Source organism: Oncorhynchus mykiss, chromosome 8 (assembly GCF_013265735.2).
Source record: "Oncorhynchus mykiss isolate Arlee chromosome 8, USDA_OmykA_1.1, whole genome shotgun sequence".
NCBI classification, from domain to species: Eukaryota; Metazoa; Chordata; class Actinopteri; order Salmoniformes; family Salmonidae; genus Oncorhynchus; species Oncorhynchus mykiss.
Window position 1 is genome coordinate 35,284,844 of NC_048572.1, and position 72,089 is coordinate 35,356,932.

The 72,089-nt window shown below is 42.5% G+C and overlaps 4 protein-coding genes across 6 annotated transcripts; 2 read left to right on the top strand and 2 right to left on the bottom strand.

The window, feature by feature from the left end:
* Nucleotides 1–10,183: 10,183 nt before the first annotated feature.
* On the top strand, nucleotides 10,184–33,617 carry LOC100653435 (FK506 binding protein 3; the record flags this gene model as incomplete). The annotated part of the gene is given in 6 exon segments (NM_001246329.2): nucleotides 10,184–10,303; nucleotides 13,982–14,083; nucleotides 14,190–14,288; nucleotides 14,483–14,618; nucleotides 14,764–14,819; nucleotides 33,605–33,617. Coding segments are annotated over 5 exon segments (498 nt in total), but the record flags the coding sequence as incomplete, so codon positions are not given.
* LOC110529850 (ubiquitin-like protein FUBI) lies at nucleotides 17,711–19,887 on the bottom strand. The gene is made up of 5 exons (XM_021612451.2): nucleotides 19,749–19,887; nucleotides 19,013–19,094; nucleotides 18,700–18,844; nucleotides 18,143–18,198; nucleotides 17,711–17,943 (listed from the first exon to the last, which is right to left on the bottom strand). Exons 2-5 carry the CDS (start codon nucleotides 19,085–19,087, stop codon nucleotides 17,818–17,820), a joined length of 402 nt encoding a protein of 133 aa, XP_021468126.1. The 5' UTR covers nucleotides 19,088–19,094; nucleotides 19,749–19,887; the 3' UTR covers nucleotides 17,711–17,817.
* LOC110529851 (pre-mRNA-processing factor 39) lies at nucleotides 22,085–36,962 on the bottom strand. The gene is made up of 15 exons (XM_021612453.2): nucleotides 36,789–36,962; nucleotides 30,955–31,103; nucleotides 30,145–30,699; nucleotides 29,871–29,996; nucleotides 29,542–29,660; nucleotides 28,305–28,472; nucleotides 27,920–28,103; nucleotides 27,307–27,414; nucleotides 26,794–26,958; nucleotides 26,186–26,312; nucleotides 23,733–24,001; nucleotides 23,399–23,583; nucleotides 23,178–23,252; nucleotides 22,916–23,018; nucleotides 22,085–22,689 (listed from the first exon to the last, which is right to left on the bottom strand). Exons 1-15 carry the CDS (start codon nucleotides 36,799–36,801, stop codon nucleotides 22,597–22,599), a joined length of 2,439 nt encoding a protein of 812 aa, XP_021468128.1. The 5' UTR covers nucleotides 36,802–36,962; the 3' UTR covers nucleotides 22,085–22,596.
* A 15,173-nt stretch (nucleotides 36,963–52,135) lies between these two features.
* On the top strand, nucleotides 52,136–55,280 carry LOC110529852 (ADP-ribosylation factor 6). 3 transcript variants are annotated; one of them, XM_021612455.2, is made up of 3 exons: nucleotides 52,158–52,393; nucleotides 52,567–53,243; nucleotides 53,330–55,280. In XM_021612455.2, exon 3 carries the CDS (start codon nucleotides 53,374–53,376, stop codon nucleotides 53,899–53,901), a length of 528 nt encoding a protein of 175 aa, XP_021468130.1. In that variant the 5' UTR covers nucleotides 52,158–52,393; nucleotides 52,567–53,243; nucleotides 53,330–53,373; the 3' UTR covers nucleotides 53,902–55,280. The 3 variants fall into 3 exon arrangements, with proteins under 3 accessions (XP_021468131.1, XP_021468129.1, XP_021468130.1); XM_021612456.2 differs by having other exon boundaries at nucleotides 52,136–52,389; nucleotides 52,567–55,280; XM_021612454.2 differs by having other exon boundaries at nucleotides 52,157–52,393; nucleotides 52,567–55,280.
* Nucleotides 55,281–72,089: the final 16,809 nt, after the last annotated feature.

Below are 72,089 nucleotides of genomic sequence, written 5' to 3' on the forward strand. Positions count from 1 at the left end.
TTCTTAAAATCGAGCATTTGAACAAAAATCACACAAGATTTTAGTTCTGGGTTAACCGAGAAGCCCTGATACAGCTGGTGGTGTGGCAGCATTGTTGATCTAACACTTTGCACAGGATCAGGGAAAGCCTCTGCTCCATTAACACTCAGTGTTTGTGTGTGTGGGGGGGGGGGGGGCTTCCAGACAGGATCAAGGAGTGTATGTTCACAAGGTAGCTTTAGCTTAGCAAAGAAAATGGAGGGACATACCGCAAAACAATTAAATCAAACAAAAACAGGTTTCAGTGCAGGGAGAGTATTTCAACATTATCATTAACTTAAAGCATCATTTCATACAAAATAAACAAGGCTTCCTAAGCAGCTCTGCCACAGCTCCACCACAACTGCTTCCCTCTCACCTGCACCTTTCCCTGGGCACCCGCACCACAACTGCTTCCCTCTCACCTGCACCTTTCCCTGGGCAGCCGCACCACAACCAAAAGAAAGGTTATAAATGGGTGGGGAAGCACAGTGAGCCAATCACATCACTCAAAGAATCAAACAATAAACTAGCTCTCACTTAAACGCACATGGGCAGAATCAGGCACAGTAATTAAGAGCATTCGTCACACCTGCGACATTTATAAGACTTGTATGCCCTATAAACAATAATGAGCCGGTAGGACGCCATGAAATGGTAGGCTAAAGTCATCCGGACGTTGTGTCATGGTCACCTGGAGGTTTTGTCTAGTTCCCGGTTGGTCACAGGGATGTCCCAGAGGACATTTTTAGAACTTTCTTTGGCTATTGTGTCATGGTCCCCTAAAGGTCTCCAAAACATTTGTGGGACGTTGTGTCATGGTCCCCTGGAGGTTTTTGCCTAGTTCTCGGTTTGTCCCAGGGATGTCACCTGATGGTCACAAAGAAACTTTCTCCCCCAAAAATCGAACATTTTATCCAGGTCACGTGCACCCTAGTTTCATTACACATCACCTCTTGTTACTGTTGCCAAGCCCATCAAGGCCCTGATTAGTGAATGACTAATCCAGTCACAGTTCAATTTATTTTGGCAATGCTAGGGACATCAACACACACACAAACAGTGTTTTTAATGTACATATTGGACCCATATTGGACGCACACATATCCGCCACGCTGGCCCTCGACACCGGGGCCCCTCAGGGGTGCATGCTTAGTCTCCTCCTGGAGTCCCTGTTCACCCACGACTGAGTGGCCAAACAGTGGCCTGATCACCAACGACAAACGAGACAGCCCTATACGGAGGAGGTCAGTGACCTGGCAGTGTGGTGCCAAGACAATAACCTCTCCCTCACCGTCAGCAAGACAAAGGAGCTAATCGTGGACTACAGGAAACGGAGGGCTGAGCACGCCCTCATCCACATCGACGTGGCTGTGGTGTAGCACGTCGAGAGCTTCAAGCTCCTCGGTGTCCACATCACTGAGGGATTATCATGGTCTGCACACACCAACACAGTCGTGAAGAAGGCACGACAACGCCTCTTCCGCTTCAGGATTTGGAATGAGCTCCTTAGATCCTCAAAAGGTTCTACAGCTGCACCGTCGGGAGCATCTTGATTGGCTGCATAACCGCTTGGTATGGCAACTGCTTGGCATCCAACTGCAAGGCGCTACAAAGGGTAGTGCGTACGGTCCGGTACATCACTGGGGCCAAGCTTCCTGACATCCAGGACCTATATACTAGGCGGTGTCAAAGGAAGGCCCCAAAAATGGTCAAGACTCCAGTCGCCCAAGTCATAGACTGTTCTCTATGCTACCGCATGGCAAGCGGTACAAGAGCGCCAAGTAAAATTTATGTCTGTGCCCAGCAGGATATAGTTGGTGCTTCACTCTGATGAAGGTAATAAAGACTTAACTCCAGTGTTATAAATCTTAGCTATAATAGTCCCTGATATCTCCAGCGTGCCGAAATGTCAGTTCACTCGGTTTAGTCATTCAATGAATACCTGGAAGAGCTATTGAGTGTTACTTTTCATTATCTTCTCAACACTATCTGATCATAACAAATACAGCCACCTGCACTCATATTGATCATATTAATAAGGTAAGTGGTCCCTCTCCGTTGTAGCATGTTGAGCTAGCAGGCGCCACCACTAAGCTAGGGTGGCTTTACTGAGCTCTGGCCGAAAGATCAAAGTTCAAAGTTGATCAAAGGTCAAAGTTGATATGACACAACCAGCGAGACGGGTAAGTCATACCAATTACAATTACCATTTTTTTATTTAACGAGGCAAGTCAATTAAGAACAAATTCTTATGTACAATGATAGCCTACCGGGGAACAGTGTGTTAACTGCCTGATTTTTACTATACTCTGTACTAAATGTTTTGTTCCATATTTTTTGGATGATATTCGCTGATTATGCATATGTCTGATATCTGCATGGATACAGAAATAATTTAGTTAGAAATTTATTTTAATCTCCCAGATTTACAATCTTCAACTATATTTAGATATTTGTCTTTAAATGCACTTTAAATAAAGATTGCTCGCCTGACAAAAGTGCTCAAACTTCCTAATCCATTTGGTCTATCCTTGAGGTTTATAAAAATAGAACGGCTCGGGAGGCTGTATGCTAAATGTAGCACTTTGGCCTGTATGCGCAAGGATCTGTGTCCCTCCCGCCACAATGACATGTCTTGGACTGTCACCAGCAACACAAGATAAACATAATTTCTCATCAAGCCTACTCATTTGTACGGGGGGCACATGTTATGTGGCATGATGGAGACATTTGAATGAACAAGACCATCAATATGGCATGAGTGAGGCAGCATAACAAGCAAAGGGACCTGGAAGTGTGAACTGGAAGTGTGAACTTTGTTCACAACACTAGGGGATAGAAACAACTTACACTTTCAGAATGAATCAGCTTTCAAAGAACAAAAGGGACCACAGCAGTTAGCTGTGTGAGCTGCGTTCAGTACGAGAAAAAACAAACATGCTGCAACGTTCAATTCAATGGAAAAGGTGCTGTTCTGAATGACTAGTTAAAAACAGGAGTGGTTCATGATTGGGGGAACACTGACAGTATGGCCGCTGCACTTTAAATGCGTCAGTCATTGCTTCAAGCCACACCCGCCACACCCACGTACCTCAAAGTCTGTTCAAGAACGTTTAGGGAAAGCATGTCATTCAACACAAACCGTTCCGCAACATGTCAAACGTACACCACTGTTGTAAAATGGAGGAGAATATAACACCTACACCTTGATAAGGCAATAGGCTAACGCCATGTTAGTTGGTGAAATAGGGGTACGTCTAACAGGCTAGGCAGTTCAGATAGGCTTACATATCTGCCCTTTTCTAGTCTCAAAATAGAGGGTTATAATCAGATTTGTGAGTGGTTTTCATTTGTAACCAGAGCTCAGAGCTAAGCAGCTAAATAGATTGTTTTGGTTTTAGTGCAAATGTGTACAAAATAAGTCTCTTAGCCTAGCTGTTTTCCTCATATACAAAAAGTAGGTCATAGGCCACACGGCTTAACAAAGGCTTGAAGTCAGAGAGAATAGTGGTTGCGAAAGATGACTTCAGTTATTTTGTATGTCATATTTGAGCATAGATCAGTGTTCAAGTGTACGGAGACTCCAGAGTAAATGTGAGTCCTATTGAGTGTGCTGTGGATCCTGCAGATGTCACCCAAGCTGCTAGCAAACCTGTCTCTGTCACATCCTCTTTAGCTAAATGTTCCTATGATGTGCTTCCTTAGGGCTCTCATTGCTTCCTAAACGTCAGCTCACTCATCTTTGATCACTCACTGAGAACATGCTTTGCCAGGAATGTAGGCTAACACTCAATACACTGATTTGAGCCCAGGCAAAATCTTCTATTTTGAGATTGTCTAAGTCTACTCGTTTTTCTAAACAATTTCCATTGTAATCAAATTATTCCCATCAAACACTGTTTTTCTTTTACACAGACCCCAGTGCACTACAGCACTACAGTAGGTATTTATCCCTGTGTTTCAGAAACCCAGCCTAAAACCCAGCCTAAAACACCAAACAGCAAACAATGCAGGTGTAGAAGCACGGTGGCTAGGAAAAACTCCCTAGAAAGGCCAAAACCTAGGAAGAAACCTAGAGAGGAACCAGGCTATGAGGGGTGGGCAGTCCTCTTCTGGCTGTGCCAGGTGGAGATTATAACAGAAGACGGCCAAGATATTCTAATGTTTATAAATGACCAGCATGATCAAATAATAATAATCACAGTAGTTGTCGAGGGTGCAGCAAGTCAGCACCTCAGGAGTAAATGTCAGTTGGCTTTTCATAGCCGATCATTAAGAGTATCTCTACCACTCCTGCTGTCTCTAGAGAGTTGAAAACAGCAAGTCTGGGACAGGTAGCACGTCCGGTGAACAGGTCAGGGTTCCATAGCCGCAGGCAGAACAGTTGAAACTGGAGCAGCAGCAAGGCCAGGTGGACTGGGGACAGCAAGGAGTCATCATGCCAGGTAGTCCTGAGGCATGGTCCTAGGGCTCAGGTCCTCCGAGAGAGAGAAAGAAATAGAGAAAGAGATAATTAGAGAGAGCATACTTAAATTCACACAGGACACCGGATAAGACAGGAGATGTACTCCAGATATAACAAACTGACTCTAGCCCCCCGACACATAAACTACTGCAGCATAAATACTGGAGGCTGAGACAGGAGGGGTCAACAGACACTGTGGCCCCATCCGATGATACCCCCGGACAGGGCCAAACAGGAAGGATATAACTCCACCCATTTTGCCAAAGCACAGCCCCCACACCACTAGATGGATATCTTCAACCACCAACTTACCATCCTGAGACAAGGCCGAGTATAGCCCACAAAGATCTCCGCCACGGCACAACCCGGGGGGGGGGGGGGGGCCAACCCAGACAGGAAGATCACGTCAGTGACTCAACCCACTTAAGTGACGCACCCCTCCTAGGGACGGCATGAAAGAGCACCAGTAAGCCAGTGACTCAGCCCCTGTAATAGGGTTAGAGGCAGAGAATCCCAGTGGAGAGAGGGGAACAGGCCAGGCAGAGACAGCAAGGGCAGATCGTTGCTCCAGAGCCTTTCTGTTCACCTTCACACTCCTGGGCCAGACTACACTCAATCATATGACCCACTGAAGAGATGAGTCTTCAGTAAAGACTTAAAGGTTGAGACTGAGTCTGCGTCTCTCACATGGGTAGGCAGACCATTCCATTCCACAAAAGCATGGATTTATTTCTCTGCATCATTTTTGGACAGAAAGTTTCTGATTTTTGCAATATTACGTAGATGGAAAAGCTGTCCTTGAAACAGTCTTGATATGTTCGGCAAAAGAGAGATCAGGGTCCAGAGTAACGCTGAGGTCCTTCACAGTTTTATTTGAGACGACTGTACAACCATCAAGATTAATTGTCAGATTAAATTAAGATCTCTTTGTTTCTTGGGACCTAGAACAAGCATCTCTGTTTTGTCCGAGTTTAAAAGTAGAATGTTTGCAGCCATCCACTTCCTTATATCTGAAACACTGGCTTCTAGCGAGGGCAATTTTGGGGCGTCACCATGTTTAATTGAAATGTACAGCTGTGTGTCATCCGCATGGCAGGGAAAGTTAACATTATGTTTTCGAATGACATCCCCAAGAGGTAAAATATATATTGAAAACAATAGTGGTCCTAAAATGGAACCTTGAGGAACACCGAAATGTACAGTTGATTTGTCAGAGGACAAACCATTCACAGAGACAAACTAATATCTTTCCGACAGATAAGATCTAAACCATGCCAGAACTTGTCCGTGTAGAACAATTTGGGTTTCCAATCTCTCCAAAAGAATGTGGTGATTGATGGTATCAAAAGCAGCACTAAGGTCTAGGAGCACGAGGACAGATGTAGAGCCTCGGTCTGATGCCATTAAAAGGTTATTTACCACCTTCACAAGTGCAGTCTCAGTGCTATGATGGGGTCTAAAACCAGACTGAAGCATTTCGTATACATTGTTTGTCTTCAGGAAGGCAGTGAGTTGCTGCGCAACAACTTTTTCTAACATTTTTGAGCGGAATGGAAGATTCGATATAGGCCGATAGTTTTTTATATTTTCTGGGTCAAGTTTTGGCTTTTTCAAGAGAGGCTTTATTACTGCCAATTTGAATTAGAATTTGTCCCAATTCTTTTGGTGCCCTAAAATGGGGGGACTATGTACAAAACGTTCAGTAATTTCTAACCGGTTCACCCGATATGGATGATATTCTCCAAACTTTTGGAGAATAGAGCCAAAAGAAGAAAAAATGCTTCACTGTTCCAATAATTATGGAGGTTACTGTATATCTCGTCTGTCATTTCTCTCTCTTCCGCGCTCTCTCCATTTGTCTCACTTTTTCCTTCCCCCTGTCCCTCACCCCATCTCTCTGTTCCACCCTCATTGTCCCTCTCTATGCCCCTCTGAGTCCATTTATCCACCAATCTGCCTTATGCAGTGTGAGAATGTACTGTATGAGAAGCGAATCTACGAGAATACAATTGAGGCATGTGGATTGTGTATGTGTGCCATTCAGATGGTGAATGGGCAAGACACATTTTTAAGTGCCTTTGAATGGGGTATGGTAGTAGGTGCCCGGGCTCACCTGTTTGTGTCAAGAACTGCAATGCTGCTAGGTTTTTAACGAATGGTCCATCACCTAAAGGACATCCAGCCAACTTGCCCGGCGAATTGAGGCTGTTCTGAGGGCAAAAGGGGGGGGGGGGGGGGGGGGGGGTGCGACCAATGTTCACTCTAATTCTAATTAGCAGTGAACACTGAGGCTGTACCCTTACAGTTTTAGACAGTAGTCAATAGGCTATTGTGACTATTTGAGCATAATATAGGCCTACCAACAAAAACAATGGAGCAAATCCCAGAACATTTTCACATGGAAATAGCTTCTGATTTCTATGATATAGCCTACAATAGCTACAATAATGACGTGTTCAATGCAGGTCTACATTGCATGAGACTTAATTAAAAAAAGTTTTTACATTATGTAGGGCCAGACATGAATTAATTATTGTTTACTTGGTCTGTAACACCATTGGCCAAATAGGTGACTGTAAATTGCATTTCATTGTGTTGTAAGAAACCACAAAAAATAGTGTATTATTATTACCACACAGAGAATTCGACAATGTAAGCTACCCCTCTGCCTATTGACTTATTTGCATATTCATGCTTTTCTCAAAATACAACCCTGCCCCTTTAATTAAGACAAGCTTTTTACCTGACTGACTTTTGAAAGACAGCTTGAAATGTAGCCTAGACGTTGTGTGCTCTTGTAAGAAGCAGTAACTCCCCATTGCTGACCAATACTTATCTATCATCCAGCTAATAACTGGCTAACTAGCAAAGAGATGTGCACACCCGTGGCTCTGCGCTGATCTGAAAAGCGTATTCACTCGTGGGTGATTGAAAGACCACTCGTGGGATACACCCGGCAATATAATTCTACTCTGTTGCGCTCTAGCTCTGCCTACAACAAAATCACAGGCTCAATCTTGCAAAGTTCGATTTGTTTTGGTTCGTTGCATAACACGTGATGCTATGACCTTGCAACCCTTCACTCATATCCAGCACCACCCGCATCCCCTGATTCTTATCAGGCACTCCGCCGGGTGGCTTCCCAGTGTAAACTTGCATATTCCATGCATAGCTTGACTTGGCATCACATGCTGCCCATATTTTGATGTCATATTTTTCAGGCTTGTTTGGCATATACTGTCGGGAGGGACAGCATCCTCTGAATGGAACAAGGCGTCCATCCACTGTAACACGAGGACCAGGATTGTACAGTAACTGTAGAATTTCCATCCGTTTGTCCCATACATATCTGATTTCAGCTAGTTTGTCTCTTTCACATTGCCTGGGTCTGGTATCACGGTTATACGGAAGGGTGGAAATTCTGTACAATCCTGGTCCTCATGTTACAGTGGATGAACGCCTTGTTCCATTCAGAGGATGCTGTCCCTTCCGACAGTATATGCCAAACAAGCCTGAAAAATATGGTTGAGCAGCCGCTCACAAACATAAGATCATCATGTGCAATGCCAAGCTTTGGCTGGAGTGGTGAAAAGCTCGCCACCATTGGTCTCTGGAGCAGTGGAAACGCGTTCTCTGGAGTGATGAATCATGCTTCATCATCTGGCAGTCCGACGGACGAATCTGGGTTTGGCAGATGCCAGGAGAACGCTACCTGCCCCAATGCATAGTGCCAACTGTAAAGTTTGGTGGACGAACAATAATGGTCTAGGGCTGCTTTTCATGGTTCGGGCTAGGCCCCTTAGTTCCAGTGAAGGGAAACCTTAACGCTACAGCATACAATTACATTTTAGACGATGCTGTGCTTCAAACTTTGTGGCAACAGTTTTGGGAACGCCCTTTCCTGTTTCAGCATGACAATGCCCCCATGCACAAAGTGATGTCCATACAGAAATGGTTGGTCGAGATCGGTGTGGAAGAACTTGACTGGTCTGCACAGAGACCTGACCTCAACCCCATCGAACATCTTTGGGCTTAATTGGAGCGGCGACTGCGAGCCAGGCCTAATCGTCCAACATCAGTGCCCCACCTCACTAAAGCTCTTATGGCTGAATGGAAGCAAGTCCCCGTAGCAATGTTCCAACATCTACTGGAAAGCCTTCCCAGAAGAGTGGAGGCTGTTATAGCAGGACCAACTCCATATCAATGCCCATGATTTTGGAATGAGATGCTCGACAAGCAGATGTTCACATACTTTTGGTTATGTAGTGTGTATATATATGCTATAATAAACAAGATATATTGGTAGCCAGGCTAACAAAGTATATTGTTGTTGACCGTATATTTTATTGACGCTTTAAAGCTGTGTTTACATTTCATTGCATTCATTAAATCCCTGGTTGTTGTTATTGTTTTTTTGCCAGTCGATGTATACTGAACAAAAATATAAACGCATCATGCAATTATTTCAAAGACTTTACTGAGATACAGTTCATATAAGGAAATCAGTCAATTTAAATAAATAAATGAATCCCTAATCTATGGATTTCACATTACTGGGCAGGGGAGTGCATAGGCCTAGCAGGACATAGGCCCACCCACTTGGAAGCCCAGCCAATCAGAATGAGTTTTTCCACTCAAAGGGCTTTATTACAGACATAAATACTCCTCACCACCCAGCTGTGTAATGATCATGCTGTTTAATCAGTTTGTTGATAGTTCTCACTCCTATGTTCATATAATTTTATACTTTCATCAGTAGACAGACACACGTGTTATATCAGTCAGGCCTAAACCAGGTATTTATAAACCTCAGGTAATGTGTTCATGGTTTCTTGACTATTATTTCAGCTACAAACTGTAGTAGGAAGGAGTCAATGCAAAAGTAGTCACTAACGTTTGTCTATTTTTGTTTTTTTACAAAAGATGAATAAAAAAAACTGTTGTCTGTCTATAGCTTTGCCTCTTGACGGAATACAACTTATTAACTGCTATACAAAGATTTACCACCAAAATGTTGTAAATATTTTTGTAAGGGATTCACTGATTACACAGACTAAGGTGGGACTCTTTATTACACTTCAGTTGTGGAAGAATGAGTTCAGAACACAGGCAAAGCCGGGAAAAGGACTGATATGGTTTCTCTCACACATCTCTACCACAAGGTGGCATCGGAAGGAATTTGATTTACAATAAATTGCAACCCCATGCACGGTCTTGAAGAACATGTCCATATATATAATTGACCACATTATCACTTGCAATTTTCTTACAGGTCGTTTCATTAAATGCACATTATTAAGTTGCAATATTCAACATGAATATGCACTTTGTATTTTCATTTTTTTTAAATGAAAAAATACAAAGAACTGCATCTAATGTCAGATTTATTTGTCAGATTTTGCAATCAAAGTCTAAATAATTATTTTCTGGTCCTGTAAAATATATTTATTAAGCAGAGCACTAATGATGATGATCTCCCTGCACCAAGGCAAGCCAAACCGCAAAAATAATACTGTTTTGTTGCAGGTTAGGATAATTTAAGCAGCAGGTTATGAGACGGAGGTTATGGTTGGTGTTAGGGTTAGAGAAAATGCTCTCCTAACCTGCTACGAAAATCACTTTGTATCGAAGTGGCGTGAAAAGTGTCCCAAAGAGATTGCGCCTCCGGTCCTCCCACAACCGAGGTGAAAGTTCAGCAGTGCGCCTTGTAAAATGGCGGCTGAATTGACCAGAGAGTGGAGCGATGAGCAGCTCAAAAGTGATGATCTATCCAAAAAAGACGTTATTAAGTTCATTCAGGACAATGCGGCCCACTCGGTATGTTTTATGTTTGATCAATGCATGCATTGATTTAACAGCGCTAACTAAAACGCCATTGCTCACTTTTAGTGCGCACGCATGGTGATATCAGTTACCTCCGCATTGGTGCACCACTGCCAATTTAGCTTGATGCTAGCTTGTTAGCCTAGCATGTAACAGTTCAAAATGGCATGCATGTTTAGTCCCATTCGTTCTGTATATCACCATGCTTGTGTCAAGTTGTTTTGATACGACTACTTATTTAACTTTGAATATATTATTCGCCGTTGGGCCAACCGGTTGCAAATGCGTTGTTGCACCAGACCGTAAACAACAAGCTACGAATCAGAGATGGTGTTTTGGGTTAGTCTGGCTAACACCTCAAATCAAGGTGTAGGCTAAACAGTAATATGCTTACGTATAGGCCTTCCCCAACAATGCAGAATATATTTAAAAAATAATTTATAATAATAATTGGGGGAAAAAACAAGGAATAAATACACAATGAGCAGTGAGTGATAGCTTGGCTATATACATAGGGTATATTTAGGTAGGTACAGTGCATTCGGAAAGTATTCAGACTCCTTTACTTTTTCCACATTTTGTTAAGTTACAGCCTTATTGTAAAATGTATTAAATATATTTTTCCTCCTCCATCTACGCACAATACCCCATAGCAATAAAGAGAAAACAGGTTTTTAGAATTGTAATATATATTTTTTACCTATTTATATAAGTATTCAGACCCTTTGCTATGAGACTCGAGATTGACCCCCGGTGTATCCTGTTTCTACAACTTGATTGTAGTCCCCCTGTGGTCAATTCAATTTATTGGACATTATTTGGAAAGGCACTGTCTATTTAAGGTCCCACAGTTGACAGTGTATGTCAGAGCGAAAACCAAGCCATGAGATAGAAGGAATTGTCCGTAGAGCTCTGAGACAGGATTGTGATGAGGCACAGATCTGGGGAAGCTTACCAAAAAATGTATGCAGCATTGAAGATCCCCAAGAACACAGTGACCTCTATCATTCTTAAATGGAAGAAGTCTGGAACCACCAAGACTCTTCCTGGGAGACTAGTCAGAATGGAGGGAAAGATGAACAGAGCAAAGTACAGAGAGATCCTTGATGAAAACCTCCAGAGCGCTCAGGATTTCAGACTTGGGTGAAGGTTCACCTTCCAACAGGACAACAAACCTAGGCACACAGCCAAGACAACACAGGAGTGGCTTCGGGAAGTGTCTCAATGTCCTTTAGTGGCCCAGCCAGAGTGTGGACTTGAACCCGATTGAGCATCTCTGGATAGATCTGAAAATAGCTGTGTAGCGACGCTCCCCATCCAACCTGACAGCTTGAGAGGATCTGCAGAAAAGAATGGGAGAAACTCCCCAAATACAGGTGTGCCAAGCTTACAGTGTCATACCCAAGAAGACTCGAGGCTGTAACTGCTGCCAAACGTACTGAATAAAGGGTCTGCATGCTTATGTAAATGTGATATTTACGTTTTTTATTATTAACTCAGCAACAACAACAAAAACATCCCTTTTTCAGGACCCTGTCTTTCAAAGATCATTTGTAAGAATCCCAAAAACTTCACAGATCTTCATTGTAAAGGGTTTAAACCCTAAGCCATGCTTGTTCAATGAACCATAAACAATGTATGAACATGCACCAGTGGAGCGGTCGTTAAGACACTAACAGCTTACAGACAGTAGGCAATTAAGGTCACAGTTATGGAAACTTAGGACACGAATGAGGCCTTTCTACTGATTCTGAAAAACACCAACAGAAAGATGCCCAGGGTCCCAGATGTGGCCAGGGCAATAACTTCCAATGCCTGTACTGTGAGGTGCTTAAGACAGCACCACAGTGGCAGACCACATGTAATAACACCTGCACAGGATCGGTACATCCGAACATCACACCTGCGGGACAGGTACAGGATGGCAACAACAACTGCTCGAGTTACACCAGGAATGCACAATCCCTCCATCAGTGCTCAGACTGTCTGCAATAGGCTGAGAGGCTGGACTGAGGACTTGTAAGCCTGTTGTAAGGCAGGTCCTCACCAGACATCACCGGCAACAACGTCGCCTACGGGCACAAACCCACCGTCGCTGGATCAGACAGGACTGGCAAAAAGTCCTCTTCACTGACGAGTCGCGGTTTTGTCTCACCAGGGGTGATTTATGCGTTTATCGTGAAAAGAATGAGCGTTACACCGAGGCCTGTACTCTGGAGCGGGATCGATTTGGAGGTGGAGGGTCCGTCATGGTCTGGGGTGGTGTGTCACAACATAATCGAACTGAGCTTGATGTCATTGCAGGCAATCTCAATGCTGTGCGTTACGGGGAAGACATCCTCCTCCCTCATGTGGTACCCTTCCTGCAGGCTCATCCTGACATGACCCTCCAGCATGACAATGCCACTAGCCATACTTCTCGTTCTGTGTGTGATTTCCTGCAAGACAGGAATGTCAGTGTTCTGCCATGGCCAGCGAAGAGCCCAGATCTCAATCCCATTGAGCACGTCTGGGACTTGTTGGATCGGAGGGTGAGGGCTAGGGCCATTCCCCCCAGAAATGTCCGGGAACATGCAGGTGCCTTGGTGGAAGAGTGGGGTAACATCCCACAGCAAGAACTGACATATCTGGTGCAGTCCATGAGGAGTAGATGCACTGCAGTACTTAATGCAGCTGGTGGCTGCACCAGATACTGACTGTTACTCTTGATTTAGATTTTTCTTTTTTTGCTGAGTTTATTTATCTTTGCAAAAATGTATAGAGACCTGTTTCTGCTTTGTCATTTTGGGGTATTGTGTGTAGATTGGAGAGAGTGAAAAATACAAATGAATTTTAGAATAAGGCTGTAACATAATGTAGCAAAATGTGGAAAAAGTCTGAATACTTTCTGAATGCTCTGTAGATATGTACATATAGGTAGGAGTAAAGTGACTAGGAACCAGGATAGATAATAGACAAGAGTCAAGAGTTACTGCAAAAAGGGTCAATGCTGATAGTAAGGGTAACTGTTTGCTTGGGGGTAGAAGCTGTTCATGAGCCTTTTGGTCCCAGACTTAGCCCTCCGGTACCGTTTGCCGTACGGTAGCACAGCAAACAGTTTATGACTTGTGTCTTTGACCATTTTTAGGGCCTTCCTCTTACACCGCCTGGTATAGAGTTCCTGGATGGCAGGTAGTTCGACCCCTCTGTAGCGCGTACTACTTAGTGCAAGGACGCTGTCGGTGTGTTCAAAGCGTTAGTCCTCTGTCTTCCGTCTGTTTTGCATAAACGTGCTGTAATATGTCTGTGGGAACCCAAACCTTAAAAGTTTTTAGTAATTTCATGTTTGAACTTTTTTGTTTTGAAGAAAATGTTAAAAAATTGCGCTGATATGAAAAATATTTTCCTTATGTTTCCAAAAACGTACTACAAACTATGAATGTTTAAGTGCAGTCGGGCTCTTAACTTCCCTGTCCAGAAGATACCTTCATTAATAGACACAAAAAGTAGTTTGTCTATGAATGGGCTCGCTAACACCTAAATCGACGTCAATGTGTCCCATGAGTCAGGCTTGTTTTTTGGTGGCCAATTTTAGGAAAGAATAATGCCAGAGCGTCAATTTGCACCAAAGGGTTGAGTGTTGCTTTCATGCCACAACTACCCTCTTTGACGTCATTATTTTTTGTTTTCCAGTTTCTTGCCGAGCACAAGCTGATGGGAAATATCAAGAATGTTGCAAAAACGGCAAAGAAAGAGCAACTGATTATTGCCTACAACGACTTGTTTGAGAGCAAGGTAGGTGGACAACATGGCTGGAGTGATGCATATTTTAGAAGCATATGGCATGAGATGTCCACTATGAATGATAACATTGTTTTTTGTTTGTTTGTGCAACTACCAGAGGTTTTTAGGGTCGGAACCCATTGAAGATGTGACGGAGCATGTGAAAAATGTGAAGATTGACGACAAGCCCAAAGAAGTCGTGGAAGTCGCGGACGAGGTAAACGACCCAATGTCTGAAAAGCTTTTCCCGCTGAAATAAGCATCGGGGTAAAAGTGCTACATTTTGTATTTAAGTTGGAACAAATCTCGGAAGTTACTGCATCTCCACTACATCCACATCCAATCTCCACTGGCGGTCGGAATAATTGTATTGTTAAAATGGTCACTTGTGTTATGCATTTCAATTCCCAGGGTCCTCCTAAGTTCTTCAAGTCTGTGCTGAAGAAAGGAGACAAGACTAACTTCCCTAAGAAGGGAGACAATGTGAGCTGTTGGTACACTGGCTCCCTGGAGGACGGCACGGTGTTCGACACCAACATCCCTGCAAGTAAGTGTTCTCTCTTACACACACATGCAGACTATCTCTGTCTCAAACACACATATTGTCACTCTGTCACACCTTCTCCTCAATTGCCTTTCTCTCATTGATGCCAATAGTGATTTTACTGTTTCCTCTGCCCTCCCCTCTCCAGCTGCCAGAAAGAAGAAACAGAGCAAGCCACTGAGCTTCAAAGTTGGCCTGGGCCGGGTCATCAGAGGGGTAAGAGAGGGGAGATTGATGTTATATTTCGGGCTTCTGAGTGACGCAGCGGTCTAAGGCACTGCATCTCAGTGGTTTCAAATCCAGGCTGTATCACATCCGACCGTGATTGGGAGTCCCATAGGGCGGCGCACAATTAACTGACTTGCCTAGTTAAAGGTTACATCTAATATATATAAGTATGTATGTGCCTTATTGCAACCATTTCCCTTGTGAAAAATAGATTGCAACAGTTATCACTAAGTCTTATGAGAAATGTTTTTCTCCCGCAGTGGGATGAAGGCATCCTAACGATGAGCAAAGGTGAGACGGCCAAACTGGAGATTGAACCAGAATGGGCCTACGGGAAGAAGGGACTTCCTGACTCAAAGTATCCTTTACATTGGAACATCATGGGAACTATGGGCTAATATTTAACTAGGAGATTAAAGTTGAGGCTTCACTTTCTGCTATGTTTTACACCACCAGTGATGGTCATGACAATTGCCAATCCTCCGAGAGGAGTCTTCTCCTGTACAATGGCTCTATCGTAGCTTTGTCGATACTAATTGAATTTCAGCTGGATTTCTAACCACCAAGTCTTTTAAAGTGGAACTATAAAATGAATGTCGCCCTCTTCGAATCGATATGCAACTGTTTCCTGTGTGCTTCCCTTAACTCTCCCACCACCAGAATCCCACCCAACGCAAAGCTGATCTTCGAGGTCGAGCTGGTGGCTGTGGATTAACGGCAGAAACCAACTCCAGCGCGCACTTCTCTCCGTGGACGAGGAAAACGCGGTAGTCACCAGATGGCCATGCGCAAAAGGACAGAAGTGGCTTTCATTGTCAGAACTTTGAAGAACCTGTAATATATGGTCTTAATTTAAGTTTAAAGCTTTTAGTCTGGTTGTTTCAAGTCTTTTTCTGCTTAAGCCAAGTCCTTTATCATTGTCTTGGCATGTTTGGCATATTGTCTGAAGCAGGAACAGACGTGGGACCAGGTTAGGGTTATTTGTGCTGAGTTAGGTAGGTGCTTTACTTCTGCCCTTTCCAGCATGGCCAGATAGTGACGACCGGGCAACACTGTACAGGCGGGGCATCCTTTCTGACAAGTTACACACCGCAGAGGAAAGCCTCTCAGGATATTCTGTTTTATTCCTGTTTTTTTGTTTGTTTTTATTGCATGTATAATGTTCTTGTAAAGATTAAACCAATTTTGGAGACTAAATTGACATATGCATCTGAAATCGTGTTTTATTGTGCACCTTCAGTACGTGTTTGAATGGTCAAGAAAACTGGGCATCAGTGAATGGTTTGGAAGTAAGTTCCTGCACTTGGAATCAGACGTATGATCAAGTTTCAATGTCACATGCACAAGTACAGTGAGACGCATTTCTTGCATTTCTTTTGCACTGAACATTGTAAATATGTTCCTGGAACTGAATGACCCTGTATATAGTATGCTTGCTTTCTTGTTCCTCTTATTTCTAATTTAAATTACTTTGAGTATTACATTATTGATTAATGCATTGTTGTGTTTAGAGCTTGCAAGAAAGGCATTTCACTTGTGCATGTGACAACTTAACTTGAAAGCGCCAATGGTATGTCATCAGATGTCATACCTGTCATTTTTAACCTGAAGGTGGGCAGTTTCATGTAGTAGTAGCACACAATTGCCATCTGGGCCATAATATATATTTTTTTAAACAGCACTGGTTCTGTTGACAAACGTTGTGCTTTGACTCCTGCTGAACATGGCCCAGTTCTTTTTGGAAATGTATACTTCAAATACTATTTTTAGTATGAAGATTTATACTACACACGAGAAGTCTACCTCAAGTCACTTTGGATAGCTGTCAGAACTATATATAACTCCTCTTGGACTATCACATGGTGTTGGTATTTCCAGTTTGATGTTCCTTAGTGTCCACATCAGAGGACTTGACATGGACCAACAGCGCCTCTACTTCCTAAGGCAGCTGAAGAAATTTGGCATGCCAACCAGTGTCCTCTCCAAATACCGCTGCGCCATTGAGGCCTGGCCATCATGGCCTGGTACGGGAATTGCTCCATCCACAACCGCAAGGCCCTCCAGCGGGTGGTGAAGACGGCCCAGGTGCCCACCCACTTGAAACGGTACCCGAGGAAGTCCCACAGCATCAAGGACCCCACATGAGCTGTTCAGCCCTTAGTGTTAGGCAGATGGTATCAGACCTCATGCTCTAATACCAACAGGCTCAGGTCATTCTCCAAGCCATCAGTAATGCTACACAACTTAAACACTTTCTCTGATACATGTAAATATTGTTCCTACCTGTATTATACTTCTGAGCCATTTACTTTGCAACAATAAGAAATCAAATATACGAACATTGTCAGCATTTCGTTGGATCGGTGTATACTCCTCAAACTCAACTCTGGACCTTGAAGCCAGTTTCAACCCTATGGAGGTCCAGATTCCGCTGGTTTTGTTCTACCCGAATTGCACGCCTGTTGTCTCAAGTCTAAATCAGTCCCGATTAGAGGATAATCAATTTTTTTTTTAATGCTGTGAAACTGGCTTCAAGGTCCAGAGTTGAGTTTGGCTATACACCATATGTAGCTTTTACAAACAACTAATAAAATATTACATTTCCAAATAAACCATTAGTAACTAGAACAGGAAAATTCACATTGACCTCCAAGCCAGTTCAACTGCTTATTTAAACGTTTTCCCTCTAATCAGGGACAGATTTAGATTTGGGACACGGTGGATGCAATTATCAGATACAACAGCAAACCAGCAGTACTGCAGCCAGGCTCAATCACTTGTCCGAACAATCCTTTCTATTACCAGCCATATTATATTATCAAGCAACCCTGTCTCAAAATGCATAATCACCCAAGAAATGACACAAGTTGTTCTTTAGTCTAAGCCAAATTTTTATTCTGTACAGGAGGAAAACCTTTCAGTGGGTTAAAATGAAAGGGTGTGATCACAAGCATTCTCCTGGGGGACAGTGTTTTTAGGAGTTGGCGTTGGGGCCCTTCTTCTTGCCGAAGGTGGGCACAACATTGACGAAGCGCCTGTTGTACTGGATGCGGCGCTTGGCACGACCAGTCTTCTTTTTCTTCTTCTCCTGTTTGTCAACCTGAAGTGATAAAAAGAGAGCGTGCTACTATGGTCACTACTCTTCAGAAATACATTACATTTAGCAGACACTAATCCAGGAGCTGTGATGACTTTCAAACAACCAGACAATGTTACAATTGCCACAAGATCAACTACAAAATCATAGCCAACTAACAATCTAAATATATATATTTTAAATGCAGAAAGTGTCTGCTGACCTTGGGTGTCTGTCCCCTCACTTTACCAGCACGGGCCAGGGAGCCATGGACCTTTCCTGGTGGAGAGAGAAACCAAAGCGTGATTATTCCGAGTGAACATACAGCAATGGAACTAATGACAATAGAAATTCATAGTATCTTTAAGTAAACTATTGATCTGGAACTGTATGTGCAGCAGGTGGTCTAGCGGTTAGAGCATTGCACCAGTAACCAAAAGGTTGCCTTTTCAAATCTGAGTCAACAAGGTGAATAATCTATTGTTCTGCCCTTGAGCAAGACACCTAACCCCCCACAACAGCTCCCCAATGTGGTAGCCCCCCTGAACTTCCCAGATTCAGACAGGTTCTGTTACAAGCAGAAGTCAAGTTTCAGTTGGACTGTTTGTGCAATTGACAATAAAAACAAGTGTACCAAAAATCCTATTAATAAGTCAAAGCAAGGTGTCCACCCTATTTCTTTCAACAATCCAATCCTATTGTGTGATTACTTTCAAGGTGGGAAGGAAGCATTTTCAAAAATCAGGCCATATTTGATGCGCCATCATTTTGAGAACTGACCTCCCAGCAGTCTGCCGGCCACCTCCAGGGTGCAGTGCTCAGAGATGCCACATTCCACCAGAGAGGAAGCATCCTCCAGGGGGGAGCCGGCCAGCAACAACACCTGGTCCTCCACTAGGAGACCCTCCAGACTCTGGACATGAACCTGAAACCACACAAAATGGTTTGATCCAGACAATTTACATACATGTAACAATCCAGACAAGAGCATGCAGAATACAATTGGTGGCTGTGGTATTGTAGACTCCAAACAGTACACCAGTTACCATTACACAATTAACATTTTCATTGATGTACCCTAGCTTGGCCTCACCTTGACATCTCGGACAGTCTCCTGTCCTGTCACCTCAAGGGTGTGAGTGTTCTGGGCACGCAAGAAGAGCTGCATCTTGATGCTGTGGATAGGAAGAGATGACCAGTTAGCTTCCAGTATGAAAACAGCAGGCAGGAAGTGGGGTGTCATCATTAGTCCACATGTGACTTGAATCCCCTCTAAAAAGCAATCATGACTGAGCTAGGATTGAAGAGAGACAACTTAAGCAGGCAATACGTCAAACTATTTGTAGATATCTACAAATCAATAGATAGCCATTTAGGAACCAATAACTACAACTTTGCAGGAACGAGCAATGCTAGCTAGTTAAATAGCCAACTAGCTAGCATCGCAGTAAGGTTGAGGAATGATGAAGTTCACTGGCTAACGTTAGCTTAAGTTGTAGTTAAGACAGTTAGCCCGGCAATAAGTTTGCAAATCAGCAACATGACAAATATGTGAAAATAAGTTTGATTATACTACACAATTATAGCTTGCTAGCTAAGCATCCATACGTGTTCGCTTAGCGACAGTTCCGTGATTAATGTTAGTTAGCGTAAGCTAGCCACGAGGCATGCGGTTTCGGAAAAATTATTAAAATTGCCAAATAAGGCAATCCAAAAAAACTATTGTTCGTCGTGGATGGTAAAGTACTTACGACCAATATTCCGACCTGATATGTTGTCTCTAAAGTGTATAAAATTCAACATTTCCTCTCATTTTGCACAGGCCTTACCTCGTTTGATGCTAGTCGTTCAACACTATGTTAAAAAAGGACTGAGGGAGCGTCGGCGGTGCGCATGTGTCAATGTGTGACGTTGACAAGAAGAGAACCATGGAGATCCTATTAAATTTCTAGAGGAGTCATGTTACAAACCCTCAATTTTGCGTTTGCAGCGTGAATGGCAGCCATCTTGGTCAGGGAGAAATTCCAAACTGGTCTAGTTGGGAATGAATGGCAATAGAGAGAGGCATGCTTTTAATTGTGAAGAAAAGTAAAAGGCATGTGATGTATCAGAAATGGTGTAATGGAATATTAGTCAACCTAAGTCATAATTACAGAGTTTATACGGGTCTTAAACAAATTTTCTGCATAAGTAGCCTCTAAAATATAGCGAACAGACCATCAATTACTGGAAAGCTGTGAGTCCTATTATATGATACAATATTAGGACTTGTTGCATTTACAACTCGTCTAAGTCCTATCATTAACTGATTTGCTGGATTGACAGCATTGTTCAAATGGAATGTTGGCAGTTCATTTGAAAAAATGCATGGAATCATTCCTCTAAAACTGTCTGGCTAGCAGTTTCTAACAGTGCAGATAAATTCTTCAAATTCATGTTTTAAACTATATCTTATCACAGTACTGGCAAACCATGGTTTGGATGACCTTGGGACCATGATAAGGGGCACGGTTCTTAGAATCCCTTCTAGTACTGCAATTCCTAATTTCTAAACTCGGCGAAAAGAGAAATGTCCTCTCAATGTCAACTGCATTTGTTTTCAGCAAACTTAACATGTGTAAATATTTGTATTTACATAACAAGATTCAACAACGGAGACATAAACTGAACAAGTTCCACAGACATGTGACTAACATAAATAGAATAATGTGTCCCTGAACAAAGGGGGGAGTCAAAATGAAAAGTAACAGAATCTGGTGTGGCCACCAGCTGCAATAGATCCGGGCTCTTTGCTGGCCAAGGCAGAACACTGACATTCCTTTCTTGCAGGAAATCACACACAGAATGAGCAGTATGGCTGGTGGCATTGTCATGCTGGAGGGTCATGTCAGGATGAGCCTGCAGGAAGGGTACCACATGAGGGAGGAGGATGTCTTCCCCGTAACGCACAGCATTGAGATTGCCTGCAATGACATCAAGCTCAGTTCGATTATGTTGTGACACACCGCCCCAGACCATGACGGACCCTCCATCTCCAAATCAAACCCGCTCCAGAGTACATGCCTCGGCGTAACGATCATTCCTTCAACGATAAACGCGAATCCGACCATCACCCCTGGTGAGACAAAACCGAGACTTGTCAGAGAAGAGGACTTTTTGCCAGCCCTGTCTGGTCCAGAAATGGTGGGTTTTTGCCCATAGGCAACGTTGTTGCTGGTGATGTCTGGTGAGGACCTGCTTTACAACAGGCCTACAAGCCCTCAGTCCAGCCTCTCTCAGCCTATTGCAGACTGTCTGAGCACTGATGGAGGGATTGTGCATTCCTGGTGTAACTGCGGCAGTTGTTGTTGCCATCCTGTACCTGTCTCGCAGGTGTGATGTTCGGATGTACCGATCCTGTGCAGCTGTTACGTGGTCTACCACTGCGAGGACGATCATCCGTCCGTCCGGTCTTCAATGTCTCACAGTACAGACATTGCAATTTATTTCCCTGGCCACATCTGCAGTCCTCATACCTCCTTGCAGCATGCCTAAGGCACATTCACACAGATGAGCAGGGACCCTGGGCATCTTTCTTTTGGTGTTTTTCAGTCAGTAGAAAGGCCTCTCTAGTTTTCATAACTGTGACCTTAATTGCCTACCGTCTGTAAACTGTTAGTGTCTTAACGACCGTTCCACAGGTGCATGTTCATTATTGTTTATGGTTCATTGAACCAGCATTAAACCCTTTACAATGAAGATCTGTGAAGTTATTTGGATTTTTACAAATTATCTTTGAAAGACAGGGTCATGAAAAAGGGATGTTTCTTTTTGCTGAATATATGTAGTGCACTGGCTGAGGTCACTCCCATCCACAACATAAAAATCCAATTAGAACTGCTTGATTAAGACCATAAACTACATCAGCTTTGTAGTGGTGGGTTAGACTTGGGACAAAAGCCAGCATACGCCAGATCCTACTGTACCACCCCATATGGTTGATGTCTGCTGAGTATGACCTATGCTTTCATCTATAAAATGTGTACAAGGAGTAAGTACATGTCAATTACAGAAACTTATGATTGGGTAGGAACAGGTAATTTGCTCTCCAATCTTAACAGTTACGCTGCAATTGCAGTGTTAATAATATTGTATAAAAATGGTTAATTCAGGGAACAAAACAAGAAATAGGATAATGTCTTTATTATGAAATTAAGTCAAAAAAAAGAAAAAGAATCTTCATTCATTTCTGTTCTTGTCCCAGAAAACAAAACCCTTAATCTTAGGAAAGCAGAGAAGAGGCTGAGGGAGGACTCGGAGCACAGCAGGTATCACTACCTCCATACGAATCTATAATCTGTATCAAACATAACTAGTTTCCCCACACAGAGATATCGAAGAGGAACCAATCTAAAATTAAAAACATATAATTTGGCGTAATTTTGACTGTGGGGGGAAAACAAATAATAATCTGAAGTCCGCATTACCAACACATGCGTAAAGAACACAAAAAACAGCCAGTCAATGAATGATGGTGAGATGGTGATTACAATGAATATGTCAAATGGCCAATGGAAACAAAAGGACATAAACAACAAATCAAAGAGGAGCTGAGCTGAGAGGTTGGGCTGGGTAGAAAGGATGCTTCCTCTGAATTTCTTCCTTCGGAAGGATCTCTGTCTATCGGTCTTTGAAACATCATGTTGGTGGAGGGGGGTAGTACTGGTTATACTGCTGGGCATACTGGTTGTACTGTCCCCAGGAATGCTGGCCCCAGTTATTGTACTGTTGCTGTAGAAGGAAAGCAAGGAAAGACAGGGTTAGTTGGCATTCCTGTCAGCGTCACCAGATGATAGAGTTCAACCCTATCGTCCTCCCATTTAAAAAAAAATAAAAATATTCTAGTGAGAACCAAGTGTCACGGAACGCCTTTGTCAGGGATGGTATAACATTTGTCACCTTGCAATACAAATTGCGTGTATAACAATGTTTGACTCTGCTCTATCATTGGACTCACTTGGTACCAGTTGTAGTTGTAGGCAGAGTTGTCTCCCTGCATCATGTGCCCTGAGCCTGGGTGGTCATCTGTACGCTGTCTCTTCGACTCGGGCTCCTGGGAGCTGCAGGGACACAAAGGAACAGGTTCATGTCAATCAAGAGCACCCAACTAAATCAATTCAGGTATGGCGATTCACAACCTGCTATGAAGCATCCTACTGTGTTGTACTCAATGTCGTAAATGTTAAACAGTGAGAGAAGTGAACAAATTCAAATCTTACCCATTCTCTGCTTTCCTCTTTGTCGACTCATGTTCTTTCAGAAGCTTCTGGTGTTCATCGTATGCAGTCACTAACCTGTGAGGATGGAAAAAGAGTACATGGTTGAGATTAGGAGTGCAAGCATGCCATATGGATTCATTGTCATTAACTGACTATTCAGAACACTGGTCAGTGAAAATGTACTCATTGTTTGAGGGTGTAGGTACTGTAGGTGAACTGACTTATTGATGTCGCTGCCAAAGTCCTCGAGGAACTCGACCTTGCGCTGAGAGAAGGTGAGGCGGCAGTCGAGGGGCAGCGGGCTGCTCAGGGCGCGGTCGAAGCAGGCCAAGATTTCAGCCTCATTCTGCTGCACGTCCCCACTGTACTCCAGCTCTAGCAGGTTCAGGTACAGCTTAGGACTCGTCTGGAGAGACACACAGACAGATTAATGAACTCAAATGGTTTCTCTAAACAGATTTTCTCTGAATCAAACTCCCTTTGACACCATGTACTGTATCTCAATATCAATATCCTGAAACAAGTGATTCCATTCATCTAGCTCTGTGATCTTACCTGGTCCTTGTCTATGGTTTCCAGCAACACCTTGCGGGCCTTGGTGAGGCTCCTCTGCACCTTCAGCAGCTGCCGGGCCAGCTTCACGGCGTAGAATGACGTCTCGCTGGCGTTCTTCCCCGATGCCATCGCCTCGCTCAGCAGGGCCTCTGCCTCCTCCAGGTTGCCGTGGCGACGTTCCAGGCTGACCCGCCGCAGACGCACCATGGCCAGGCCCGGTACCACCTCTTCCAGAGACTTCAGGATGCCGCGCGCCTCCTCTATGTTCCCTGCGGGGAAACAAAACACAAAAACGGGGTTGAATGTTTCTTACTAGTCTGTATAGAGAGGCTACCAAGGCTTTTGAACTTCTATTACGTGATCGTCTCAGCCTCGTTAGTCGAATGCACTTGTCTGTAAATCACATCAGGTAAAGGTCTGACAAGTGAGGTGTGTGAATTGTGGGGCTGGCACAATAATCATATAACCAACAACTATGGACAACCACCATTAACCACAATTGTTTTGTCAGAATTGTCTTAATACATTCATTTTAATAGGGTGGGGATTCATTTTTATTTTCAAATAGACAAAGTTGACCTAATAATCATAATTTTTTTTACAGTTGAAGTCGGAAGTTTACATACACCTTAGCCAAATACATTTAAACTCAGTTTCTACAATTCCTGACTTTTAATTCTAGTAACAATTCCCTGTCTTAGGATCACCACTTTATTTTAAGAATGTGTAATGTCAGAATAATAGTAGAGAGAATGATTTATTTCAGCTTTTATTTCCTTCATCACATTTCTAGTGGGTCAGAAGTTTACATACACTCAATTGGTATTTGATAACATTGCCTTTAAATTGTTTAACTTGGGTCCAACGTTTTGGGTAGTCTTCCACAAGCTTCCCACAATAAGTTGGGTGAATTTTGGCCCATTCCTCCTGACAGAGCTGGTGTAACTGAGTCAGGTTTGTAGGCCTCCATGCTCGCACACACTTTCAGTTCTGCCCACACATTTTCTATAGGATTGTGGTCAGGGCTTTGTGATGGCCTCTCCAATAACTTGACTTTGTTGTCCTTAAGCCATTTTGCCACAACTTTGGAAGTATGCTTGGGTTCATTGTTCATTTGGAAGACTCGTTTGAGACCAAGCTTTAACTTCCTGACGATGTCTTGAGATGTTGCTTCAATATATCCACATAATTGTCCTGCCTCATGATGCCATCTATTTTGTGAAGTGCACCAGTCCCTCCTGCAGCAAAGCACCCCCACAACATGATGCTGCCACCCCCGTGCTTCCCCTTTTTTCTCCAAACATAACGATGGTCATTATGGCCAAAGTTCTATTTTTGTTTCAACAGACCAGAGGACATTTCTCCAAAAAGTATGATCTGTGACCCCATGTGCCGTAGTCTGGCTTTTTTATGGCGGTTTTGGAGCAGTGGCTTCATCCTTGCTGAACGGCCTTTCAGGTTATGTCGATATAGGACTTGTTTTACTGTGGATATAGATACTTTTGTACCCGTTTCCTGCAGCATCTTCACAAGGTCCCTTTGCTGTTGTTCTGGGATTGATTTGCACTAAAGTACGTTCATCTCTAGGAGACAGAACGCATCTCCTTCCTGAGAGGTTTGACAGCTGCGTGGTCTTATGGTGTTTATACTTGCATACTAATGTTTGTACAGATGAACGTGGTACCTTCAGGCTTCTGGAAATTGCTCCCAAGGATGAACCATACTTGAGGTCTACAATTTATTTTCTGAGATCTTGGCAGATTTCTTTTGATTTTGTCATGATTTTGTCATGAGTTTGAAGGTAGGACTTGAAATACATCCACACCTTCAATTGACTCAAATGTCAATTAGCCTATCAGAAGCTTCTAAAGCCATGACATCATTTTCTGAAATTTTCCAAGCTGTTTAAAGACACAGTCAACTTAGTGTATGTAAACCTCTGACCCACTGGAATTGTGATAGATTATTCATTGTGTCTGTAAACAATTGTTTGACAAATTACTTGTGTCATGCACAAAGTAAATGTCCTAACCGACTTGCCAAAACTATAGTTCGTTAACAAGAAATTTGTGGAGTGGTTGAAAAACGAGTTAATGACTCCAAACTAAGTGTATGTAAACTTCCAACTTCAACTGTACAGGAAGAGGGTAAGGTTGGTACATATTCTTTTACAAGCAAAAACGGCACAGTCGGGAGGAGATGCACAAAAACAGGTCAAAAACATTTAATTTAGACGGGAGGGAGGGGGTTACCAAAGCTGTGTTGCATTCATTAAGTATGCATGTAGTAGCCAATTTTCATTGATGCATTATGGTACTTTACAAGCTCAAAACCATTTAACAAAATTGACAACCATGGTAATTTGCTTGACAATTAATCCTTACCCAAAACTCCATAACCGTCACAGCTTTATGTGAATGTGATGTTAAGTGGGAACTAGAAACACTACTCACCCTGCTGCTCCTCGAACGCAGCCCACAGCAGGTGAATGTTGGGCTTCTTGGATAGGTGGATGGTACACGCCTTCTTGTACACATGTCTCACTCCCTCAATGCTGTAGCTCTCTAGATATTTTGCGTACTTCAGTATGAAGCAAGAGAAAGAGAGGAGGGTTGGAGAAAGAGGGGAGGACGGGGTGGATGGAGAGCAGGAGGTGGAGAGAAGACGAGGAAGGGAAGGTGACAACAACATTTTAAAACACTTATTTCCGGTTTGCTCAACCAGTGAATTTCTTCATTGACAAGATCGTGTTTTTAGAAATGTTCTTTGTAAACCCATCAGCACCTTCATGGAACCAATAAGATAAGTTTCTGTAAGGTAGTGGGAGACGGAGAAGATGCAACGTAGTAGTTGGCAAATGCTGGAGTCAAATCTTGTGTGGCAAAGCTGGCCATCCCCTAATACAACAGATACAGTGGTTAACAGATCAACGTTACACGCAAAGAAGAGATGTTCAGGACGATTTACTGTTGTCAGGAAGTGATGCAATCGTTGATGGGGGAAGTGCGGGGGTCATTATTTTTGAGGTGGGGTTGAAGGTCAAAGGTTATGGTTGGGTTACCTTCATCCAGAAGTCCTCGTAGAGAGCACAGGCGATGAGGCAGCGTTCGAACAAAACGACCACGCGTTCGGGAGTGCCATTCTCGATCTCAAATTCCAGATACTCCTTCCAGTTGCTGAGCTGGGTCTTCTCCAGGGCTTTAACGTGGAAGTAGGGCCGTTTTATCTACGAGGGGAAAAGGGAAACACGGCATTCAAAATGGCAGCGGACCAAAATGTACAACCATTTCAAAAGTAACGTTATTAACAATGGAAGGATATTGAGGGATAGTTCACCCCAAAAATCAACATTTGTCAAATATTTTCATACCTCGTATTCCATCTATTGTGTAGACATCTGTAGGCCTCAATCCCAAATGAATGGGAAAGAGTGGCACCATCCAATTCCATCTCCACCCAGCTTGACAAAGCCCACTTTAGAGGTATGAAAACTTTGAGGTGAACTATTCCTTTTAACAATATGAAATACAATTGGATGATATTCTGAACATTAAAGACAGATGTCAGTACTCACCCCCTCCTCGAAGGCCCAGCGCTTGCTGACCTCCTGCTCGTTTTGGTTGAACACCTCCTGACGCAACTCGATCACCTTGTGGCGCATGTTCTCAATCTCCGTCACTCTCTAAACATAACAAGACACTCAACGTTAACTGCTTGACTTTAAAACACAATCTCGTAACCATCTCATTCTCCACTGATGTGCAAACTGCATGTCCAGCTGCCAAGGTTATTTACATCACCCTGAGGCTGAAAGAGAGCCAGAGACAAGCAGGGGCTCTGCCTGTCGAAGGTGGCCTACCCAGGGAACGAGGCCCACCCCGGGGCAGGATATGTACCATATCCACCCTGTCTGTAGGCCAGTCCTGGTGCTGGGGACTGGAGAGGACGAGGAGGGGCCACTCGACTAGGCCAGCCAGCCACGATTTGTCCATTCCAAATCCCTGACTGGATGATGCCCACGTACTCATTGGCTTGGCTGCTGACGGAAAGACACCTGCACAGATTTGTGTTTCACCCCATGGATGATGTCTCCATGGGTGATGATAAAGAGACAAGGGCCTCCTTCCTAACTCTCTGGTATGTTGTGGTACATCAACCCCCCTGAAGGTGAGGCAGCAGAGTCGTACCTTAGCAGGATCTGGGAGGTCCTCGGTGCCGGCTGGGAGTCCCTCAGGCTCTGCGGGTGTTGCTTCCTCTCCATCCTCATTGACTGTGACTGCATTGGCTTTGGCTAGCTCCACCCTGAGCTGGACAAACTCCTCCTCCGACAGGAAGTGTTTGGGGTTGTTGTTCTGCACATGCTCTTTGAACCTGAAGAATGACAATCAGTACATCACTAAGAGAACAAAAAGTACTACCAGAAAATAGTGCCCCTGAAAGTAAGTGTGGCTGACAAGGTTAGAACTAATGTCTGTGTTTGATTTCTATGAGCTACCCACTACCTGAGATGTTGACCATAACCCTCATGGACGGTTTATCAAAACCCATTATGAATGAGCTGACCAGTCATACCTCTGGAGGTGCTGTGAGTAGAGCTGGGTGGGTATGCCCAGGATACGATCGTAGATGGCCGTGACGTTGGCCAATCTCTCCTGCTCCGTCTCCCAGTTGATGTAGGCCTCCCACAGACGGTCAGAGCGGAAGTCTGTCCCTGCTGCCAACACAGCATGCTCATACGCACTGTAGGATAGGACACAGACGACATGATTAACGATCAGGATTGGGTAGGTTACTTTCTAAATGTAATCCGTTAGATACCTGTCCACATTTATCAGTAATGTAACTGTTGGGTTACCCAAGCTTAGTAACGTAATCTGATGGCTGTCCCTTTAAAAAGGCATTAGAAGAAGACAAAAAGGATCCATGCCTGTCATCATAGTGGTCTTTGACTTGTGGTCAGACTAGCTCCAGTGGAACAAAATTAAACATGCACTTTTTTTCAATGCTGAATTGAAGATCGTTGAGAAAACAAAAAAGGTGTCAATACATTTTTTCTGCAAACATATTTTCTGAATATTAATAATATTATTCAAAAGCATCTGATTAGTTCTTTCTTGGAAAACAAATTACTCTCGAACCCTGTTAACAATACACTATGACCTGTAAAACACTTGGTTTTGGAAGTGTCACAAGGTTCTCTCTCACACACAGGTGTGTTGTTTTAAATATTTTTTTTATTTTTATATATTTTTTTATATTTTACTGTCCTCAATTATTCTCTCTCACACACAGGTGTGTTGTTTTAAATATTTTTTTTATTTTTATATATTTTTCTGTCCTCAATTTTTGTAGTATCCAATTATTAGTAGTTACTCTCGTCTCAACTCCTGTACGGGCTCGGGAGAGACAAAGGTCGAAAGTCATGCGTCCTCCAAAACACAACCAAGCCGCGCTGCTTCTTAACACAGCGCGCATCCAACCCGGAAGCCAGCCGCACCAATGTGTCGGAGGAAAGACCGTGCATCTGGCGACCTTGGTTAGCATGCACGCGCCCGGCCCGCCATAGGAGTCACAGGTGCGCGATGAGACAAGGATATCCCTACCGGCCAAACCCTCCCTAACCCGGACGACGCTAGGCCAATTGTGCGTCGCCCCACGGACCTCCCAGTCGCGGCCGGCTGCGACAGAGCCTGGGCGCGAACCCAGAGTCTCTGGTGGCACAGCTAGCGCTGCAGTGCCCTAGACCACTGCGCCACCCGGGAGGCCCCCGGCGTTTAACTTTTCAGTGAGGACAAAGCTCTTTACTCACGCTCTAATGCGTGACGGTGTCTCTGGGTCTTCAGGGTCAGCGTTGTCCTTGATGAAGGACAGGTAGTGGAGCCACAGGTCCACACTGAGGGGGATGGCATGCACACCCCGCCGGTACACCTGGGGATAGGAGGCAAAAACAACGTTGGAGAATGAGACAACCAGTGTGAAAATTACTGAATGAATGACTGTCACAGCAAGGACCCAAACAGTAGACAGCACAAAGCTCCAGCCCCCAACCCTGTCAAGCCCTTTCAGATCAGGACAGGAGGAGATGTCCATTTACACAATTAAACACCACTACATGAGCCCAGCCACAAAGACAATTACCTCCTCTGCCACCTGTGCATTGCCATGTTTCTTCTCAGTGTCAGCTAACTTCTTCCAGTAGCCGTAGCAGTAGGGGTAGCGCAAGAAAAACGCATCAAACGCCTTCCTCACCACACCAAGATGATTCTGAGGCGGCAAAAAAATTACATTTCCAACTTGCTTCCTGACAGAAAAACCTCAATGTTTACATGTAGTATTCAATACAGCAGATAAAACCTAGACACAATTACAAGCAAGGGTCAACATAAAAATTCCAGGACTTTTCCACACTCACCTCTTGCTCCACATACTGCAGCAGGTAGACCCAACCATTGAAGTCTTCGGGGTTCTCCTCACACCCTTTAGCCAGCTTCTCATACTCAGAAGGGATAAGAGGCTCTGTAGGGACAGCTGGTTCCTCAACAGGGTCCACCTGCTCTGTCTCTTTGGATTCTTCAAGTTCCATGTTAGCTGGGCTACTATCTTCTGCAACCATTGGTGGCTGGGCTTGGACTGGATCTTGTTGCTGTTCTCCAGCGTCAGACAACTTCTCGCTCTGTATCAAAGGCTCTGTGGCTGTGTTGTTGTGCCCATCCTGACTCTCGTCTGACGATGCCTCCATTTGATTCTGTTGTTCTGCCTGTGGAGAACGAGACTGCTCATCTGAATCCTCATGCTCCCGACGCTCATCTTGGAAGAGTTCAGCGCTCGCTAGCTGGAAGTGCTGCACCGCCTGTTCAACAGATCCTAGATCAGACTGCTGGACCTGGTGCTGCTCTATTACCTCTGGCGACGACTGATCTGACTCTGAGTCCGAGTCGTGGATAACCGTGGTGAGGTTATGGGGATCCTGGTCAAGGGGGAAGGAAATTATTACCAACAAGCAACTAAGAAAATAGGCAAGGGACTGCCTCATGTTTGAGAGAGCACCACTGTTGAAAGATGAAAGTGTTGGTGTTTAGACCTACTAGTAATGCAGGCAGACAAAATAGCATTTGCCATGTTGTTGTACAGAATAATAACAAAAGGGATACATTGGCCTTGTCATTACAACTACGTCCAGGGCAAAAAGAGGTCAAACCCCACGTGCATTTCCCACACTGACCTGATCCATGGTCCATTCAGCAGCATGCGTGAGGACAGGCAGGTCAGGGAGGAAGTCCTCTCCGTTGCCCTCCATGGCTGGGGACTCCACACTCTCAGGGCTGTCTGTGTCCAACATCCCCGTCATGGGCTCGTCTGAGAGGTGCAGGTCTGGGGAGAGGAAAACATATTGCACGTCAATATCACAAGATCGAGAAGGGACAGTAATTATTAGTTAGTATTACAGAAAATTGATGTGGAATCACGTATGACTGGGTGATATGGCTGGTCCCATGTTTCATGAAATCCCAGAAAATGTCCATACTAGGAGTTTGAACATTAAAACAAAGTTGGGATCTATAACGTTAATATAAACCCCTAACCAAAAAAAAAAGTATCTTCCCCCACTGCACTTAATAAAAAAATCACAGTTCAGTTACACACCAAAAATATATATTTTTTTACGTGTTATAGCCGATAGACTATGAAGGCCTGTGGAGATTGTGTAATTCAAAAACAAAACAGAGGAAGAGGCAAACTTCAGGCTACTTGGTGAATTGGCAAAGCATGCAAGACAAGATATTGCGAGATGCAGATTACCAAAACATATGAGCACGCTTCTTCTTCTGCCTCTCTCAATCCCTCCGTCACACTGGCATGCCTGCGCTGGCTCTTCACTAATGATGCAAGTGTGTGATCAAGCACAGTGTAGCCTACTCAGTTTTTGCTGCATGAAATCACAGTGGGCTACCGGTAGCATGTATCGATTACGCTTTTCAGGCGTAATGGAATGTGGCCCCTTGAAAGTGCCTCGGCTGCAGCATATGTGTCTGTTAGGGTAGGCTACCCTACGTTTTATTGTTTTATGCCAGCACAAAACCTTCTCTGGTGATGTGAACAGACATTTTACTTGTCTGTAAAGGAACGCCACTTCTGAAGCCGGACTAAAGTCCATCACAAGGCAACCAGAACTGTCAACCAAATAAATTGAGCTGCTTCGTGCAGCCTGCACGCAGACCACTCTTTCCATAAAAAAGTACTGTTTGTAAAATACCAAGACATTTAGTAGAAATACAACATAAAAATAAAATAAAAGTATTAAAACAACAGCAGCACATCAATCAGCAACCTTTGTTGTAAAGGAAAAAACAGAATATTTTAAGCCAGAGCAGAATTCTAACATCTTAAAATGTACAAAGATTTTTTTTACAACTAACCCAAGAATGACCACAGCCTGTCGTTTCCAACGGGAACAAATGAGTCAGTGGGCAGAACAAGGAAGGAGGATGGAGATTCAACTGGCGTGTTCTAGCATGCATTTGCATATTTCCGTTAGGGAACACCTACTCTGAAGTGTGCAATAACTTCTTATGGCTGCAGGGGCAGTATTGAGTTGCTTGGATAAAAGGTGCCCAGAGCTCCTCAGTCCCAGTTGCTAATATATGTATATTATTAGTAGTAGTAGTATTGGATAGAAAAGACTGAAGTTTCTAAAACTGTTTGAATGATGTCTGTGAGTATAACATAACTCATAAGGCAGGCAAAAACCTGAGAAGAAATAAATAGGAAGTGGGAAATCTGAGGTTGGTCGATTTTCAACCCAGACCCTATTGAATACACAGTGGGATATTGGTTGTTGCACTTCTTAAGGCTTCCACTAGATGTCAACCGTCTTTAGAAACTTGATTGAGGATTCTACTGTGAAGTGGGACCGAAAGAGAAGAATGAGTAAGAGGTCTGCCAGCAGTCACGTGCTGGTCATGTGCATTTCACATGAGAGGTAGCTGCGTTCCTTTGCTTTTCTACAGACAAAGGAATTCTCCGGTTGGAATATTATTGAAGTTTTATGTTAAAAACATCCTGAAGATTGATCCCACACATCGTTTGACATGTTTCTACGGACGGTAACGGAACTTTGACATTTTGTCTGCAACTAGGGAACACGCTTCATGGCTTTGGATTTGTTTACCAAACGTGCTAACAAAAGTAGCTCTTTGGACAAAAATGGACATTATCGAACAAAACAAGCATTTATTGTGGAACCGATTCCTGGGACTGCATTCTGATGAAGATCATCAAAAGTAAGTGAATATTTATAATGCTATTTATGGAATACTTTTGACTACCCAACATGGCGGATATTTCTCTGACTGGTTTGGGCTCTGAGCGCCGTTCTCAGATGATGCTTTTTCCGTAAAGTTTTTTTGAAATCTGACACAGCGGTTGCATTAAGGAGAAGTGTATCTAAAGTTCCATGCATAACACTTGAATTTAACAACATTTATGATGAGTATTTCTGTGAATTCATGTGGCTCGCTGCAATATCACTGGCTGTTTTAGAACTACTGAACGTAACACGCCAATGTAAAATAAGATTGTTGGATATAAATATGAACTTTACTGAACAAAACATACATTATTGTGTAACATGAAGTCCTATGAGTGTCATCTGATGAAGATCAAAGGTTAATGATTAATTTTCTCTGTTTCTGCTTTTTGTGACTCCACTCTTTGGCTGGAAAAATGGCTGGGTTTTTCTGTGAGTTGGTGGTGACCTAACAATCGTTTGTGGAGCTTTCGCTGTAAAGCATATTTTTTTTTTATCAGACACTGTGGCTGGATTAACAATAATTTTATTGTTAACCTGTTAAGGATGCTGCAAATTTTCGCAGCTTTTTTTTTTACAAATCGCGCAACATTTCAACGTCCTGCTACTCATGCCAGGAATATAGTATATGCATACAATAAGTATGTGTGTATAGAAAACACTCTGAAGTTTCTAAAACTGGTTAAATCATGTCTGTGGCTATAACAGAACGTGTTCAGGAGTAAAAATCCCAGGGAAAACTGTTCACCAAAAACACAAAAAAATATTCATCCACCAGTCTTTGAATTGTCTAAGGCGATAGAAAATAGATGAAGTCCGTTTACAACGCCTACAGCTTCCACACGATGTTGCCAATACTGGCATTTCTTTGCACGTTTATCCTTGGTGGGATGACGTATAGGCACTTCCTGTCTTGGGGTGCACCCAGGAAATTATGAAAGTGAAAAAAATGGACGACGATTGCTGCTATCGAATACAGATCGCCCCGTGATCAATTTTATCGATTATTAACGTTTATTAATACCTAAAGTTGGTTTACTAAAGTAGTTTAAAGTGATTTGTAAAAGTTTATAGGCAACTTTGTTAATTTTAAAAAGTGACGTTGCGTCGTGTAAAGGTGAATTTTCCTTGGATCAGACGGCCTTCATAAATGGACATTTTGGGCATACTTTGACGGATTTAATCGGGAAAAAGACCCAATTGTGATGTTTATGGGACATATAGGAGTGCCAACAAAGAAGCTCGTCAAAGGTAGTGAATGTTTTATATTTTATTTCTGCGTTTTGTGTAGCGCCGGCTACCGCAAAATCTTTTGTTTAGGTCTCGTTCAGGTATTTTGGGGGGGTGCATGCTATCAGATAATAGCTTCTCATGCTTTCGCCGAAAAGTATTTTACAAATCTGACATGTTGGCTAGATTCACAACGAGTGTAGCTTTAATTGAGTACCTTGCATGTGTGTTTTAATGAAAGTTTGAGTTTTATCGAGTACTACGAGTGGCGCTCTGAAATTTCCGCAGGAACCAAAAACTCGCAACATCCATAACAGGTTAAAATGGTGCCTAATACTTGTATGTTTGGGAAATTTGATTTCTGAGATTTCTGTTGATTTGTATTTGGCGCCCTGCAATTTCATTGGCTGTTGGCGAGGGGTTCCGCTAGCAGAACCTAGACAGGTTAATACAATGAAAAGGTCAATACACTGCATTTCAAACAGGCAGGAATAATGTAACTAATTCAGGGCTTGTAAAATTATACCTTGGCTAAATATAGTCTTTCCACAACCATAACTCACTAATATTGTAATTATTTGAACAAAATAAATTGGATCTGCTTTTTGCAATAATCACTGATCTGGCTTTAAAGTCTAATCTATGAAAATGCCATTTTTGTTACAAATTTAACCAGAACCACGCACAGACACTAATGATCACCAACTTCTTGCAGCAGGCATTATAGAAAATGAACACAGGTCCCATAAACACTCAAGTGAGTAACCAGCTAAACTTTATATTTAAAGTCTAGCCAACTTGGATCTACTTGCTTGCCAACAAGGTAGAATAGTTAAACGTACGAATACACCTGTCCATCACTAACAACTTAGCCTGTTCACTTTGTTTAGACACTGAAATCAAGTGGCCTATCTGTATAAAAATATGAGTTTTTTTATATGAGTTGCCAATGTCTTATATAAATGCATCTTATGCTCATTGCACTTTTATAAAACACAGACAAGACATCTAGCACATAAGTATGTGGCTAAAATGCTTCTAGCAGTACGTTGTGAGACAAACTGAGCATACACTTTCCACAACCATGTTCTCTGTTCTACATTTCGGGAGTTGAGACAAAAACAAAAAAAAATATTGTTAGAAAGGATTCTCAACTATTACAGTAAAATAATGTCCAAGTGTTTCGGAGTCCATATGCCCAATTCTGAGTCCATATGCCCAATTCTGTTGGACCAAAACTCAAATAGTGAGTTTAAACTGTTCGTTGTCAGAGAGGAAGAAGTTATCTTTTGTCATTGTGTGTGGCAGGGGCTTGGTGTCTGTGTAAAGGTGCCTACAGCACAGAAGGAGCGAAGGAGACAAAAATGATTAAGGTGGGAAAATGAAAACCTTGATACTGGCAAAAACGCTCTCACACACTCTATTGTGTGTATAATGATGAGAAAACAAATTCAATTTTAGAATAACACTGTAAAATCTGGAAAAGGTGAAGGGGTCTGAACACTTCTCGAATTCACAGTAATGCAAAAATTTGGGTAAACAACATTATCTCCACGTCATACCACCAAAAAGGACCAAGAGCATGTACAACCGGTTAAGTACGATTAATATTTGTATTCAACATTCTGGCCTGTAAAGACTATTGCGTCTTTGGTCAGACTGAAAGTCCATGGAGAAACAATTTGATGTTTAGGCAGGGTTATAGGTTCCTGTGGCATCTCTAGTCTAGTAATATATATATATATATATATATATATATATATATATATATATATATATATATATATATATATATATATATATATATATATATATATATATAAAAATACATTTCATACATACTCCAGATTAGTAACCTGAACCCTTCAAGTCATGCTCAACTTTATTCAAGTAGTTGTAAACCAAAGAATCCCCACCGACCGCAGCTCCTGACTTCTTCAGTCACATCGACTTGTGCAAGCATGCGTACTTCCGTGTTAAGGAACATAGCTAGCATGTTAGCTAGCACAAGCGCGCGTGATGGCGTATAGTAACGTCAGCTATCATATCTAACTAAACATTTTAATTGCTCAATCAACAACGACCAAAATATCTAACTATCTAGCTAGCCCACTTGTAATGATAGCTAGCCAGACCCCATTGAAGCACGACGCGGTAAACACAACAGTGAAGTTGGCTTAGTAACCTAACTAACCGTAGCTAGTTAATTCAAACGGATCTAAATATCTAACTTACCCACTGACTGTATATCCTCGAAAATAAGACGTTAGTAAAGTTCACATATGCTGTGTGTCATTGTAATGGTAGTAGGGAAAGGCGACCGTTTAATTTTAATCCAATAATTGGCTGAAAGTCTTAAACAGTACCACAGCGTCTTCAACCCTGCCTCGGTTTGGGCCTAACGACGTTAGCTGCTAGCTAGCCAGACCGCACACGTCCACCACCATCTTCACATTACAGCAAGCGGAGTGTTAACAAGTTCAAGGGAAAACATGTATAAATATTTTTTTCCAACTTACCAGTATCTTCCATGAAATTCAGTTTAGACAAATGTGTATTTCTGTTACTTTAAACGTATCTAACCAACAACATGTAGCCGCGTTTCTACTCTCATTCTCCAGCAACAACTTTGAGGAGGCTTCGGAAGGGCAGACAGAATGTGCGCATGCGTAACGTTCTCAATAGTTACCACAAACACAAAGTCAAAATGGCTATATCGTAAATATTTGCTTTTGTTTTAAGGTTTCGGTCAGGTATAAGGTTAGCAGTGTATTTCATGTTATGTTTAAAATCAGATTTTAAGAAGATTCATTGTAGAAAGAGGCGGAGTTTAGCCATAATATATTTGTGGCTGTAGTAACTAGTGACGACCCATGCGTACTGTAGGGGGGTGGATCCACTAAGATAATGGCTGTGTTCGAGAGGATCAAAACCGTAATGTATCATGGCTAAATTGTGACTGACTGATCTACAAAAAAATAAAGAGTAGTTATATATAATACAATGTTCTTTGTTGAGTAGTCAGTCGGCTCCAATGTCGAACAAGCCCAAAGTAACCAAGAATGTTTACACTGTATATCTGTCGACTTGTGTTTGTCTGGCTACTTCGTAATGAATCCAACAAACGTAGCCAGTAGAGGCTGCAGTCACGGATTTATGCAAAATGGTGAATAAGAATAAGATAATAATATACCTATTTGTCATTGGCTTTGTTGCCACTATTTTACATGATTTAAAAAACAAACATTAATTTATCATTGAACTGTAGAAGAATTGGAATAGGAGCATAGATTTGACTTAAGGTCTAGATTCGAAATAATAGAAGAAAATCCAACTTAGGCGAGCGAGTGTATTCACTGACATTTAACCTCTCCCTGACCTACATGTTTCAAGCAGACCACCATAGTCCCTGTTCCCAAGAAAGCGAAGGTAACCTGCCTAAGTGACTACCACCCCGTAGCACTCACGTCAGTAAACATGAAGTGCTTTGAAAGGCTGGTCATGTCTCACATCAACACCATCATCCCGGAAACCCTAGACCCACACCAATTTGCATAACGCCCCAACAGATCCACAGATGATGCCATCTCAATCGCACTCCACACTACCCTTTCCCACCTGGACAAAAGGAACACCTATGTGAGAATGCTATTCATTGACTCCAGCTCAGTGTTAAACACCATAGTGCCCACAAAGCTCAACACTAAGCTAAGGACGCTGGGAATAAACACCTCCCTCTGCACCTGGATCATGGACTTCCTGACAGTCCGCCCCCAGGAGGTAAGACTAGGCAACAACACATCTGCTATGCTGATCCTCAACACTGGGGCCCCTCAGGGGTACAGTGCCTTGAGAAAGTATTCGGCCCCCTTGAACTTTGCGACCTTTTGCCACATTTCAGGCTTCAAACATAAAGATATAAAACTATATTTTTTTGTGTAGAATCAACAACAAGTGGGACACAATCCTGAAGTGGAACAACATTTATTGGATATTTCAAACTTTTTTAACAAATCAAAAACTGAAAAATTGGGCGTGCAAAATTATTCAGCCCCCTTAAGTTAATACTTTGTAGCGCCACCTTTTGCTGCGATTACAGCTGTAAGTCGCTTGGGGTATGTCTCTATCAGTTTTGCACATCCTCCTTGCAAAACAGCTCGAGCTTAGTGAGGTTGAATGGAGAGCATTTGTGAACAGCAGTTTTCAGTTCTTTCCACAGATTCTCGATTGGATTCAGGTCTGGACTTTGACTCGGCCATTCTAACACCTGGATATGTTTATTTTTGAACCATTCCATTGTAGATTTTGCTTTATGTTTTGGATCATTGTCTTGTTGGAAGACAAATCTCCGTCCCAGTCTCAGGTCTTTTGCAGACTCCATCAGGTTTTCTTCCAGAATGGTCCTGTATTTGGCTCCATCCATCTTCCCATCAATTTTAACCATCTTCCCTGTCCCAGCTGAAGAAAAGCAGGCCCAAACCATGATGCTGCCACCACCATGTTTGACAGTGGGGATGATGTGATCAGGGTGATGAGCTGTGTTGCTTTTACGCCAAACATAACGTTTTGCATTGTTGCCAAAAAGTTCAATTTGGTTTCATCTGACCAGAGCACCTTCTTCCACATGTTTGGTGTGTCTCCCAGGTGGCTTGTGGCAAACTTTAAACAGCACTTTTTATGGATATCTTTAAGAAATGGCTTTCTTCTTGCCACTCTTCCATAAAGGCCAGATTTGTGCAATATACGACTGATTGTTGTCCTATGGACAGAGTCTCCCACCTCAGCTGTAGATCTCTGCAGTTCATCCAGAGTGATCATGGGCCTCTTGGCTGCATCTCTGATCAGTCTTCTTCTTATATGAGCTGAAAGTTTAGAGGGACGGCCAGGTCTTGGTAGATTTGCAGTGGTCTGATACTCCTTCCATTTCAATATTATCGCTTGCACAGTGCTCCTTGGGATGTTTAAAGCTTGGGAAATCTTTTTGTATCCAAATCCGGCTTTAAACTTCTTCACAACAGTATCTCGGACCTGCCTGGTGTGTTCCTTGTTCTTCATGATGCTCTCTGCGATTTTAACGGACCTCTGAGACTATCACAGTGCAGGTGCATTTATACGGAGACTTGAATACACACAGGTGGATTGTATTTATCATCATTAGTCATTTAGGTCAACATTGGATCATTCAGAAATCCTCACTGAACTTCTGGAGAGAGTTTGCTGCACTGAAAGTAAAGGGGCTGAATAATTTTGCACGCCCAATTTTTCAGTTTTTGATTTGTTAAAAAAGGTTGAAATATCCAATAAATGTCGTTCCACTTCATGATTGTGTCCCACTTGTTGTTGGTTCTTCACAAAAAAATACAGTTTTATATCTTTATGTTTGAAGCCTGAAATGTGGCAAAAGGTCGCAAAGTTCAAGGGGGCCGAATACTTTCGCAAGGCACTGTAGATGCTTAGACCCTTCCTGTACTCCCTGTTCACCCACGACTGCGTGGCCATGCACGACTCAAATCCAATTTTATTTGTCACAGGTGTAGATCTTACAGTGAAATGCTTACTTACAAGCCCTTAACCAATAATGCAGTTTAAGAACAATACCTAAAAAATAAATAAAAGTAACAAATAATTAAAGAGCAGCAGGAAAATAACAATAGCGAGGCTATTTACAGGTGGTACCGGTACAGAGTCAGTGTGCAGGGGTACCGGTTAGTCGAGGTAAATGTGGCAATATGTACATGTGGTTAGAGTTATTAAAGTGACTATGCAAAGATAATAACAGAGTAGCAGCAGTGTAAAAGAGGGGGAACAATGCAAATAGCCCGGGTAGCCATTTGATTAGATGTTCAGAAGTCTTAGCGCTCCGGTACCGCTTGCCGTGCGGTAGCAGAGAGAAAAGTCTATGACTAGGGTGGCTGGAGTCTTTGACAATTTTTAGGGCCTTCCTCTGACACCGCCTGGTATAGAGGTCCTGGATGGCAGGAAGCTTGGCCCCAGTGATGTACTGGGCTGTACGTATTACCTTCTGTAGTGCCTTGCAGTCGGAGGCTGTGCAGTTGCCATACCAGGTAGTGATGCAACCAGTGCATACCATACCATGCTCTAGATGGTGCAGCTGTAGAACCTTTTGACCATCTGAGGATCCATGCCAAATTTTTTCAGTCTCTTGAGGGGGAATAGGTGTTCTAGTGCCCTCTTCACGACTGTTGTGGTGTGTTTTTGGACCATGATAGTTTGATGGTGATGTGGACACCAATGAACTTGAAACTCTCGACCCGCTCCACTACAGCCCCTTCAATGAGAATGGTGGTGTGTTCGGCCCTACTTTTTCTGTAGTCCACGATCAGCTCCTTTTTGTCTTGCTCATATTGAGGGAGACACCTACTCAATCTAGGCTATTTCTTTATTTTTACTATTTTCTACATTGTAGAATAATAGTGAAGGCATCATAACTATGAAATAACACATATGGAATAATGTAGTAACCAAAAAAGTGTAAAACAATTCAAAATGTATTTTACATTTGAGATTCTTCAAAGTAGCCACCCTTTGCCTTGATGAAGACTTTACACACTCTTGGCATTCTCTCAACAAACTTCATGAGGTAGTCACCTGGAATGCATTTCAATTAACAGGTGTGCCTTGTTATTTGTGGAATTTCTTTCCTTCTTAATGTGTTTGAGCCAATCAGTTGTTGTGACAAGGTAGGGTTGGTATACGGAAGATGGTCTTTTACCAAATAGGGCTAAGTCCATATTATGACAAGAACAACTCAAATAAGCAAATAGAAATGACAGTCCATCATTACTTTAAGATATGAAGGTCAGTCAATTTGGAACATTTCAAGAATTTTGAATGTTTCTTCAAGTGCAGTCGCTACACCATTTTTTTTATCGCTTTCAAATAGGCACATTCTTCTCTTCTCCTCTACCCTGCAACTCTTCCCTGGGTCCTTGGTGTAGAAGATATGTATTTTCTGTCAATATGCCTGGTAAAATAATGGTTAATAAACAACTCTAAAGGGGCCCCATAAAATTATATTACGTATTTTCCTGCATTCTGGTTTTTCTCTCCTGGACTTTTTTCACACTAAATATTACAATTATTCATAGAGAAACAACGGAAATTTTAGACCATTTTAGGTCTTTTTTTGGTGTAATTCCCCTTTAATTGTGCATCAGGTTCCTGGTTATAAATAATGTCTATAATCTAACGAGATTGGAATGTGTCATCTAGCGATGTTAGGCCTACTGCTGCAGAACATACCATGGCAGAGTTTGCAAAACAATCGGCACCCAATTGATTCAAATCATGATATGGTTCTGTCAGGCAAGGAATCTTTACTGTTAACGTTCAACTGAGAAGGTTTTTGAGAAAAGTCTTTATCTACCCACAAGACAGTTATCATCATTGGGGCTCCCGAGTGGCGTGGTGGTCTAAGGCACTGCATCTCAGTACAAGAGGCATCACTGCAGTTCCTGGTTCGGATCCAGGATGCATCACATCCGGCTGTGATTGTGAGTCCCATAGGGCGGTGCACAATTGACCCGGGGTCATCGTCCGGGTTTCGCTGTCATTGTAAACAAGAATTGATTATTAACTTACTTGCCTAGTTAAATAAAGGTTAATAAAAAAATGTTTAAAAAAGTGGCTAATTGGCTACATACAGAGTGATAGACAAACGTGCACATCAAAACAAACGGGTAGAAATGAATTGGCAGCGTTACATTTGGCTTTTTAAGGCAATAGTGGCTAACCAGGGGTGGGGTCATGTCAATATGGCTTGATTGTATAGTAGCAGGGAGCTTTATGATGAAAAATGGCAAGCTCCTCATAGGTGGGCTGCAAGCTAATCGTAGCTTGTGATCTATCTGTTGGAGATGCCTGATCTAGACTCTAAAACCTACATGCTTACCCTTTCAAAGTAGGAGGTACATATGCATATAAAGGATGACTGATCATTGGTCAGAATATTCAGATCAGATTGTGACGTCATGATCTGGGCAAAAAACTCCATTCCCACACTTTTTTTTTTTTTTTTACACAAAAAGGGCATCATAATATTCACAACATCATTAAAAAATATGTTTTTAACTTCACTTCCCCTTTATAATAATCCAGAGCATGCAAACAGAATTAGCCTAACCATGTGTATTGGGATTTATAATTAATTACATGGGAGTTTGCACGTAAGCCTTTCACTGTATGCAATTTGTTACGTTAAATTAATGTTTAGGTACACAGCAGGGACAAGTATTTCAGTAATTGTAACATCAAGATTTCTCAAAATCGTCATGGCTATTAACCCAGTAGCCTACTCTGAAATGCATCCACATTTTCTGTCTGTTTGTAGGTAAACTACAAACACAGAGAAAATGTGGATGCATTTCAGAGTTGGAAGCAAACTTCCAAGTCAAAACAGTTCACACATTCTAACGATGTATGCAGAGAGTCGGGAACAAGTTCAGGGCGTGAACACGATTAACAAACAAAACAAGAACCACTAACAACGAACCGGCATGAAACAGAAACAATAACGCCCGGGGAAGGAACCAAATGGAGTGACATAAATAGGGCAGCTAATCAAGGAGGTGATGGAGTCCAGGTGAGTATCAATAAGCGCTGGTGCGCATGACGATGGTGACAGGTGCGCGTAATAATCAGCAGTCTGGTGACCTAGAGGCCAGAGGGAATGTGCGTGACAGTACCCCCTCCCTGACGCACGGCTCCAGCCGCAGGGACGTCCCGGGGATCAGGAACGGATCGGACACCTCTGCCAAAGCGCGGGAACCTGCCGAGCCTACCGAGTCTTGAAAACCTGACGAGCTAGCTGAGGCATCCTCGGTAGAGTCAGCAACAGACGCTTGACCCGCCAACCAAGTCTTGACACCCGATGTACCAGCTGAGGCGTGAAAAGCCTGACGAGCAGGCTGAGGCATCCTCGGTTGCTCCGGCGGCGGAACCCAGACCCAACATCTCCAACACAAAAATACAAAAACACTCCCTGATGCTCCTCTTGGGTGAGGCGTTATCCTGCAACAATGTACACTGAGAGTCGGGAAGCAGGTTCAGGGAGTGAATACATGTAATAAATGAACAAAACAAGAACCACAAACAGGGCAACGACATAAAACCGACACAATAACGCCTAGGGAGGTGTGCGTAATAATCAGCAGTCTGGTGACCTAGGGGCCAGAGAGGGAGTATACGTGACACACATACAGTGCCTTCTGAAAGTATTCAAACCCCTTGAACTTTTCCACATTTTGTTACATTACAGCCTTATTTTCTAAATTCTCAGCAATCTACACACAATACCCCATAATGACAAAGCAAACACTGTTTATTTTATTTTAGCGAATGTATTAAAAATAAAACAAATAACTTATTTACATAAGGCACAGCTCTGGGGAAGGGTACCAAAACATTTCTGCAGCATTGAAGGTCCCAAGAACACAGGGGCCTCCATCATTCTGAAATGGAAGATGTTTGGAACCACCAAAATCTTTCTAGAGCTGGCCGCCCGGCCAAACTAAGCAATCAAGGGAGACGGGCCTTGGTCAGGGAGGTGACTAAGAACCCGATGGTCACTCTGACAGAGCTCTAGAGTTCCTTTTGTGGAGATGGGAGAAACTTCCAGAAGGACAACCATCTCTGCAGCACTCCACCAATCAGGCCTTTGTGGTAGAGGGGCCAGACGGAAGCCACTCCTCAGTAAAAGGAGGCTGCACATGACAGCCCGCTTTGAGTTTGTCAAAAGGCACCTAAAGACTCTCAGACTATGAAACAAGATTCTTTGGCCTGAATGCCAACCGTCACGTCTGGAGGAAACCTGGCACCATCCCTACAGTGAAGCATGGTGGTGGCATGCATCATGCTGTGGGGATGTTTTTCAGGGGCTGGGCGACTAGTCAGGATCGAGGAAAAGATAAACGGAGCAAAATACAGAGCGATCTTGATGAAAACCTGCTCCAGAACAATCAGGACCTCAGACTGGAGTAAGGGTTCACCTTCCAACAGGACAATGACCCTAAGCACACAGCCAAGACAACACAGGAGTGGCTTCGGGACAAGTCTCTGAATGTCCTTGAGTGATCCAGCCAGAGCCCGGACTTGAACCTGATCTAACATCTCTGGAGATACAGTGCCTTGCGAAAGTATTCGGCCCCCTTGAACTTTGTGACCTTTTGCCACATTTCAGGCTTCAAACATAAAGATATAAAACTGTATTTTTTTGTGAAGAATCAACAACAAGTGGGACACAATCATGAAGTGGAACGACATTTATTGGATATTTCAAACTTTTTTAACAAATCAAAAACTGAAAAATTGGGCGTGCAAAATTATTCAGCCCCCTTAAGTTAATACTTTGTAGTGCCACCTTTTGCTGCGATTACAGCTGTAAGTCGCTTGGGGTATGTCTCTATCAGTTTTGCACATCGAGAGACTGAATTTTTTTCCCATTCCTCCTTGCAAAACAGCTCGAGCTCAGTGAGGTTGGATGGAGAGCATTTGTGAGCAGTTTTCAGTTCTTTCCACAGATTCTCGATTGGATTCAGGTCTGGACTTTGACTTGGCCATTCTAACACCTGGATATGTTTATTTTTGAACCATTCCATTGTAGATTTTGCTTTATGTTTTGGATCATTGTCTTGTTGGAAGACAAATCTCCGTCCCAGTCTCAGGTCTTTTGCAGACTCCATCAGGTTTTCTTCCAGAATGGTCCTGTATTTGGCTCCATCCATCTTCCCATCAATTTTAACCATCTTCCCTGTGCCTGCTGAAGAAAAGCAGGCCCAAACCATGATGCTGCCACCACCATGTTTGACAGTGGGGATGGTGTGTTCAGCTGTGTTGCTTTTACGCCAAACATAACGTTTTGCATTGTTGCCAAAAAGTTCCATTTTGGTTTCATCTGACCAGAGCACCTTCTTCCACATGTTTGGTGTGTCTCCCAGGTGGCTTGTGGCAAACTTTAAACAACACTTTTTATGGATATCTTTAAGAAATGGCTTTCTTCTTGTCACTCTTCCATAAAGGCCAGATTTGTGCAATATACGACTGATTGTTGTCCTATGGACAGAGTCTCCCACCTCAGCTGTAGATCTCTGCAGTTCATCCAGAGTGATCATGAGCCTCTTGGCTGCATCTCTGATCAGTCTTCTCCTTGTATGAGCTGAAAGTTTAGAAGGACGGCCAGGTCTTGGTAGATTTGCAGTGGTCTGATACTCCTTCCATTTCAATATTATCGCTTGCACAGTGCTCCTTGGGATGTTTAAAGCTTGGGAAATCTTTTTGTATCCAAATCCGGCTTTAAACCTCTTCACAACAGTATCTCGGACCTGCCTGGTGTGTTCCTTGTTCTTCATGATGCTCTCTGCGCTTTTAACGGACCTCTGAGACTATCACAGTGCAGGTGCATTTATACGGAGACTTGATTACACACAGGTGGATTGTATTTGTCATCATTAGTCATTGAGGTCAACATTGGATCATTCAGAGATCCTCACTGAACTTCTGGAAAGAGTTTGCTGCACTGAAAGTAAAGGGGCTGAATAATTTTGCACGCCCAATTTTTCAGTTTTTGATTTGTTAAAAAGGTTTGAAATATCCAATAAATGTCGTTCCACTTCATGATTGTGTCCCACTTGTTGTTGATTCTTCACAAAAAAATACAGTTTTATATCTTTATGTTTGAAGCCTGAAATGTGGCAAAAGGTCGCAAAGTTCAAGGGGGCCGAATACTTTCGCAAGGCACTGTACCTGAAAGTAACTGTGCAGCAATGCTCCCTATCCAACCTGACAGAGTTTGAGAGCATCTGCAGAGAAGAAGAATGGGAGAAACTGTGTGCCAAACTTGTTGCGTCATACCCAAGAAGACTGCCAGCGAATACCACATCAAAAGGTGATTCAACAAAGTACTGAGTATATTTCCATTTCTTATTTGTAATAAATTTGCAAAGATTTTTAAAAATGGCCTCCTGAGTGGCGCGGTGGTCTAAGGCACTGCATCACAGTGCCAACTGTGCCACTACAGATTCTGGGTTTGAGTCCAGACCGGGAGACCCATGGAGCGGCGCACAATTGGCCCAGCGTCGTCCGGGTTAGGGGAGGGTTTGGCCGGCAGGGATATCCTTGTCCCATCGCGCAATAGCGACTCCTGTGGCGGGCCAGGCACAGTGCACGCTGACACGGTCGCCAGGTGTACGGTGTTTCCTCCGACACTGGTGTGGCTGCCTTCCGGGTGATGTGGGCATTGTGTCAAGAAGCAGTGCGGCTTGGTTGTGTTGTGTTTAGGAGGACGCACGGCTCTCGACCTTCGCCTCTCCCGAATTCGTACGGGAGTTGCAACGATGAGGCAAGACTAACTACCAATTGGATACCACGAAATTAGGGATTATTTTATTTTATAAAACTTTTTTCTAAAAACCTTTCATTATGCCGTATTTTGTGTAGATTGAGGGGGAAAGAAACAATTAAATCAATTTTAGAATAAGTCTAACGTAACTAAATATGGTTGACTTTCCAAAGGAACTGTATGTTGTGACAAAATTGACCTTTTTTGTTAGTTTTGGTGTTCGGGTGTTTGTTTTTTGGCTGGTGGTGCGCACAAAAAATATTCAGACAATTTCTGTAGTATACGCCTTTTCGTCAGAGATTGGTCAACAGTATTACAAGTAGGAGTGGGCTATGGACTGGATTCTTCAATTAAGTGTTTGTCATTCATCGAGATTACAAATTTTCATATAGTTTTTCACTTGGGAAATACTGTACCAAACATCTTGGATATAAAATTGCAAACATTTTGGAAAGAACTTTCAAGTTACAATGTCTTGAGCTGCAAAAACATTTTGGGCGACCTGACCAACTTCACATGGAAATGCGTTATCTGTCATTCTCATTGAAAGTGAGTCTAAGAAGTAGTAGATCTGTTTTATTTCTATGCTTCCCGTTCTTAAGTTTAGTTTCTGCATCTTTTACTTTCGGTTTTGTACACCAGTTTGCAAAAGCTAAAAATACAATATTTTTGGGGTTGTGGAAAATACACTGCTCAAAAAAAAAAAAGGGAACACTAAAATAACAGATCCTAGATCTGAATGAATGAAATATTATTATTAAATACTTTTTTCTTTACATAGTTGAATGTGCTGACAACAAAATCACACAAAAATGATCAATGGAAATCAAATTTATCAACCCATGGAGGTCTGGATTTGGAGTCACACTCAAAATTAAAGTGGAAAACCACACTACAGGCTGATCCAACTTTGATGTAATGTCCTTAAAACATGTTGAAATGAGGCTCAGTAGTGTGTGTGGCCTCCATGTGCCTGTATGACCTCCCTACAACGCCTGGGCATGCTCCTGATGAGGTGACGGACGGTCTCCTGAGGGATCTCCTCCCAGACCTGGACTAAAGCATCCACCAACTCCTGGACAGTCTGTGGTGCAACGTGGCGTTGGTGGATGGAGCGAGACATGATGTCCCAGATGTACTCAATTGGATTCAGGTCTGGGGAACGGGCGGGCCAGTCCATAGCATCAATGCCTTCCTCTTGCAGGAACTGCTGACACACTCCAGCCACATGAGGTCTAGCATTGTCTTGCATTAGGAAGAACCCAGGGCCAACCGCACCAGCATTTGGTCTCACACGGGGTCTGAGGATCTCATCTCGGTACCTAATGGCAGTCAGGTTACCTCTGGCGAGCACATGGAGGGCTGTGCGGCCCCCCAAAGAAATGCCACCCCACACCATGACTGACCCACCGACAAACCGGTCATGCTGGAGGATGTTGCAGGCAGCAGAACGTTCTCCACGGCGTCTCCAGACTGTCACATGTGCTCAGTGTGAACCTGCATTCATCTGTGAAGAGCACAGGGCGCCAGTGGCGAATTTGCCAATCTTGGTGTTCTCTGGCAAATGCCAAACGTCCTGCACGGTGTTGGGCTGTAAGCACAACCCCCACCTGTGGACGTCGGGCCCTCATACCACCCTCATGGAGTCTGTTTCTGACCGTTTGAGCAGACACATGCACATTTGTGGCCTGCTGGAGGTCATTTTGCAGGGCTCTGGCAGTGCTCCTCCTGCTCCTCCTTGCACAAAGGCGGAGGTAGCGGTCCTGCTGCTGGGTTGTTGGCCTCCTCCACGTCTCCTGATGTACTGGCCTGTCTCCTGGTAGCACCTCCATGCTCTGGACACTACGCTGACAGATGTGCATTGATGTGCCATCCTGGATGAGCTGCACTACCTGAGCCACTTGTGTGGGATGTAGACTCTGTCTCATGCTACCACTAGAGTGAAAGCACCGCCAGCATTCAAAAGTGACCAAAACATCAGCCAGGAAACATAGGTACTGAGAAATGGTCTGTGGTTATCACCTGCAGAACCACTCCTTTATTGGGGGTGTCTTGCTAATTGCCTATAATTTCCATCTGTTGTCTATTCCATTTGCACAACAGCATGTGAAATTAGTCAGTCAGTGTTGCTTCCTAAGTGGACAGTTTGATTTCACAGAAGTGTGATTGACTTGGAGTTACATTGTGTTGTTTAAGTGTTCCCTTAATTTTTTTGAGCAGTGTATATTTCACAGCAGTTTTGTCACCAACTGAAATTAAGCAAACTATTTTTTGCAACCAGGAAATGGTGGAATGACTTTGCATAGCTCATCTTTTAATTCTGACTAATTTGAGTAAGTGTCACTAGCTATGTTGTTGCTACAGTGTCTCAAGAGGGACAAATAGTAATATTGCTGCTTCCCCCCTCATTCTTCAAGCGAAGGTGTTTTTAAGGGAGTATGTAAGTTCGCGTAGAAGCAAACTGAACCTTGTAAGGATGTGTGCTGAGAATCGGGAAGCGAGTCAGTGATTTATCAATAAGCGAAACATAATATAAAACACCAACAACGCACAGACATGCAACCGAAACAATGTTGACTGGGGAAGGAACCAAAGAGTGACACATATATAGGGCATGTAATCAAGGAGGTGATGGAGTCCAGGTGAGTGTCATTATGCGCATAACCATGGTGTGCGCCATTTGGAGCAGCCTGGTGACCTAGAGGCCGAAGGAGCACACGTGACAAATCTAGTCAAATTGACTTGTTGTAGATTAAAGGCTGTGTGTGATGACAAATTACTTTTTGCGGTTAAATTCCCATGTACCAAATAAAAAAATAGATGTTAAATGTGTTTCCATCGCATTTAACTCTACTGATGGTTCTCACAAAATGTAGTATTGGCACTTGTGCTCTAGCCAACAGCTTTTCAGAAATAGTGCTGGTGAGAATATTATGAATAAAAGAGCAATATTTTAATGCTACCAGAATAAGACCCTCAATATTTATTGGAAAGGAGCATAAAGCTCATCACCTTGCACTTTCACCAACCTGTTAAGTTCATGTCACGTGTGCTCCCTCTCCGGCCTCTAGGTCACCAGGCAGCGCCTCATGACACTCACCTGGACTCCATCACCTCCTTGATTACTTTCCCTATATTTGTCACTCCCCTTGGTTCTTTCCTCAGGTGTTATTGACTCTGTTTTCATGTCAGTGTGTTTGTGGTTCTTGTTTTATGTACCATTTATTTACTAACCATTCACTCCCTGTACTTGCTTCCCGACTCTCAGCGTACATCGTTACAGTTCATCATAACTTATTTCACCTGTAGCCTAATAAACTGCATGGTTTCCCGAGTCATAGGAAGAGGAACACACACCATATAAATGTACAGTACCAGTTGTTACTTTCCCCAGTTTCTGTGTTGTGGGTTTGTATGTGTGTGTATTTCAGAAAATGGCTTCCTGGATCCCTAAAGCAGCTGATTGGTCAGCCCCATCGCTGATTGGAGCTCTGACCCCTCCCTCTCGTCAGAGATACAGCTGTCTCTTCAATTACTAACTCCTTCTCCAGCTTGATAAAAGCCAGTGTTGCTTTGTCTTGGAAGAGAGCTTATTTTTATGTCTTGTGTTGGCGGGCAGTAAAAGTGGTTTAATATCTTTTTGTAGCCGCTCCTTCAGAGGTATGTGTATGCGAATAGAACTTAGTGTTTTTGGTTAATGACGTTTTTCACTTAAAGTTTTGGTAATCATTCTGTTTCATTTGTTCCCGGGGGGGAAGGGAAACGCACCTTGGGAGTGTTGAGGCAAGAGGCCTGCGGGCCTACATAACCAGTAGTATTTAATCTGTCTCTGCACACTAGGTAAGACCTGGGCAGACCACCGAACTTTGGTTAGGGCACCAGGTGGTGCTAAAGGTTGGCTAAGAAGTGTGAAGGTAGGAGAGGGGGTGCTAACTTTTCTTTGCTTTGGTTCTGTCCAGCCCCTTTTCCCCACTTTACTGTGTTTAAGAATAATACATTCCCTGTAAACTGTATTTTTCTCTGCTTCTGTCGTCCTTCCCCGCATCTACGATCACATACTTATTCACTCCACGGGGAGTTGAGATGTAGCAGGGTGTTGCGTTCCCTCCAAGAGGCCTACGTAACACAGTCAAAAGTTTGGACACACCTATTCATTCAAGGGTTTAATTTATTTTTACAAATCAAAATATATTTTAGATTCTTCAAAGTAGCCACCCTTTGCCTTGACAGCTCCGCACACTCATGGCATTCTCTCAACCAGCTTCACCTGGAATGCTTTTCCAACAGTCTTGAATACCTTCCCACATATGCTGAGCACTTGTTGGCTGCTTTCCCTTCACTCTGCTGTCCAACTCATTCCAAACCTTCTCGATTGGGTTGAGGTCAGGTATTTTGATTCAGCATTCCATCACTCTCCTTCTTGGTCAAATAGCCCTTACACAGCCTGGAGGTGTGTTGGGTCATTGCCCTGTTGAAAAGCTCCTTATAGTCCCACTAAGCGCAAAACAGATAGGATTGCGTATCGTTGCGGAATGCTGTGGAAGCCATGCTGGTTAAGTGTGCCTTGAATTTTAAATCACTGACGGTGAGTTTGACCACGAAGTCCTCATGAGAGCCAGTTTCATCATAGGGCTTAATGGCTTTTGCGACTGCACTTAAACTTTTGACGGTCATGAAATTTTCCAAATTGACTGACCATGTTTTTAAAGTAATGATGGACGGTCATTTCTCTTTGCTTAATGGAGATGTTCTTTCCATTTTACCACAGAAGGCTATCTTCTGTGTACAACCCCTACCTTGTCACAACACTACTGATTGGCTCACTCATTTAACTAAAGAAATTCCACAAATTAAGGCACACCTATTAATTGTAATGCATTCCAGGTGACTACCTCATGAAGCTGGTTGAGAGAATGCCAAGAGTGTGCAAAGCTGTCATTAAGGCAAAGGGTGGCTGCTTTGCACAATCTCAAATATAAAATATATTTTTGTTTAACACTTTGGTTACATGACTCCATATGTGTTACTTCATAGTTTTGATGTATTCACTACTATTCTACAATGTAGAAAATAAATAACCCTTGAATGAGCAGGTGTGTTCAAACTTTTGACTGGTGCTGTATATCTCATGACTAAGTTTCTGCCACCATTTCTCGCATCATTAATTTTAACACAAAGATCCTTGTCAAACGAACAAATGATCTGTCTGCAATCTGCATGAACTACCAAACCTATCGTTTTCCATCACTGCTGTAGTGATTTTTTTTGTGTGTGTGTCTGACTTTACTCGGTTAAAGACTGGATGGAAACGTAGTTAGCTGACATTGATTCTCTAAATTTGGGCATTGCAACAAATCTTGCATTACTTGTGTCATTATTTAGACTCGCAGTCTAGTGAACAACAATGACGTCATAACGAGGCGCATTATCACGGAACATGACGTAGACAAAAGGGAGATCAGATTGGTTTCTAGATTTGTAAACACAGAACCAGATAATCACAACACAAACTTAAACCGTACTGTTTTCGTAATAATACCCAACAACTGGCGTCCATTTCAACTATCATACGATCGTTTTGCTGTTGAAGTCTCTCGGTGTGCGCATGCCAAATGGCGTAGTGCATGAGCAATCGAGAGGAAGTGGCGGGTGATCTGGGTCCGCACCTTTTCCGGTAACAGCACCGCCACCGCTTTGACTGAACGACTGTAAGAGAGAGGCAAGAGCGGGGAGAATCAACCTGGGGACCGGGGGTTGCCGCAGTTGTAGGTAAGCTACCTATCACATTTTCCAACGCGACGCCTTTTGTGTAATCGTTTTAAATGATATTGCGCGCTATTTTCAGGCTGGAACAGTGCACTTTTGACATAAGGGTAGCCGATTAAAGTTGTGCTCTGTCTGTCTGACACCCCTCCCTTTTCTGAATTGCTCTTGTGTTACAGGGAGAGAGAGAAGAGAGAGGAAGAACGGAAAGTCGGATGAATCAATTACCTTTTGAGCATTCTAGACCTGGTTGTCCCGGCGAAGATACGACTGTGGGTGATCTTATTTGTCTCCGGTACAATGAACTCCCGAATAGAATCGTTATTTTGAATCCGCCGATTGGAATAAGAGCAAGGGGACAGCCGGCAGACAAGGAGGAAGTCGGAACTACTACGGGCTTTTGAGAGGGCCTACTTTCTTAAACGCAACTATTAGGCTATATTTTTGGTATTTCTTTCTACATTATTGAAAACACCAAGGTATGCACCGGGACCTGAAATTTAGATTCAAATGATATCGGGTTGCTAGGCCAATCGTTTGAATCAAAAGGACTGAATTATAGTGTTGTGGATTATGAAAATATTTCCCCACCCTCTCCCGGCACCTAGACGTCAAATTCTCAACCACTTCAATTTCCCTTTGCACACCTCTCATAGTTCCTAGTTATTTTCCGACAGCTGTTAAGGTAACGGAATATTTGTATCTTTCAGTGAATAATTGTCCATTGCTTGCCCGCCATTCTAGACACAAGAGTATCTGGAACAGTCGTTTGTAACTGCCACCGTCTTTTTAAAAAAAAGTATACTTGTGTCAACCTACCGCTGATAGACTGTCACGTGGACGTCTGCTGTCAGGCAACCTGCTACCGCAATAGAAACGAAACCTGTAACTTTAAAAAAAAAATCAATTTCTGCTCTCTTGAAATCATAGGGAAGCAATTTAGATTTTTTTTCTAAGGAAGTGGATGTTCATGCACAGCCTACAATATGGGGAAAATGCTCTCAAAGATCTTTGGCAACAAGGAGATGAGGATATTGATGCTTGGACTTGATGCTGCTGGCAAGACCACCATCCTCTACAAGCTGAAGCTGGGCCAGTCTGTCACCACCATTCCCACTGTTGGCTTCAACGTTGAGACGGTAACCTACAAAAACGTGAAGTTCAACGTGTGGGACGTCGGGGGCCAGGACAAGATCCGGCCGCTGTGGAGGCACTACTACACCGGCACCCAGGGTCTCATCTTCGTGGTGGACTGTGCCGACAGGGACCGGATAGACGAGGCCCGCCAGGAGCTCCACCGGATCATCAACGACCGGGAGATGCGAGACGCCATCATCCTGATCTTCGCCAATAAGCAGGACCTGCCCGACGCCATGAAGCCCCACGAGATCCAGGAGAAGCTGGGCCTGACCCGAATCAGGGATAGGAATTGGTACGTTCAGCCATCGTGTGCTACCACCGGTGATGGACTATACGAGGGTCTGACCTGGCTCACCTCCAATTACAAGTCTTAATGTTCATCACTTCTATGTTCAGCCTGGACTGTTTAGTTACAACAAGCAAAAAAGAAGTGAAATGAACAAGAGATGGGAAAAAAATTACAAGCTGAGGCAATTAATGAATAATATGACTTCTCAGATGATTAAATGAAAAGTTTGATTCTACTTTTTTTCTTTTGATAATGACTTCCCTATAACCCACATTTTCTTTATAAACAAAAATACTATTGTTTTGGCTGGCTTTTCTTTCATACCTTTTCCCGCCTTGGCTCTGTAATATACTTCGCTCAAGTTCTTGTCACTCAATACTTTACTTTCAGAAGCTTTGAAAGATGTGTATTCAACAACAATCTATTGTATGATGTTTTGGGGGATGGCAGGGATTCTATAGATACATTAGACAGCCTTTTCATACAGTATTCTCATGTCCCAACTTCCACCCAAAAGATGGGAAATGCCCCTTTTTGAGGATGTTACCCATTCATATCTGTGCTGGAAACAAAGGGGCAGCATCAGCATATCAGTTCAACTGCCACCATGTTTTTTTTTTTTAAGAATTAAGATGGTGTATTATGGACATGTAAGGACCTAATGAAGAAGTACTTTTTTCACTGTTGATTGATTGTAAAAAATATCAAAAAAATATCCCAAAAATTGCTGAGATTGAAGAAAATGTGTTTCTACGTAACTCCTTAAACAGTGATTCCATCCATGATGTCTGCTAGGGAAGTTTTCTAAAAAGACACTATATGGATGCTGGGATATATGGAAACTGACATGGATGGATATTGTTGTATTTTTGTTCTGTTTTCGGATCAGAATCTTTTACCACTGATCTCGTTTTGCCTCTTCTTCCAAGCGCTTCCATTTGCAGTTCTGGCTGGCTTTTGCGAAGCCCTGAGTTTATAGGTGCACCAACAGACTGACAGCATGGCGGAAAGCACACTCATAGCTGAGTCTGCACTGTAGGTGGGGGGGACTACCCTATCCATGAGAGGATGGGAAGACACATACTATAGGCCCCTTGACTAAAAGTGCACTCTTGAATGACTCTTGGACCCCAGTAAGTTTACTTTTCAACCCCCCCCCCCCACCACCACCATACCACTTCAATGGTGCTCTGCTCTCCAGTAACTGGGGCCTTTGCGCTGCTCATTCACATCAGCTGTACAGCTCGTTTCAGGCAAGACTGTACTTTCTGGTCAGTATAGATAAATGCTTTGTTTTATTTTTTTTGTTCAATTTGCTATGCTGACTAAATAATAAAGATATCCAGATCAACATGGAAGTGGAGCTTTTTCAATATGATGCCTGCAACACAAGTTGGTTAACATGTACATGCTTAAACTATTTGAATGTCACGAAAGAGGAAGTAAAATTTGGCTGTTAAAAAAATTGTTGTGTGAACTGTGAAGTCTGTTTGGTGTGTTTCCGTTGTGCTCTTTCATGGCATGAGTCACAGGCTTTGAATAAGTGATGAGATCTCTGGTTTCGGGTTGTGATTGTCAGGTAGCTTAGACCTTACTTTCAAGGCCTCTATGTATCCCATAGTCCATTAGAATACTGTAGTAGGAGTCTCTGGTGTATTTAACCCAAAGTGCTTTTTGACATTTAGGGATGTGTAAGCAAATCATGCCCAAGCTGTTTTTCTTTTGTGAATTTGTAAGGGGTTATAGTCAAACTCAGTTTCTAAAATACATTTTCACACTTGAAGTTGAAGAAAGTTAGTCCTTAAGTTGGTGTTGGTTTGAACGTAGAAGACTGCTGACAGATTGAACCCCACCACCTTGTCCATTAGCCTCAAAATGGCCACAGATTGAGAGACATTGACTGGATGGAACTGACTGACACCTGTCTACTTGTGTACAGAGATGGTAGATAAAAACATTTTTTTTTTTTTTTTTTTTTTTAATGGGTCACTCAAAGCCTTGTCCTCAAGAACAAACAAAACACAGTGAATTTGAGTATGTACGTTGACATTTTCAATTGTATACATTCACAAATGTAAATAATACGTAAGACAAGGGAAAAAGGTTGGTCACATTTGAACATGCCCTTAGTTGCTCAAAGTAAGTTACTGTTTTGGCAAGTGTACCGTAATGCGTTTGTGTTCACACCAATGAGAACCTGCTTGGCGTCTCGGTTGGAGAGTGATGTCATCCTTCATGCTCATGTGACCCGTAGGGGGTGTCAGCCACACAAAAGGCCCCAGCCAGCCTGGCTGGCAGCTTGCCCTGGGTAGACTATGCCCTTAGGTACAGATCTAGGATCAGTTTACCTGCTCCCAAATCCTAACATTAACCATTAGAGTGGGGGAATAAGAAAACTGACATTAGATAAGTGTCTATGGACAAGTTCATCCCCAAAAACAGAGAGGGAGGGTGAAGTATTGGTATGACATCAGTGACTGAAGGCAGAAAATGCTCGAGGGAGACATGCATGTCAGTGTGATCGTTGTATGAGGTGGGGCACAGTTGTTCCAGAGCGTGCAGTCAGCCAAATGTTAAGCTTCAGTTTAGCGCTTATAGATGAGCGCGTGTATGAACGTTCAGTGGGACCTTTATGATAAAGGGGAAAAAACGATGAGCAGGTTAAGGTATTACATATTTGCCATTTCGTATGCAGTTTGTGCAAATGTATTACCACACAATAATCCAGCAGCTAGTGCCCAGCCCTTATGGGTCTCTGTGAAGGAATGCCTTTCTCTGATGAAATGGAGGCATGGCTACAGTGTTGGCTAATGTGTTGTTTGTTCTGCGTCTGTTGGTTTGGAGTTTGACCTGGCTATCGCTGTGTTGAAATCGACTTCCCTGTGACCCGGGCAGGCTGGACGAAGGACGTGTAGTTAGACTGAAATCCACACCAGGGAGGTCAAATGGAGCTGCCTGCTATCTCCTCAAGACCGCTGCGCCACTTGGGATGGTTCAAAGGCACCGCATCACAGTGCTAGAGGTGTCACTACAGACCCTGGTTCGATCCTGGGTTTTATCACAACCAGCCTTGATCGGGAGTGCCATAGGGCGGCGCACAATTGGCCCAGCGTCGTCCGGGTTATGCCGTCATTGTAAGATAAGCATTTGTTCTTAACTGACTTGCCTAGTTCAATAAAATATCAAATAAAATCTGCTTTCACCACGGATGCTTTTACAACGGTCTTTAAACACAACTCAATTCTAGAGACAAAAGTCAAACATCTCCACTCTCGCTGTATGGCAAATGTTTGAATAAGCAGTCTCTCCATTTGCTTGGTATGCAAACTAGAGATTGCAGCATACACAGCGAGGGGAGTTGAACTCGGGCTGTGTTTCAATCGACTAATGTGGCTTACGCTCCGTTTTTCCTCTCTGTACCTTCATTTTCATTGGAAATAATCAGAAAACATTGGAGAAGCACCATGTTGAATGCTGAGCGGGACACTGCTTTCACCAGTCCATCTCACATCAGCAAAGACAGAGAGGAGATGAGGAGAAGAAGCCATTCTAGACTATGGAGACTCAGCCATGTAGTGTTTAATTAGAGAGGCTCAGAAGCCTCTCTACAGCTGTCACTGCACTCTGGCAGATCTAAAATAAATAGCCAATAGCTAACAGTTAGTGCTATCTGGGATTCTTGGGATGTCTATATCCTAAACCCTAATCTTAACCCCTACACTTGACCATTTTACATTTCAACTTCAAATGGGGTAACATCAGTGTTGGGACATCCCAAGGATCCCGGATAGCACCGACCAATAGCGAACATCCTCTGCTGTCATTCTCACCTGTGGCCACACGTTAAACTCAACCGTTTGTGTTCTGCTGCGTTTAGTATGGCTTTTGAACTTTAAGACTTAGACCTTCATGATAAAGACTCTTCTCTTCGTGAAGCTAGCAGACACATGTAGTTAGTTACAAACCTGCCACATTTACACATTGAAGCTATGTTCCCTGCTTTTCTGGTTCTCCATATTTTTACAGCAAGATTAGGGGAACTACTATTGAATAACTCACTTTCCTCTAATGTCTTAAAGATGGGTTTAGAAGTGAAAGTTATTTGAGGCATGTACAGTTGAAGTCGGAAGTTTACATACACCTTAGCCAAATACATCTGTAAGTTTCACAATTCCTGACATTTAATCCATGTAAACATTCCCTGTCTTAGATCAGTTAGGATCACCACTTTCTTTTAAGAATGTGAAATGTCAGAATAATAGAGGAGAGAAGGATTTATTTGAGCTTTTATTTCTTTCATCACATTCCCAGTGGGTCAGAAGTTTACATACACTCAATTAGTATTTGGTAGCATTGCCTTTAAATTGTTTAATTTGGGTCAAATGTTTCAGGTAGCCTTCCACAAGCTTCCCACAATAAGTTGGGTTAATTTAGGCCCATTCCTCCTGACAGAGCGGGTGTAACTGAGTCAGGTTTGTAGGCCTCCTTGCTTGCACACGCTTTTTCAGTTCTGCCCACAAATGTTCTACAGGATTGAGGTCAGGGCTTTGTGATGGCCACTACAATACCTTGACTTTGTTGTCCTTAAGCCATTTTGCCATAACTTTGGAAGTATGCTTGGGGTCATTGTCCATTTGGAAGACCCATTTGCGACTAAGCTTTAACTGACTGACTGATGTCTTGAGATGTTGCTTCAATATATCCACATAATTTTACTCCCTCATGATGCCATCTATTTTGTGAAGTGCACCAGTCCCTCCTGCAGCAAAGCACCCCCACAACATGATGCTGCCACCCCCTTGCTTCACGGTTGGGATGGTGTTCTTCAGCTTGCAAGCCTCCCCCTTTATCCTCCAAACATAACGATGGTCATTATGGCCAAAAAGTTATATTTTTGTTTCATCAGACCGGAGGACATTTCTCCAAAAAGTACGATCTTTGTCCTCATGTGCAGTTGCAAACCGTAGTCAGACTTTTTTATGGTGGTTTTGGAGCAGTGACTTCTTTCTTTGGCATTTGGAAATTGCTCCCAATGATGAACCATACTTGTGGTCTACCATATTTGAGTTTTGGCAGATTTCTTTTGATTTTCACATTATGTCAAGCAAAGAGGTACTGAGTTTGAAGGTAGGCCTTGAAATACATCCACAGGTACACCTCCAATTGACTCAAATTATGTCAATTAGCCTATCAAAGTCTTCTAAAGCCATGACATCATTTTATGGAATTTTCCAAGCTGTTTAAAGACACAGTCAACTTAGTGTATGTAAACCTCTGACCCACTGGAATTGTGATACAGTGAATTAATCTGTGAAATAATCTTTCTGTAAACAATTGTTTGACAAATTACTTGTGTCATGCACAAAGTAGATGTCCTAACCGACTTGCCAAAACTATAGTTTGTTAACAAGAAATTTGTGGAGTGGTTGAAAAACGAATTTTAATGACTCCAACCTAAGTGTATGTAAACTTCCGATTTCAACTGTATGTATTTAGTAAAGACAAACCTGCTTGGGTTTTGCCGGGTGGATTTAGCCCTGAGCCAAACTATTGTCTGCCGCAGGGTAGGGGTGGACCGATCTATTGCGTTCGTTTGGAGGGGGTGAACTCAAACAATACTGTTTAAATGAACCTTGTTACCAGTTCCCTGTAATTGGTTTACTCAGGTCTCCTCCCTGATATTAATCTTACGGCTGCTGTGTTGAACCACACAAACGCACGCACGCACACACACACTCAACAATTCTTCCTTGAACAAAACAGAACTGTTCATTCATAGACAGTGTTACTTTGGTTATTCATGATTTATTATATTGAACTAGAGTACACATTTTCAATCCAAAAATACAGGCTATTAAGGGGATGTTCGTTGCGTTCATTGTAGTTACAAATAAGTGTTAATGACATTCATCCGGGTCTATTTGCACATCTGGGGCCTACCTGTGAAACGACAAACACACAAACGCACACCCACATGAACCCCCAACCCCACACCAGCATTAACCAAGCAGCAGTTGAGACAAGACACACCTCTACCAGATTCTGTTTCATACTCAAACACGTATCTTTTCTGAATCTTCTAGCTGAACTCCTTCGAGTTTGCATTTGGTATACCTTTCTATGCCTTTGTGTACCCAGAGCTCTAGTTTGTGTCTTTCTATAGAACAAGGAACTGGAATTCTCAACTCAAGTGAAAGGAGAAGTGTTGCCAGCGTTGGGTCCTTGGAACAGTGACATAACGAAATTAAACTCCCATTGACAGAATATCACCTTGATTTATTCCATTGCGTCAAACAGCGAATACATCAAGATTGTATTCAATGAGTTTGGATGAGCTCTTCGTTAGTATAGACGTGCCTGTACACATCTGTTTGCATGTGTGTTTGAAGTGGATCATGTAAATATGTACCACGTCTACCAGGGCCTAGCATAAACTGGTTGTGGTGTCCCGACAAGTTCTCTAAAACACTTTGAGGACCACCAACACTGTGTGGACAGTGAGAAGTTGGATGTAAACTAGGTCTCTGGATCTCCAAATATGACATTGTAAACATTTGAGGGTAACGGATGATGGAAAAATAAACGCTTTACATGGATCATTATTATTCCCTTGCTTCAAGTTTAACATTAGGGAAGTTAGAGGTTAGAGGTTACTGTTGGCTGTTCTATTATTATTATTATTATTATTACTACAGAGTAGGCCTATATCTATCCCTTTCAATTATGTCCCAACCTTTGACTCTATCATTCTTAGAGACACACAGCAATCTGATGTGTAAAACATCAAACAGAAAGAACTCAGTATCAGAATCAGTGGGAAGAAAGGCCTATTGTATGGTGACAGGCACATATACCGAGACTCCACCTTCAGGTAGTCTGCTGAATGAATAGTAATTATCTGCCTCCTCTACTCCCTTGACATCCTGTTCAGGAGCAACAGCAGACAGCATCTTACTGTCTAACATATGAGACAAGAACTAAGCAAGTACCCTGAAAACTCTAAATTAATTCCTTTCTCCTCATCTCCTTTCCATTATCCGTAGCCTTGAGCGTGGAATCGGACGGCAAAGTCACAAGATAGGTGAAATATTTCACCTATACCCAGTGTTTTTTTTTTATATGACTGCAGATGAAAGACAGGAAGCCAGTTTAGTCTAATGAGACACACACACACACAGTCTGGTCAGCTGTGGATGCTTTACACAGCTCTATAAAACAGCCATGCTGTGCTTTAACAGAGTCACTCAGCCTTGAGGCTGCAACTAGCCTCTTTAGAAAATGTCACAGAGAGCTTTTCCCTTTGACCATATGCAAACAATTATACAGGGCCTAGAGGACGTAGTGCATCTGGTGGCAGTATGTTGAGGCAAGGATGCATCCCCTGGCCCTCTAAAACAGGATGTGATGCGAGCTGCCAGACCTAAATGAATGTGAGAGGAATCGGAGCCCTGTTCATATTCATTACAAAATGTACCTTTCCTTTCTACGTTCCTGATATTTCTTCCACAAATTGGTCTTTTGACCAATCACTTGAAATCTTTCCACATCAGATCTTTTTCAGAGCTTATCTGATTGGTCACAATACCAATTAGTGAACAAAAATATCAGAATTGGTCTGCCTGTGTAAACGCAGTCTTGGAGTCACTGATCACCCGATTGGTTAGGCGAACACAATGCTTATCCAATCATGCTGAGTGATTACTTCCAGGGAAGGGAGGAAGGACAGATATATTTTTGAAGTGTTGTTATAGGTCCTAAATATAAAATAAATGATGTGTTTCCTGTTCCCCTATGGAGTTTCACAGGAAGCTTCACTCACAGCTTTTATGTTGGTCCTAAGGGAGCCCAGTCTTGATTCTCCACCTGTGGTTCAGGTGCACCTGCAGTGTAGGGTACAGTATAAAACATTGGATCAATCCATTGCTACAGAGGAAATGAGCCAAAGAGGAGAATTGGAATTAGGCTCCTGTGAGGTCCAGAGACAGTACTATGAGATCAACCCTTACTTCTACTAAAAGACAGACATTCTCTAATCTACTTGAGTACTTCTGAAAATAAAACAATCAAAGCCACATTTAGGAATTACTGGATCCAGATCCAATATATCAGTCCAGTTTTGTGTTTGTTAATTGGCAAAGCGACTGCAATTATGCGGAAGGAGTTTAAGAGGAATTCTGCCACCTCAGCAAGACCATGCGGAATGGTGTAATCAGCCGACTATAATCCTCTGCACACACCCACACACACACATATGCACACTCACACATTGACCCTTGGTTGACTAGCCCATGTTCAGTACTCAATAGGAGAGAGGGATAATGAGTGGAGTCAGGAGGCGGGCTTGTACATAATGTGACATAAATCAATATGTGAAGTGAGACTAATTAATAACGTTATATTATGTTATATCATATTCACAGCGATCCCCTTCATCCCAATAACACTAATACACTCAAAGACCAACTGAAGTGACTCTATTATTGTTGTTCTCAGATCTCTGCCACTTGGATTATAGCGATGGAGGCTTCTATTCACTATGAATGAAATTATTGATACTGTGGAACTGAGAACAGGAAGTCAATTACTCTAAATGTCGCTTTCCTTGTGGTCTATCCACAAACACACACACACTCACACACACCTGCTGCAGACAGACCCTCACATAAACACTGCATCCTTAAATAGCCTGGACACACACACACACACAGTCCCCAGTCTGTTTCTCCCAGCTGACTCTAGCCTAGTCTGCAGTTGTTGTCCCACAGGCATGGCTGGTGATGACTCAGGGGAGTCTTATATTCCATACAATACTGGCTGTTTTCCTAGATGGAATGCAACAGTGCTGTGATGTCTTTGTTGAGAGGTAGAGAACATTTTCGAGGTCACTTAGATACAGTATCTTCAATGCTGAGTAAGAGATATCTTGTTATATCTTGTTTTTGTTATGTAACTAACTACTGTGTATTGGTAGTTGCTATCTGTTGTCTGTTATGGAAACATGTTATGGAGAGTTTGTTGGCTAGCCACAGGTCCTTTTTAACCACAAGGATATTTGTCTGTCTCAGTGTGTGAGCTCATTGCCCCCATCACATTGGCAGCTCTTACTTTCCCCTAGATGTCAATATAGTAAATGGTCACATTGAAGACCACAGATTTTAAATTCCAGACACGTTCACAGAGTAACACATTAACACACAGTTTTATAATTTCAAGGCAGCAGTTTCCACTGCTGTATACTCTCTCTTGTTTCAGGGTTATTAAGTAAATCTTTATACAGTAGACGGACACTAAACCATGTTAGTGCCATTCGACGAGAGTCACTTTGATTGAACACGTGTGTGTATTGACATGCTTCTCCTTGCTTTAAAGATCGGATCGCGCCGGTCACGTCTGCTGTGGGATCGAAGGTTGTTTCTGTGACTTCACCGAGCACTGGAGTGAAACTGCTTCTCTTCACAACTGTCACAAAGCTGTTTCCTGTTGGCTCTAGTCCTCCTCCTTTCACCCCCTCTTTTTTTCCCTCACTCTATGCTTTCCGTCTCTCTCTCTCTCTCTTATTCTGTCTGAAAGGACTTTGTGTGTGTGTGCGTGTGTATGTGGGTGCGTGCGTGCCTGTTTGTGAGCATATGTACTTGTGTGGCCTATTGTCTATAATAAAAAATTATGAAATACCAATCAACGGCGTAAAATTACACTAAACAATTACATTTCCTTGTGTAGCCTGTAGAGGAGCCTGTTGTCTGTGGGCCCATTGAGAACGATCAACCTTGAAGAATCTACTGAGCCATCTGCTATATAATGACTGCTCTTTGCGGGAGACTGACGTTGCTCAGCAAGGGCCACTCACACATACATACAAACAGACAAATGACTCATCATATCAACTGAAGTACTGACAATACATATAACCCTCCATATCATATCAGTTGAACTACTGACAACACATATAACCCTCCATATCATATCAGCTGAACTACTGACACACACATAACCCTCCATATCATATCAGCTGAACTACTGACACCACATATAACCCTGCATATCATATCAGCTGAACTACTGACACACATATAACCCTCCATATCATATCAGCTGAACTACTGACACACACATAACCCTCCATATCATATCAGCTGAACTACTGACACACACATAACCCTCCATATCATATCAGCTGAACTACTGACAATACATATAACCCTCCATATCATATCAGCTGAACTACTGACAACACATATAACCCTGCATATCATATCAGCTGAACTACTGACAACACACATAACCCTCCATATCATATCAGCTGAACTACTGACACACACATAACCCTCCATATCATATCAGCTGAACTACTGACAACACATATAACCCTCCATATCATATCAGCTGAACTACTGACAACACATATAACCCTCCATATCATATCAGCTGAACTACTGACAACACATATAACCCTCCATATCATATCAGCTGAACTACTGACAACACATATAACCCTCCATATCATATCAGCTGAACTACTGACAACACATATAACCCTCCATATCATATCAGCTGAACTACTGACAACACATATAACCCTCCATATCATATCAGCTGAACTACTGACAACACATATAACCCTCCATATCATATCAGCTGAACTACTGACAACACATATAACCCTCCATATCATATCAGCTGAACTACTGACACACATATAACCCTCCATATCATATCAGCTGAACTACTGACAACACATATAACCCTCCATATCATATAAAATGTGAAGGAACAGCCAAAAGCATCCAAAGCTCTGTTAGGTTAGTGAGCCCTCAGCCACGAGGTGAGAGCACTGCACTGCTAAATACTGTTACCTTTACTTTGTTTGCACTTGTTTCCCTGGTGATTGCCTGACACCTGCTGTATTGCATGAGAGAGAGAGGGAGAGAGGAGGGGGGACATAAGCATTAGACACTAGAAATTGAGTCTGCTAGGCATTTTGTAGAAGAGAAGTGAGTTAAATCAGAGGGGAATATTGAATCATTACTACTTCTCCCATAGTCTGCCAAATTAAGACCCATTCATCATTCAGATCAGCCTTAGCAGCCAATAACTGAACCACAACCAGGAAACATATTGATGATGCATGTGGAGCATGATTCGCCGCCCAAAATATTTCACCCCCCCCTTTCCAGAGCCATTACATAATTACTGTGTGCGTGCGTGTATGCGTGTGTGTGAAAGAGAGAGAGGATGACAAAAAGAATGTGAGACTGAGAAAGAGCGGGGGAATGTGTGATCTGTGTGTTTATGTTACGTATGACTGGTAGTTAAAACATGGTAGTAGTGAGTATATGCTTTGTGCGTTTGCATGGGTGTGTCTGTAAATGTGTGTGTGTATAAAGGTGTGTTTCCAAAAACAAAATGTCCACTGGCTGCTCTGTGCTCTTGTTCTAGGACTGAAATAAATCTGCATCCAACAGCTGGCTGCATAGCGATAGCAAAAAGTAATGCATTCCTTACTATCACAATAATAAGGCACACAGTCAGATCTCAAATCATATCACCAAATATGGTTCCCAGACAGTTTCTCTCTGTGACTCCACTCCTGGGTGCTATCTGCATTCTACACTGTAATCAAGGATTCCAATTCCACATTGAAGAATTATTGGGGTGACCAGAAAAAGAGATGTGGATCAATGTCAAAGTTTTTGGTGTCCATTTGACATACCGTACATACAACAGTTGACCTTTGTTATGGGGTGGTTCATCAGTGGGCAGTGGCAATGCGGTGAAAACCCCTGTAATTCGATCCATTTTAATTCGACTCCTTTTACACAAAATCGCCTCCAATTCTGTGCATTGAAATGCCAGCCAGTGGATCTGGATTCTTCTGTGTCTCTATTGAGATATACTGTACGTCACAAATGTAATGTGGAGCCTGAACACATCATCTTGACTGAGTTGCCAGCTGGTGGGAAGAGAGGGGACAACTGATAGTGGACTACATGAAAAGGAGGGCCGAACACGCCCCAATTCATATCGAAGGGGCTGGAGTGGAGCGGGTCGATAGTTTCAAGTTCCTTGGTGTCCACATTACCAACAAACTATCATGGTCCAAACTAGAGGTCGACCGATTAATCGGAATGGCCGATTAATTAGGGCCGATTTCAAGTTTTCATAACAATTGGAAATCTGTATTTTTGGGCGCCGATTTCCGATTATTAAAAAAATATATATATAATGTGTTTTTTTTATACCTTTTATTTAACGAGGCAAATCAGTTAAGAACACATTCTTATTTTCAATGACGGCCTAGGAACTGTGGGTTAACTGCCTTGTTCAGGGGCAGAACGACAGATTTTCACCTTGTCAACTCAGGGGTTCCAATCTTGCAACCGCACAGTTAACTAGTCCAACGCTCTAACCATTGCACTCCACGAGTAGCCTGCCTGTTACGCGAATGCAGTAGAAGCCAAGGTAAATTGCTAGCTAGCATTAAACTTATCTTATAAAAAACAATCAATCATAATCACTAGTTATGACTACTAATCCAGTTTAGCAGGCAATATTAACCAGGTGAAATTGTGTAATTTCTCTTGCGTTCATTGCACGCAGTGTCAGGGTATATGCAACAGTTTGGGCTGCCTGGCTCATTGCGAACTAATTTGCCAGAATTTTACGTCATTATGACATACATTGAAGGTTGTGCAATGTAACAAGAATATTTAGACTTAGAGATGCCACCCGTTAGATAAAATACCGAACGGTTCCGTATTTCATTGAAATAATAAAGTTTTGTTTTCGAAATGATAGTTTCCGGATTCGATCATATTAATGACCAAAGGCTCGTATTTCTGTGTGTTATTATGTTATAATTAAGTCTGATTTGATAGAGCAGTCTAACTGAGCAGCAGCAGGCCCGTAATCATTCATTCAAACAGCACTTTTGTGCGTTTTGCCAGCAGCTCTTCACAAGCACAGCGCTGTTTATGACTTCAAGCCTATCAGCCTAATGGCTGGTGTAACCAATGTGAAATGGCTAGCTAGTTAGCTGGGTGTGCGCTAATACTGTTTCAAACGTCACTCGCTTTTAGATTTGGAGTAGTTATTCCCCTTGCGCTGCAAGGGCCGCGGCTTTTGTGGAGCGATGGTGCTTCGAGTGTGGCTGTTGTCGATGTGTTCCTGGTTCGAGCCCAGGTAGGGGCAAGGAGGGGGACGGAAGCTATACTGTTACACTGGCAATACTAAAGTGCCTACAAGAACATCCAATAGTCAAAGGTATATGACATACAAATGGTATAGAGAGAAATAGTCCTTTAAATTATATATTAACTACAACCTAAAACCTCTTACCTTGGAATATTGAAGTCTCATGTTTAAAGGAACCACCAACTTTCATATGTTCTCATGTTCTGAGCAAGGAACTTAAACGTTAGCTTTTTTACATGGCACATATTACTTTGTTCTCCAACACTTTGTTTTTGCATTATTTAAACCAAATTGAACATGTTTCATTATTTATTTGAGGCTAAATTGATTTTTTATTTATGTTTTATATTAAGTTAAAATAAGTGTTAATTCAGTATTGTTGTAATTGTCATTATTACAAATAAAATCGGCCGATTAATCGGTATCAGCTTTTTTGGTCATCCAATAATCGGAATCGGCGTTGAAAAATCATAATCGGTCGACCTCTAGTCCAAACTCACCAAGACAGTCATTAAGAGGGCACAACAACACCTTTTCCCCCTCAGGAGACTGAAAAGATTTGCTATGGGTCCCCAGATCCTCAAAAAGTTCTACAGCTGCACCATCCACAGCATCCTGACCGGTTGTATCAACGCCTGGTATGGCAACAGCTTGGCATCCAAGCTTCCTGCCATTCAGGACCTATATACGGTGTCAGAAGGCCCAAAACATGTTCGAAGACTCCAGTCACCCAAGTTATAGACTGTTCTCTCTGCTACCACACGGTAAGCGGTACTGGAGCGCCAAGTCTAGGTCCAAAAGCTTCCTTAACAACTTCTACCCCCAAGCCATGCTGAACAATTAATCAAATGGCCACCCGGACTATTTACGTTGACCCTTGTTTTTAAACTACTGCTACTCACGGTTTATTATCTATGCATAGTCACTTTGCCCCTACCTACATGTACAAATTACCTCTGCTTACCTGCACCCCCGCACATTGCCTCGGTATTGTTATTTTATTGTGTTACTTTTATTATATATTTTTTACTTTAGTTTATTTAGTAAATACTTTCTTAACTCTATTTATTGAACTGCATTGTTGGTTAAGGGTTTGTAAGTAAGCATCTCACAGTAAGGTACCTGTTGTATTTGGCGCATGTGACAAATCAAATGTAATTTGATTTGAAATCATGGCCAATCAATTGAATTTACCACTGGTGGACTCCAATCCAGTTGTAGAAACATCTCAAGGATGATCAATGGAAACAGGATGCACCTGAGGTCAAGTTTTTGTCTCATAGCAAAGGGTCTGAATAATTATGTTTTAACCTGTTTTCGCTTTATCGTTATGGGGTATTGTGTGTAGATTGAGGGGGAAAAAATATTTGATTAATTTTAGAATAAGGCTGTAACGTAACAAAATGTGGAAAAAGTAAAGGGGTCTAAATACATTCCGAATGCACTGTATGTACAGTGAGTTGTCCCTCAGGTCAGTTGTCTTGGGCCATTACTATTCTCTAATTTTACAAATGATTTGCCACTGGTCTTACACAAAGCTAGAATGACTATGTATGCGGATGATTCCACACTCTACATGTCAGCACCCAAAGCCAGTGAGATCACTGAAATTCTAAATAACGAGTCATTCAGTATCAGAATGGATTATTAATAATGAACTGGTCTTAAATGCATCTAAAACTGAAAGCTTTGTGTGTGGTTCAAAACATCCTCCAAGACCTAAACATCAACTGGATGTGTGCATAAAGGGTGTGACTAGGTGACCATATTACCGCCACACCGGTGGTCATGAAGGAAGTCAAATTCCACATGACCATTTAGTCACATAATTAAGCTTCTCCAAACTCTGATGCTGCTGGTCATTAGTAGCCTACCAAACTAGCTAACTACCTGGTACTCAGCACCCTAATCACTCTGACATCAATGAGAATGCATTCGAAAATCTAATCAAACACTCATGTTGTGCAACATTTCTATAGGCTATGCAATTGCGAGAGAAAACAGAGTGATGGCCGCTAATAAAAAGACGATGATCCCATCAGCTTTCTATAGGCTAGGCCTACTATATTTATTTCTCAACTTTCCTAATATTAAACAGGATCGGTGGGTCCCCCGTGGGACGCTTGAGCTAACGTAGGCTAATGTGATTAGCATTAAGTAACAAGAACATTTCCCAGGACATAGACATATCTGATCTTGGCAGAAAGCTTAAAATCTTGTTAATCTGACTGCACTGTCCAATTTACAGTAGCTATCACAGTGAAAGAATACCATGCATGCTATTGTTTGAGGAGAGTGCACAGTTATGAACTTGAAAATGTATTAATAAACCAATTAGGCACATTTGGGCAGTCTTGATACAACATTTTGAACAGAAATGCAATGATTCATTGGATCAGTCTAAAACGTTGCACATACACTGCGGCCATCTAGTGGCCAAAATCTAAATTGTGCCTGGGCTGGAATAATACTTTGACCTTTCTCTTGCATTTAAAAAAAATACAAACAAACGCATGTTTTTTTTTCTTTGTATTATCTTTTACCAGATCTAATGTGTTAAATTCTCCTACATTAATTTAACATTTCCACAAACTTCAAAGTGTTTCTTTTCAAATGGTATCAAGAATATGCATGTCCTTGCTTCAGGTCCTGAGCTACAGGCAGTTAGATTTGGGTATGTCATTTTAGTCAGTTGAAAAAAAGTGGCGGATCCTTAAGAGATTTTAAGCACATTGCTTATATTTACAACAGGAGTACAGCTTACCTGGCTGGCATGAAAATAAACCATGGGGAAAAGCGTCCTCCATTCCCTATTTAAGTGTAAAGATGACATGTATGTCTTTTTCTATCGTTTGGAGACAATAATTATATTTTATTTAGCTTTGTTCGATTGTATTCTTCATAATATAAAATAATGTCACGGAATTATGAGCAAATCTTGTCTGCTAAATGAACTAGTATAGCGCACATCCATTTAGCATAGCCATATCATGACCTAAAATAAGGACAACTGAGTATGCTAATATTTTCTTCTGAAATAGACTACATTTTCTTCATTTTCTTTATAACATGCCTCTTTAGATCTGTCTGGGGGAAAAATGGATTTATTGTGAAGGTGTAGGCTATTTTACATGGATTAATTAGACTTTTTAAAATGGCTTGCAGGCTATGTGTGGAAACCAGGAGATGATAAATGTGTTTATGTTAATTAACGGCCAATTACCGTGAGACCGACAGTTATTTAATCACCGGCCGACGAAATGTCGTGACCGCCACAGCCCTAGGTGTGACCATTGGGAATTTTGAGGAAGCTAAGCTCATAGGTATAACATTGGATGGTGAATTATTATGGTTAAGTCATATTGACAAAGTTGTTGTGAAGATGGGGAGGGGTATGTCTGTTATTAACGGATGTTCTGCCTTTTTGTTTTTACACACAAATCAACTGTACTAGTTAAGGCTCTGGTCTTGTCTCGTCTTGATTACTGCCCAGTAATATGGTCAAGTGCAGCAAAGAAAGAACTAACAAAGCTGAAGCTGCTCAAAACAGAGAAGCAAATACATAACTAACATATGTATACCTCACTTTTGTTTCTTATTAGAAATAGCTGTATGGTCGATAGGGCTTTAGACGTTTTACTCGGGGGTACGGTTTTCAACTCTCCCGGAATTGACCTTTTACCTCCCAGGGAGCAGCTAAAGCCGACTGAAATGAATACTTTCAAATGTACTGTGTTGAAGGCTGAATGACTTTCATGATCTCCCAGAGGGAGTTTGATCCCAACTGGCAACCCTAGTCGCAGGTGATGCTTCAGCCTTAGAACCAATCTCTGACCTTGTGTAGGCCTAACAGATTCCATTACAGGCTCAGTGGCATACCATGGCCTGGCTGGGTCTCATTCAAAACCTGCAGCACAAAGCTCATGTTCTGCCTGGTCAAAGAGTGAAGAACAACAACACAGGGAGATGGACAGCATGGCTCTATGCAGTGATTAGACCCTACTGGACATGTGACTGGCCAGGTTGTCTATGTATGTGATTCCAAATCTGTGTTAGCCTTCTGGGATAAAGGCTGACAGCTGGGAGTCTCCAGGTTTCATCCATGGTTACTCATCATATGACAAATCCTATTTTCACTTAGTCTCCAATTGACTCTAATGCATGACTAAGTGAACATTTTACTTAAGTGGAGGATTCGCCCCTAAGCTTGGGTAGTTTGGTGAACCACCTCCCCTACCTACATGCCGAGACCTCCGTTGGAAAGTTCCACTGAAGACTCTTGAGGTTCTTTGTGGAGGTTGACCGATTAATCGGCATTGCCGAGTAATTAGGGCCGATTTTGAGTTTTCATAACAATCGGTAATCGTCATTTTTGGATGCCGATTATGGCTGATTACATTGCACTCCACGAGGAGACTGCAGAGGAGACTGCGTGGCAGGCTGCTGTTACACGAGTGCAGCAAGGAGCCAAGGTGAGTTGCTAGCTAGCAGTAAATTGACCTTATAAAAAACAATCAATCTTAACATAATCACTAGTTAACTGCACATGGTTGATGATATTCCTGTTTAACTAGCTTGTCCTGCATTGCAAATAATCAATGCAGTGCCTGTTAACTTATCATCGAATCACAGCCTACTTCGCCAAACGGGTGATGATTTAACAAGCGCATTAGCTAAAAAAGCACTGTCGTTGCACCAATGTACCTAACCATAAACATCAATGCCTTTCTTAAAATCAATACACAAGTATATTTTTTTAACCTGCATATTTAGTTAAAATACATTATTGTTAGCAGGCAATATTAACTAGGGAAATTGTGTCACTTCTCTTGTGTTCTGTGCAAGCAGAGTCAGGTTATATGCAACAGTTTGGGCCACCTGGCTCGTTGCGAACTGTGAATACCATTTCTTCCTAACAAATATCGTAATTCATTTGCCAGAATTTTACATAATTATGACATAACATTGAAGGTTGTGCAGTGTAACAGCACTTTCCTGCGTTTGCCAGCAGCTCTTCGCAATGCTTGAAGCACAGCGCTGTTTATGACTTCAAGCCTATCAACTCCCGAGATTTGACTGGCA

Bases quoted from the DNA above. Each gene is read 5' to 3' on its own strand.
- LOC110529850 (XM_021612451.2), bottom strand. From the start codon at position 19,087: ATGCAGCTCTTCTTGCGTGCCCAGAACACTCACACCCTTGAGGTGACA. The intron at 18,199-18,699 runs GTCAGTTCTCAA...TCTCTCCACCAG, and splicing joins GGCCGGCAGACTGCTGGGAG to GAAAGGTCCATGGCTCCCTG. The intron at 17,944-18,142 runs GTCAGCAGACAC...TTATCACTTCAG, and splicing joins TGAGGGGACAGACACCCAAG to GTTGACAAACAGGAGAAGAA.
- LOC110529852 (XM_021612456.2), top strand. From the start codon at position 53,374: ATGGGGAAAATGCTCTCAAAGATCTTTGGCAACAAGGAGATGAGGATA.
- LOC110529851 (XM_021612453.2), bottom strand. The intron at 30,700-30,954 runs GTCAGTGTGGGA...CCCCTTGACCAG, and splicing joins CTGAATGGACCATGGATCAG to GATCCCCATAACCTCACCAC. The intron at 26,959-27,306 runs GTGAGTACTGAC...TTCCCCTCGTAG, and splicing joins GCTGGGCCTTCGAGGAGGGG to ATAAAACGGCCCTACTTCCA.